General features: G+C 48.8%; 1 protein-coding gene across 7 annotated transcripts; it reads left to right on the forward strand.

Annotated features, from left to right (window-relative positions):
- Window positions 1-2,405: 2,405 nt before the first annotated feature.
- On the forward strand, window positions 2,406-45,468 carry LOC127577091 (NACHT, LRR and PYD domains-containing protein 3-like). Of its 7 annotated transcripts, none has more exons than XM_052027969.1 (12): window positions 2,406-2,425; window positions 4,167-4,301; window positions 10,532-10,792; window positions 22,909-22,998; window positions 24,458-24,624; window positions 25,824-25,995; window positions 26,095-26,160; window positions 37,557-39,294; window positions 44,165-44,251; window positions 44,548-44,718; window positions 44,870-45,037; window positions 45,199-45,468. In XM_052027969.1, exons 2-12 carry the CDS (start codon window positions 4,223-4,225, stop codon window positions 45,284-45,286), a joined length of 3,087 nt encoding a protein of 1,028 aa, XP_051883929.1. In that variant the 5' UTR covers window positions 2,406-2,425; window positions 4,167-4,222; the 3' UTR covers window positions 45,287-45,468. The 7 variants fall into 7 exon arrangements, with proteins under 7 accessions (XP_051883929.1, XP_051883927.1, XP_051883926.1 ...); XM_052027967.1 differs by lacking the exon at window positions 2,406-2,425 and adding an exon at window positions 3,149-3,238; XM_052027966.1 differs by lacking the exon at window positions 2,406-2,425 and adding an exon at window positions 3,559-3,688.
- Window positions 45,469-72,089: the final 26,621 nt, after the last annotated feature.

Consider the following 72,089-nt stretch of genomic DNA (forward strand, 5'->3'; position numbering starts at 1 on the left):
ATGCTTATTGACTGCCTGCATTCTGACACCCACCTTGGCGGGGAGGGAATGAGTAACATTTCACTATGTACCTGGTGGCACCCCAGATTGGAGGAAGCAGCACAAGGCAAAATATGGTCGTGTTTAATATGCCAACAAACCAATGCTGGGAAAGGGGTGAGGTGCACTCCAGGCAGAACCCCCTTGCCAGGGGGACCTTTTGAATGTATACAACTTGATTTTATTGAATTACCACGTGTACATTGTTACAAGTACTATACTGCATATTGAACAGCAGTTCCACAGCACCTACCACCCTCAGGCAGCGGGTACAGTAGAACAAGCTAATGGCACCCTGAAGAATAAATTAACTAAATTAGTGTCAGAGACAGGACTAAATTGGCTGAAGGTTCTCCCATTAGCATTACACCGCATGAGACTTACCCCCAATACGGCCACCTGGGTGTTGGCTGCCGAAATTGTCTATGGATGTCTGGGAAGAACCCCCTGGGATGCTGACACCCAACCCCCCCAACCAGGTCGACCTTAACATCATGGGGAATGAACGACAAAGGTATTTCAGACAACTTACGTCCTCTTTAAAGTTTCATCCTTCACAGGTGAAGAGCGCCTTTAAACAGCGGGAAGGAGAGGATGCGAAGCCGGCTGACCTGGAAATTGGAGATTCGGTACTGATACGGGATTGGGAGCGCCCTAAACTGGGACCTCGGTGGAAAGGCCCCTCCAGATACTACTCCAGACCCCTACAGGGGTGAAAGTACAGGGCCAGGAACGCTGGATTCATCTGAGTGACTGTAAACGATGGCTGCCAGAAGGACAATGACGCTTTCTAAATTTGGACTCCGTACCGTTATCGGTACTCGTGTGTGGGCATTAGAGGACAATTTATTTTACAAAGCACCTATACAACTGCATGGCAATCGCACAGTTTGCTACCCCTTGGCAGAATCAGTGGAAGGTCTTTTTGTAGCCACAGCAAGCTGGAGCCCCTGCGTTCTCTTAAGATATGAATAATCAGAAACAAAGTGCATTGGGCAGATGGGATCTTACGGGAGGGTGCTGCCAGGTAAATCTTTGCAAGGAACAACAGCAGACCCTAGCAGCACAACTAGCCACCAGTCCTTCCCCCGCTGCTTCAATGGTAAGGGATGGGGTTGTGGGCTAGCGATAGTACAGTACCCGATATCATGTACCACCACCACTTGCAGAGAGAGAAAATGCGCATTTAGGGGAGGATGGTTTAGCTGTGAGTGTGCCAACACTGGATGTGTTGAACTACTTGCAGGGGAGCGATGGGTTTGTGGGGAAGGGAACGGTACCCATGTGAAATTGTCTCATGTCTCTTTGGAATGGCTAGCCAGGGAAAATCATCTGAGAATTCATGGAAGGAAAGTTGCTGGAATCACTCGGTATTCTCAGATGCCTAGTCCACAGCAAACGGGTAATATAACCTGTTACCGGGCCAAGGAAGGGTATGTGCTCCTTTTCAACGGTACCTATAGCACTGCCACCCCCACTCTGCCAGCCTGGTTTGCAATAGGAGTGATTGGGCCAGTCACGGTCCCCTGCCCCAAGAAGGCTCGTATCCAATGAAGACTTGTAGCATGGTCAGTAAGTAAGGAGTTCTGTGAAGAATGGAGGGATACTGTTATAGTGGGATCACCGTTAGGCTACGCGTTTCTGAGTGCTCTCTCTCGGGGGGTTCGGCAGGAACCATGGCCGCAAACAACCGGAACTACCTTGTTTGTGGACTGACTGTGCTGGGAAACAGCACCATCAAGGGCCTGGAGGCAGTGAACCAGGAAATGGCGGAACTTCGACTTTATGCCCAACAGACCTCGTATGCTGTGGACTACCTGTTAGCTCAGAAAGGGGGAGTATGTGCCATAATAGGGGATAAACATGTCACCAATGTTAGGGATGAGTCCTACAACATATCCTGTGCCATCCAGGACACTCAGAAGCAAGTAGATAGGTTTAGACAGGGACTTGCAGGAGGAGAGGGTTGGTTGGGGTGGCTGCTCGGAGGGTCACGGACATTGTACCTGCTGCATGGAGCCGTAGGGCAAATCGTTATTATAATGTGCTGTGTGGTGCTGACCTGCTTGAATCCTTGTTGCAAGGTCCTTACTAATAAACTCTCGACTCCGTTCTAGGCACCGCTCCAGGTTATCCTGATATGATAAAAGGGGGAAGTGTGGAAGTAGAGAATTACTACTGTGTTCATATCTTGTAACTGATGAGAACTGTGGCTACACGAAATACTGATTAAAAGGTGGTTGGCAGCCAGAGCAGCAAAACCACTTTTTGTGGGCTGGGTGCTGAGTGGTAATTGCTGTGTCCCGGACTTAATTGGCTTGAAATCAAATTAATCTATAAGGATGATGGTTGCACTTGAAGGGAAATGGGAAGGCTGTCCCAGACAGTGAGTGTGATTCCTGTCTTTGTGTCTGTTGATTGCAAACCGATGAACTGAAACTCGGGAGCGATGCTGGTCTTCGTTTCTCTGCGGTTGTCCTTCGTTTCGTTGCTGCTCAGCCCAGAACCGTGGCGCCTGGCTCATTAACGTGTGTGTGACAGTGTTGTATAAACTACCGCCTGCCCCCTGTAGCCGGGAGAGCTCCGCTGCGGGCTCCGCCTGAGAGGCAGGAGGTTCCCCCAGCGACATATCGCCGAATAAACGTGTTTGAGTTCACCTGCGGCACTGGGTGATTTACAGCAGACAGAAGTACGACTTCAAAATCGCGTTAACGCTGACCGGCTCCCCGCTGCTCTCCACCCATCACTGCTCTGCTCTCCCCTCCTGTACAGCGGGCTCCCCCTTCCCCACCTTCAGCCCTGAGGAAGGGTCCTGAGGCCAAGCGCTGACCGGCTGCTTCTCCACACGGAGGCTGCGCAGCCGCTGAGCTCCTCCGCCGTCATGACGTCACACACGGACTGCCCGGCTCGCGCTGGGACGGTTGAACAGCCGAGCGCGCGCCCACCAACCGCCTCCTGACCCTCCCACTGCCGACAGAGGATGCGCGGGATACTTTGTTCCCACTGGTGCGAGCAGGTGTCAATCATCAGTAATAACCAATAGCGGAGGCGGACCCGTGGGGGGTGTTACCCCCTCAGACCCCGCCTCCCGCTTCCTCCCAACCTTCCGAGCAAATGTCCGGCGGTTTCATTTATCTCCATTCCCGCCGAGGGCAGCGGTGAACCGGTTTCTCCAGTGACAGTGCAGTCGCCGGAGCCGGTGAGCTGGCTGAGTCACTGCGGAGAGGCAGGAGGAGGCCGCTCGGCCCGTCTCATTACTCTCCCTTTTTCACCCGCACCCCCCCATTCCACCTGTTAACCTCCCGCCTTAATTCCTCCTCCATCCCTCTCCCTCCCTCACCCCCCACCCCCTCCCTCTTTCCCTCACACCCCACCCCTCCCTCAACCCCCACCCCCTCCTTTCCCTCCCCCCACCCCCTTCCCTCCCTCACCCCTCACCCCCTACCCCCTTTCCGCTCGGCCCATCTCGTTTAGTCTCCCTTTTCCACCCCCCCCCCCCGTTCCACCTGTTAACCTCCTGCCTCCGCCCACACCCCCCCCCTCCCCCGCCGGGTCCCAGGGAGGACACCAGGACGGCTTTGTTTGGGGCGGCTTTGGTCAGTGCGGGGTCTGGAGAAATGTGATTTCTGGCTGTGGTTGGACGGGGAAGGTGGGTCACGGTCTCGCCGCTGAATCTGGTGGGTGGGGGGGGTGGGGGTTGAACCGGCCCCTGGTGGATCTCCGTGTGTGGATGTGTGAAGTTGGAGCTGACAGTGGCTTCACTCAGTGTTCCAAAGGTCCGGGTAAAACCCATGTTGGGGTTGGTGCTTCTCGTTGAGCGGATGCTTCAGAGTTTCCCCTTCCTCACAGCGAAGAGGATGTGGTTCAACGTCTCAGAGACCGCAATGACTTCCTGCCCCGCCACAGGAACAGGCGACTGGGGCTGCGAGAAACGGTGCCCATTCTGCCCCCTCTCTGGGCAGGGGGCTGGGGAGCAGAGGCAACAGAATGACTGTGGGGCAAACCGACTCTTTGGGATGTGCTGCACCAAATAGATTGTGTGTGCAGCTGGATGTGGAAGTGAAATCTCGATGAACAGGCGTCTGGGGTGGAGGGTGGCCCTCAGATGAGTTTGTTTGTCATTTCAGGATGTGCGGAACATTCTGCAGTGAGTCAATACTTGTTGTTCAAAGTGAAGGTACGAATGTTGGAAATCCGATATAAAACCCGCTGGAAATGCTCAGCAGGTCAGACGGCATCTGTGGACAATCCCAGTTCTGACGGTGGGTACTTCTCTTTGTACAGCTTCTGCCCTGATGGACTGAATTTCCAGCATTTTGTGGTTTTGTACTGAATATACCTTGTGAATTTTTTTGGGCTCCGTGGGAAACATGGCGGCCAGTTGTGCTGAACAACACCCCGCCCAACAATGTGATAGTAACAGTTAATGTCCTCAATTTAGCTGCCAAAGATTGTCAAAGTTAAAGTCGAGTTCATTGTCATCTGCACGAGTACATGTACGCAGATGCAATGAAAAACTTACTTGCAGCAGAGTCACAGGCACAGAGCATCAGATAAGCAGCATTTACAAGAAAAACATAAATTAAATGCAAATTATATCCAATTTGTTCAAGAAAGAACACAAAACAGAAAAAACACAAAGCCCATTTTAGTGCAAAGTGATCATAGTGTTACTAACCTGTAGTGATTATAGAGTTGTGCCGGTTTCAAGAACTGAATGGTTGAAGGGAAGTAGCTGAACCTGGTGGTGTGGGACTTCAGGCTTCTGTACCTCCTGCCCGATGGTAGCTGCGAGAAGATGGCACGGCCCAGATGGTGGGGATCTTTGATGGATGTTGCCTTCTTGAGGCATCGCCTCCTGTAGATACTCCCGATGGTGGGGAGGGATGTGTCCGTGATGTATTGGGCAGAGTCCAGTGTTCTCTGCAGCTTCTTGCGTTCCTGCACAATCAAATTGCCGTACCAGACCGTGATGCCCCCAGGGCTGAAATGGTGGCCACAAGAGGAGATAGGTTTAAGGTGCTGGGGAGTAGATATAGAGGAGATGTCAGGGGTAAGTTTTTTTACTCAGAGTGGTGAGTGCGTGGAATGGGCTGCCAGAAACGGTGGTGGAGGCGGATACGATAGGGTCTTTCAAGGGACTGTTAGTTAGGTACGTGGAGCTGAATAAAATAGAGGGCTATGGGTAAGCCTAGTAATTTCTAGGGTAGGGACATGTTCAGCACAGCTTTGTGGGCTGAAGGACCTGAATTGTGCTGTAGGTTTTCTACGTTTCTATGATGCACCCAGTCAGGATACCTTCACAGTACATCTGTAGAAGCTTGTTAGTGTTCCATGACATGCCAACCCTCCTTTACCTCCTAAGAAAATAAATTTGCTGGCGCACCTTCCTTGTGGTTACGTATACGTGCTGGGCCCAGGACAGATTATCCGATATGTTAACACCCAGGAATTTAAAGCTGCTGACTTTTCTCCATTACTAATCCCCCAATGTAGACTGGCACATGGTCACCCTCCATCCCCTTCCTGGAGTCAACAATCAGCTCTTTAGTTTTTCTGACGTTGAGTGCGAGGTTGCCGTTCCAGCACGGATCAACCTGTCTCACTCCAGTAAGTGACTCATCACCACCTGTGATTCATCCAACAACAATGGCGTTGTCAGTGAATTTGTATATGGCGTTGGAGCAGTGCCTAGCTACATAGTCGCCACACTTCCGGCACCAACATAACATGCCCATCGCTTCCTAACCCGTACATCTTTGGAATGTGGGAGGAAACTGGAGCACCTGGAGGAAACCCATGTGGACATGGGGAGAATGTACAAACTCCTCACAGACGGTGGCTGGAATTGAACCTGGGTCGCTGGCACTGTAATAGCGTTACACTAACCACTACACTAACGTGCCTGCCCAAACCCACTGACGCCCACAGCTCCCTCGTTTACAGCTCCTCCCACCCTCTTGCAAGGATGCGATTCCTTTTTCTCAATTTCTCTGCCTCCGCTGCATCTGCTCCCATGTAGAGGCTTTCCACTCCAGGACTCCCGAGATGTCCAACTTCTTTTCTAACCAGGGCTTCCCCCCAACTGTGGTCGATAGAGCTCGCACCCATATCTCTGGCATTTCCCGCACCCCTCCCAGACCCAACAGGGATTGAGTCCCCTTGTCCTCACATTTCATTCTACCAGCCTACGTATCCAACACATCATTCTTTGCCACTTACGACATCTCCAATGGGACCCCACTGCCAAGCATATCTTCCCCTCCCCACCCCTTCCTGCCTTTCGCGTGGACTGCTCCCTCCGCGACTCCCTCGTTCACTCCTCCACCCCATGCATCCCACTCCCACTCTGGGGACTTTCCACTGCCCCCACCATAGGTGCAACACCTGCCCCTACATCACCTCCATCTAGGGATCCAAACAGTCCTTTCAGGTGAGACGGAGGTTCACTTGCACCTCCCTTAATATCATCTACTGCATTCAGTGCTCCAAGTGTGGCCTTTACATTGGTAAGACCAAACTCAGACTGGATGACTGTTTCACAGAACACCTGCGTTCTGTCCATAACCGCGATCTGCATCTCCCCATTGCCAGTTACTTCAACTCCCCCTCACACAATATCACTGATACATCAGTCCTCGGCCTCCTCCACTGCCAGGAGAATTCCAAGCATAAACTGGAGGAACAGCACCTTATTTTCATCCCTTTCCTAGCTTATCTTTTTCCTTCAACCACCTTATTTTCCTCTCCTTACCTTTGACCCACCCCCTCCCCCACCCGGTGGATCTGCTCTCCCCACCTCCCCTGCACCTGCCTATCATTATCTCTTCACTGCATCTACATACCACCACCCTGTGCCCACTCCGCCTCCCCTCTTTTGTCCACCTATCAGTGCTCTGCTTTTCCCTCCTATAAATTGGGCTTCCCCTTTTCCTATCTTTTAGTCCTGTAGAAGGGTCCAATCTGAAACGTTGTCCACCTGCTTTTCTCCACGGATGCTGCCTGACTGCTGAGTTCCTCCAGCATTATAGTGTTTTTCATCTGGATTCCAGCATCTGCAGTCCTTTATTTCTCTAGTGTGAGTGGGGAAACAGGAGGATACCCAGAGTGGATCAGTGGTGGTGAGCATGTCAGACAAAGCAATAGGGGTGATTGTGAAGGGATTTCCTCTTTCATGGGAATACATAGTCGTCTCATGTGAGCAGTGTGGGAAGGGATGTAGGAGGGAAAGTGGCCATTGTTATTACATCTGAGGGGTAGAATATGCAGTATTCTTCATTCTGAATCAAAAAAAAATTCCAAGGTTATTTTAAATGTCAGAAGCAGGGGTTATGTGATCTCGTGTGCTGAGTGCAGGGGTTGGGTCTCCATCAGTGAGATGGTTCCAGTGGCATCGTGTAGGGTTGTGAATATAGTGTTCAGGGCCAGATTTAATAACTGGTTCTAGCAGAGCGACAGATATAACTTTGAAAACAGAAAACAATGGAAATGCATAGAAGTTTCACTAACTGTCAGTTGTTGGAGAAAAGTTGCCAAACACTGATGACGGTGCTGATACCTTACTGTTCACAGGGAGGTGTTAGCATTGGGGACAACAGTGTTGGTCAAAGGGTAAAATCTGGTTGATTTCAATGAGACTAGGGATGTGGAGTATCAGAATCAGGTTTATTATCACTGGCATATGTCATGAAATGTGTTGTTTTGTGGCAGTGGTACAGTACAAGACATAGGCATCAAGACTACTTTCAGTGACAAAGACAAATAAATAGTACAAAAGAGGAATAACGAGGTCGTGTCCATGGACCGTTCAGAAATCTGATGGCGGAGGGGAAGAAGCTGTTTCTGAAACATTGAGTGTGGGTCTTCAGGCTCCTGTACCTCCTCCCCGATGGCATGAAGAGGGCATGTCCTGGGTCGTGAGAGTCCAGAATGAAGTTTTGAAACAAACGGTCTATGGTGCCACTGTGGTTAAGATTGAATCTTAGTGTCACGAGTCATTGATCGTAGAGTGCAGAAACAGGCCTTTGACCCACCATGCCTGTGCCATCCATTAGTCTATCTATACTAATCCCATTTACCACCGCTTGGTCTGTAGCCTACTATACCTTTACATTTCGAATGTTCACCCAGGTGCTCCTAAAATATTGCCAGAGTATCTGCCTCCACCACCTTCCCAGGCAGTGTGTCACAGGCTATAACCACCCTCTGGGTGAAAATGCTTCCCTAGATTGTTGAAACATTGTACTCCTTACTTAAATCTATGCTCTCTGGGCTTAGACACCTCTCCACGGGGAAGATGTTTTTTCACCCTGTAACTGATCTATACCTTAATCATATCTGCCTTTGTCTGTCTCTGCTCCAAGGCAAGCTCAGCCAGGGCAGTCTCTTCTGATAATTGAAATATTCAATCTCCTCTGCAGCCTCTCCAGTGCAATCACATCCTTTCTATATTATGGTGACCAGAACTGTGCACACACTTCATTTTGTGTTTATAAAATTGAAACGAGCTGACTCCAGTTGCATTCTGTGCATCAGCTAATGACGGTAGGCATGCTGAATGCTGCCTTCACCATGCTGTCTACCTGTGCTGCTGCCTTCAGGGTTCTTTGGATTTATATGCAATGATCCTTTGTTACTGAATCGTCCGTAGGGTCCGATTGTTCATGATGAATATCCTACCCTTATTTGACCCTCAAATGCATGAACTTGCACTTTTCAATAAAATTTAATCTCCCGTTGCTCCACTTGACAAGATGAATAACGATCCCCAATTACTGCTTCAAATCCATTCAGGGCAGTTCGAACACTTAGAGTCAAGCAATTAAAACAATTGTTGTGGCTAGAAATGAAAGGCTAACGTCATTAATGCTTGCAATGAAGCTATATGTTTATTCCAAAATAACAGGCAGTCAAATTTTGGTATGCAATCTGGCCTCTTCTCTGGCCTGCATGTGTGTCCACCCTTGCCACTGAGGCCAGTTCCCAAATGCTATCAAGTGCTGGGATCCCCTTGTTCTGAATTCAATGATTGCTTTACCCTTGTTGCTATTTTTTAAGCCAGGATCCGTGTGTCCTTACCTTGGGGACAGGAGAGGGAAAAGCATAGTGCTCCTCAGAACCATGACTCATTGGAGATGTGGGAGAGCATCGGTGATGCATTAAACCTCATTCGGGTTTTAGATGGTTGAAGTGAGCATGTTGGCAAGGGAATGGAAAATGTGTGCCCATCGCAGTAACTGGAGAACCTCACCACATGTACATGCGAGCATGACAAGTCTTTAGCCCTACTGATGATGCACTGGCTTCTGAACAGAGAAGGGGAGAGAGGGGATCCTGAAAAACTAATTCTGTGACTCTAAACAGTTGTACAGCACAGAAACAATCCCTTCAGTCCAGCTTGTCCATGCTGACCAAAGTGCCTGTCCAAGCTAGTCCCATTTGCCTGCATTTGGCCCGTATTCTTCTAAACCTCTCCTATCCATGTACCTGTCCAAATGTCTTTTAAATGTTGTACTTGCACCTACCTTTACCGATCCTCTGGCAGCTTGATCTGTGTACTCACCGCCCTGTGTGTGGAAAAACTTGCCCCTCAGATACCCTTTAAATCTTGAACCTGTGCACTCCAGTTTTAGACTCCCCTATCCTGTGGAAAAGACTGTGACCATCCTCCTTATCTATGCCCTCGTGATTTTATAAACCACTATGAGGTCACTCGTTGGTCACCACCGCTCCAGGGAAATCTGTCCCAGCCTACCAGTCTCTCCTTATAACTCAAGACACCCCAATCCTGGCAGCATCCCTGTTCATTGTACAAGTTGTAATGTTGACATTTCATAAACCCACATTGAGATCTGACTGGATGAGTGGAATGGATCAAATACAGTGTGTGGGAGAGTGTGTTTGGTGATGTGGCTCACAGTGGCTCTTTTGCATAGTAACAAAGGGGAAGCTGCCACCTAATTTGAGGTCCATATTGTGTTTAGTTTTCTCTATTTTCTTTGACAGATCTAAGCACTGCAATCACTGAGTATTTGTGAATTGGGACAATCTCGGATTGTTCAATAGAGAACAGACGGTCTGGGCCCCAAGGGATCGGACAGTGTGTGACACGGGGAGTGTAGGTCCTGAGGGATCTGCCTGTGTGTGATCTGGGAAAAAGGGGCCTTGAATGATCAGACCTGATCTAATGAGCAGAATTGTTTTGGGTTTCCCCATTTACCATAACGCTGCAACACAAAGCTTTATTGGTTACTTTGAACACAGAGAATCTGAGGGATCAATCTGAGCCATGTTGTCCTGAACTTGCTCTTGAAATTATCATTGTACAGGCAAACAAAGTAACAATCAGTTTAAGCTAACTGCTGTGGAACCCTGTCAGCTCTGTATCTCATGTCATGTTTTATCAGTAACCCTGTGTGTGATCCATGTTCAATTCATGTATTTTTGTTCTCTGCCTTACTGTCATTATTTCACTTGGATTAGTATTTTACAGGGAGCAAGTCAAGGGTAATGGGGACATGCTGCACTAAATCTCTGCACAAAGGCTCTTCAGCTGGGAAAATTGATCAGCATGCTTCAAGTGAACAAAGTCGGTGCCCTGCTTCAAGAGAAGGTGATCAGTCCACAGGAAGTGGTCCTAATGAACAAGTTCAGACGTGGGGATGTGCTCCACAGGAAGCTGATCAGTCTGCAGAAACCTGTCTTGCTGAAAAACCTCCTTCTCCTAGAGATTTATTCAAGATCCCTGAAAGAGGTTTGTTCATTGAGTTGTTTCAAATTAGTGATGTCCAAATATTGCATCAGAATGCAATCCTGTCACAGATTTGCTTACATTGAAATGGTTACGTACTTTGTAAGTGTATTTATTGCAGGTTATACAGCATGGAAATAGGCCCTTCAGCCCAACTGGTCCATACCGACCAAGATGCCCATTCAAAGCTGGTCCCATTTGCCAGCATTTGGCCCAAACCGTTCCAATCCAGGTACCTGTCCAGCTGTCTTTGAAAATGTTATTGTAGCTGCCTCAACAACTTCCTTTGACACCTCATTCCACATAGGTACCACCCTTTGTGTTTTTTAAAAAAAAGATGCCCTTCCTTATTAAATCTTTTCCCCCCTCACCTTAAACCTATGCCCTCTAGTTCCTGATTCCCTAACCTTAGGGGGACAAAAAGACATAGTGCATTCACCCTATCTCTATCCCTCATGATATTATACACCTCAAGAAGATCACCTCTCAGTTTCCTATGCTCCAGTGAATAAAGTCTTAGCCTTCCAAGCTCTGCTCCTAACTCAGTCTCTCAAGTTCTGGCAACATCATTGTAAACCTTTTCTGCACTCTTTCTAGTTCAATAACATCTTTACTACAGCTGCGTGAATTAAACTGGACACATTAGTCCAAATGCGGCCTCACCAGAATCCTGTAGAACAGCACCATGACTTTTTTACTTAGTGCCCTGACTTCTGAAGGCCAGCATGCCAAAAGCTGCCTTCACCACCCTGTCTACCTGTGACTCCCACTTTCAGTGAACTGAGTACCTGTACTCCAAGGCTACTGTGTTCTACAACACTCCTCAGGGTCCTGCCATTCACTGTAAAAGTCTTACCTGGATTTGACTTTCCAACGTGCAACACATTGCACATCCAAATTAAATGCCATTTGCCATTCCTCGGCCCACTTACTCAGCTGATTAAGATCCCTCTATAATTTTTGATAACCACCTTCTTTGTCCACCTGTTTTAGAGTCATCTGCAAACTTACCGTGCCTTGCACATTCTTATCCAGATAATTGATATTAATGACAAACAACAATGGGTCCAGCACTAACCTCTAGTCACGGTCCTCCAGTCTGAGAAACAACTTTCCACCGTCACTCTCTGCTTTGTACCATCGAGCCAATTGTGTATCCAATTGGCTTGGTCTCCCTGGATTTCATGTGCTCTAACCTTCCAGAGCATCCTACTATATAGAACCTGATCAAAAGCCTTACTGAAGTCCATGTAAACCACGTCTTGCGCCCAACCCTCATCAACTTTCTTGGTCACATCAAAAAAAAACTCAATCAAGTTCAGAAGACATGATCTCCCACACACAAAGCCATGCTGACTACCTTTGTCTTTCCAGATGTATGTATATCCTATCCCTCAGAATCCTCTCCAGTAACTTGCCTACCACAGATGTTAAACTTACTGATCTATAGTTTCTAAGCTTTTCTTTGTCGCCCTTCTTAAATAGAGACACAACATTTGCTAGCCTCCAGTCGACGGGCACTTCACCCATAGCTAACGATGATGCACATATCTCAGCCAGGGCTCCTGCAATTTCTTCTCTAGCCTCCCGCAGTGCTCTTGGAGATATCTGGTCAGGCCCTGGAGATTTGTATAACTTCGTGCCTTTTAAGTCATCCAGCAACTGTAAGTCATCAAGTCTACTGTAATGCAGACTATCCCCAAGACCTCCCCATTTACTTTTCCTGGTTCCAAAGTCTTTGTGTCTTTCTCCACGGTAGAAACAGAGGAGAAATGTTTGTTAAAGACATTGCCCATCTCCTGCAGCTCCACACAAAGATGTCCCCCTTGGTCTTTGAAGGGTCTTATTCTCTTTCAAGTTGCACTTTTTCCCTTAAGATAAAAATCTCTTTGGATTTTCCGTAATCTTCTGCCAAAGCTATCTCATGCCCCCTTTTTGACCTCTTGATTTCCTTCTTGAGTACACTCTTGCATGCCCCATACTCCTCCAGGGATTCAGTTGATCCCAGCTGCCTGTACCTGACCTATGCAGACTTCTTTTTCCTGACCGGGGCCTCAATATCCCTCGTCATCCAGGGTTCCATATTCCTACCAGCCTTGTCCTTCACTCTAAGGAATATGCAGACCTTGTGCTCTCACTATCTCACCTTTTAAAAAGCCTCCCACTTGCCTGTGGTCCCTTTGCCTGCAGACAATCAACCTCATGTCTCATACTGTCAAAGTTCGCCTTGCCCCAATTTATAACTTGAACCTGTCGACCAGTTCTGTCCATTTCGATAACTATTTTAAAACTAATTGAACTATGGTCACTGGTCCCAAAATGCTCCCCCACTGTCATCTGCCCACCATATTACCCAAGAGCAGGTCGAGCTTTGTCTTTTCCCTAGAAGGGCCAAGTTTGAACAATTTTTTGGAGGCTGTTGATCATGTATCTGGTGAACTAGATGAGAGGGTTCCAGTGGACATGATGCTTTTGGTTCTGAGAATGCTTTCATTGAGGTTCCACGCAGGAAGTTGGTGAGCAGAGACGGAGAGCATGGAATCGGGGGTGGAGGGGTGCGGGGTAATATGAACGTGTACTGAAAGCTGCTTATCAGTATGCAAAGGGTCGGTAAAAGTAAGTTCTTTACAGCTAGGCAGGCTGTGGATAATAAGGTACCCCAGGGGTCAGTGCTTGGGTCTCTTCACAGTAAACGTCAACAAGGTAAACCAAAGGTCATATTTCCAAGTTTAAATAACGCAAGACTAAGTGCAAATGTGGGTAGTGATAATGATGCAAGAAGGTTTGTGGGATATGACAACAAGCTGAGTGAGTGGGCAGCCAGAGTCAGGTAGAGCACAAGGCATGAAAATGCGATTTCTATGCTGGAAGGAAAAAGAGAAATGCTGATATTCTGTAAGTGATGGGAGACTGTGACCTACATGTATACAGGAGCAGCAAGCAATTAGAGAGGGAGTTATTCCATGTGGAGACGGGAGTTGGAGTGAGATTTGTAGTGGGACCTTTGAAAAGAGGTGAGTCTCTGTGCCTGAGCTTGAGTTTCACCTTGCAAGAGTTTAAACGAGGCACATTTGCAAATTGTTACCTGCTGATTGGCTTATTAACAGCAGGAAATAAAGGTAAGGCAAGTATAAGCGGAGTGGCCATTGTGTAAGTGGACAGCGTCAGAGTGGGGAGCTGAGACTTAGGTTCAAGAGGCTTCGGGGAGAAGAGGCGAAGGTAAGTCTCTGGTAACTTTCTTTCTTTCTTTGGTTTGGTGTTCCCTGTAGTGCAGAGTGGTGAGAATGGCTCCAGGGTCATTTAGCATACAAGTAGATGCAGAGTGTAGAAAGACTGTGAGGAAGGATAGGCAGTTGAAATGGCAAGTTTGCAGCCAGTTGGATGGGCTGAAGTGAGTCTACTTTAATGCGAGAAGTATCAGGAACAAGGCTGATGAGCTGAGATCGTTGGTGAGATCGTGGAACTATGATGTGGTGGCCATTACAGAGACTTGGCTGTCGCAAGGACAGGAATGGCTGCTGGATATTCTGGGATTTAGACGCTTCAAAAAGGACAAGGACAGAGGTAAAAGAGGTGGAGAGTGGCTTTACTGATCAGGGACAGTGTCACAGCTGTAGAAAGGGAGGATGTCCTGGAGGAATCGTCCACTGAGTTAGTGTGGGTGGAAGTCAGAAACAGGAAGGGAGCGATCTCTCTCTATTGGGAGTATTCTACAGACCCCCCAGTAGCAGCAGAGATGCCGAGGAGCAGATCAGGAGGCAGATTTTGGAAGGGGCAGAAATAACAGGGTTGTTGTCATGGGTGATTTCAACTTCCCTAATATTGCTTGTCACCTCCTTAGTGTAAAGGGGATAGAACCATAGAACCATACAGCACAAAACAGGCCATTCGGCCCACCATGTTGTGCCGTCCATCAAACCACCCTCACACTACCTAACCGCTTCCTCCCGCATATCCCTCCATCTCACATTCCTTCATATGCCTATCCAACAAGCTCTTGAACCTATCCAATGTATCTGCCTCCACCACCACCCCAGGCAGTGCATTCCATGCACCAACCACTCTCTGGGTGAAAAACCTCCCCCTGACATCTCCCCTGAACCTCCCACCCATAACCTTAAAGCCATGCCCTCTCGTCTTGAGCATTGGTGCCCTGGGAAGGAGGCGCTGACTGTCTACTCTATCTATTCCTCTCAATATTTTATATACCTCTATCATGTCTCCTCTCATCCTCCTCCTTTCCAGTGAATAAAGCCCTAGCACCTTAAGCCTCTCCTCATATTCAATACGCTCTAATCCAGGCAGCATCCTGGTAAATCTCCTCCGCACCCTCTCCAACGCCTCCACATCCTTCCTATAATGAGGCGACCAGAACTGAACACAGTACTCTAAGTGTGGCCTAACTAGAGTTTTGTAAAGCTGCATCATCACCTCACGGCTCTTAAACTCAATCCCGCGATTTATGAAAGCCAACATCCCATTGGCCTTCTTAACTGCTCTTTCCACCTGTGAGGCAACTTTCAATGAACTGTGAATATGAACCCCCAGATCCCTCTGCTCCTCCACACTGCCAAGTACCTTGCCATTTACCCTGTACTCTGCCCTGGAGTTTGTCCTTCCAAAGTGTACCACCTCACACTTCTCCGGATTGAACTCTATCTGCCACTTGTCAGCCCAGGTCTGCATCCTATCAATATCCCTCTGTAAGCTCCGACAGCCCTCCACACTATCCACAACACCGCTGATCTTAGTGTCATCTGCAAACTCACTAACCCAGCCCTCCACCCCCTCATCTAAGTCATCTATAAATATCACAAAAAGTAGAGGTCCCAGAACCGATCCCTGCGGGACACCACTAGTCACTGCCCTTCAATCCGAGGGCACTCCTTCCAGCACAACCCTCTGCTTTCTACATGCAAGCCAATTCCTGATCCACACAGCCAATCTTCCCTGGATCCCTTGGCCTCTGACCTTCTGAAGAAGCCTACCATGAGGAACCTTATCAAACGCCTTACTAAAATCCATGTAAACCACATCCACTGCACTACCCTCATCAACCTTCCTAGTCACCTCCTCAAAGAACTCTATCAGGCTTGTGAGGCAAGATCTTCCCTTCACAAAGCCATGCTGGCTGTCCCTAATCAGTCCATGATTCACTAGGTGTTCATAAATCCTATCCCTTAGAATCCTTTCTAACAGCTTACCCACCACAGACGTGAGACTCACCGGTCTATAATTCCCTGGCCTATCTCTATTACCTTTTTTGAACAAGGGGACAACATTCGCAACCCTCCAGTCCTCTGGCACCATCCCCGTGGACAACGAGGACTCAAAGATCCTTACCAGCGGTTCAACAATCTCCTCCCTAGCCTCTCGAAGCAGCCTGGGGAAAATCTCGTCAGGCCCCAGATATTTATCTGTCTTAATATTATTTAACAACTTCAACACATCCTCTCTCTTGATACCTACAACCTCGAGAACATTACCCCTACCAGCACTCCCTTCCGCATCATCAAGACCCCTCTCCCTGCTGAATACCGAAGAGAAGTACTCATTGAGAACTTCTCCCACTTCCGCCGCCTCCAGGCAAATTCTCCCATCTTTGTCCTTAATCGGACCTACCTTTACTCTAGCCATCCTCCTACCCTTCACGTACTTGAAAAAGGCCTTGAGATTTTCCTTAACCCTACTAGCCAACGCCTTTTCATGTCACCTTCTAGCTCTCCTCAGCCCTTTAAGTTCCTTCCTCACTACCCTATATTCCTCACGGGCCCTGTCTGAACCTTGTTGCTTATACATCATGTATGCTACCTTCTTCTCCCTAACAAGTCATTTCTCCTCTCTCATCACCCACAGTTCCTTTACCCTGCCATTCCTTCTATGCCTCACTGGGACATATTTATCCCTAACATCCTGCATAAGATGGGGAGGAGTTTGTTCGGTGTGTATAGGAAGGATTCCTGACACATTATGTGGACAGACTGACTAGAGGAGAGGCCATACTGGACCTGGTAGTAGGCAATGAGCCCGATCAGGTTTCAGATCTCTCGGTGGGAGAGCATTTTGGTGATAGTGACCATAACTCCTTGGCCTTTACCTTAGCCTTGGAGAGGGATAGGAGCAGATGATATGAGTAAAGTATTTATCTGGGGGAGGGGGAATTATGATCCTATTAGGCAGGAACTTGAGTGTAAATTTGGGAACAGATATTCTTGGAAGTACACAGCGGAAATTTGGAGGTTTTCTAAGGAATACTTGCATGGGGCTCAGGATAGGTTTGTTCCATTGAAGCAAGGTAAGGATGATTAGAATGAAGGAACAGTGGTTGACATGAGATGTAGAATAGCTTGTCAAGAGGAAGAAAGAAGCTTACCTGAGGTTTAGAAAGCATGCATCAGTAGGGGTCTGGAGAGTTAAAAGGTAGCCAGGAGGGAGCTAAAAATGGACTTAGGAGAGCTAGAAGGGGGCATGAGAGGTCCTTGATGAGTAGGATCAAGGAAAACCCCAGGGCGTTCTACACAGATGTGAAGAATAAGAGGATGACTAGAGCGAGGGTAGGACTGATCAGGGATAAAAGTGGAAACGTGCCTGGAGTCAGAAGAGGTAGGGGAGGTCCTTAATGAATACTTTGCTTCAGTATTCACCAGAGAGAGATCTTTGTGAGGATGGCGTACGACAGACTGATATGCGAGTGCATGTCGACGTGAGGAAAGAGGATGTGCTGGAACTATTGAAAAACATTAGGATAGATAAGTCACCGGGGCCGGACAAGATATATCCAAGGTTATTACGGGAAGCAAGGGAAGAGATTGCTGCCCCTTTGGCGACAATCTTTGTGTCCTCACTGGCCACAGGAGTAGTGCCAGATGATTGGAGGGTGGCAAATGTTCTTCCTTTGTTTAAGAAAGGGAGTAGGGATAACCCTGAGAATTACAGACCCGTGAGTCTAACTTCAGTAGTGGGCAAATTACTGGAGAAGATTCTTAGAGGATTTATGGGCATTTAGAGAAGCATAGGCTGATTAGAGACGGTCAGCATGGCTTTGTGAGGGGCAGGTCCTGCCTCATGAGCCTGACTGAATTCGTTAAGGATGTGACAAAGCACATTGATGAAGGTAGAGCAGTGGATGTGGTGTACATGGATTTTTGTAAGGCGTTTGATGAGATTCCTCATGGAAGTCTTATTCAGAAAGTCAGGGGGCATAGGATCCAGGGCAAATTGGCAGTATGGATTCAGAATTGGCTCACCCATAGAGGACAGAGGGTGGTGGTAGATGGAGTGTATTCTGCCTGGAGGTCAGTGACCAGTGGTGTTCTGCAGGGATCTATTCTGGGACCCCTGCTCTTTGAGATTTTTATAAATGACCTGGATGAGGATGTGGAAGTGTGGGTTAGTAAGTTTGCTGATGATACAAAGGTTGGTGGTGTTGTGGATAGTGTAGAAGGTTGCTGAAGGTGTATCAACAGGATATTGATAGAATGTAGACCTGAGCTGAAGTGGCAAATGGAGTTCAACCCGGAAAGGTGTGAAGTGACACACATCGGGATATCTAATTTGAAGGCAGAATACAAGGTTAATGGCAGGACTATTAGCAGTGGTATTGGTATTGGTTTATTATTGTCACTTTTACCGAGGTACAGTGAAAAACTTGTCTTACAAACTGATTGTACGGGTCAATTCATTACACAGTGCAGTTACATTCAGTTAGTACAAAGTGCATTGATGTAGTACAGGTAAAAACAGTAACAGTACAGAGTGAAGTGTCACAGCTGCAGAGAAAGTGCAGTGCCATAAGGTGCAAGGTCACAACAAGGTAGATCGTGAGGTCAGAGTCCATCTCATTGTGTGAGAGAACCGTTCAATTGTCTTACCACAGTGGGGTAGAAGCTGTCCTTAAGTCTGGTGGTACGTGCCCTCAGGCTCCTGTATCTTCTACCTGATGAAAGAGGAGAGAAGAGAGATTGTCCCAGGTGGGTGGGGTCTTTGATTATGCTGGCTGCTTCACCAAGACAAGGAGAGGTAAAGACAGAGTCCAAGGAGGGGAGGCTGGTGTCCGTGATACGCTGTCTCTGCAGTTTCTTGCGGTCCTGGGCAGAGCAGTTGCCGTACCAAGCCGTGATATATCCAGATAGGATGCTTTCTATGGTGCATCGGTAAAAGTTGGTGAGAGTCAAAAGGGACAAACCAAATTTCTTTAGCCTCCTGAGGAAGTAGAGGTGCTGGTGAGCTTTCTTGGCCTTGGCATCTACGTGATTTGACCAGGACAGGCTGTTGGTGATGTTCACTCCCAGGAAGTTGAAGCTGTCAACCCACTCGACCTCAGCACCACAGGTGCATGTACACCGCCCCCTTTCCTGAAGTCAATGATTGAAGGAAAGGTTGTTGTCATGACACCATTCCACTAAGCTCTCTATCTCCTTCCTGTACTCTGACTCATCACTGTTTGAGATATGGCCTGCAACGGTGGTACCATCTGCAAACTTGTAGATGGAGTTAGAGCAGAATATGGCCACACAGTCATGAGTGTATAGGGAGTAGAGTCTGAGGATGCAGCCTTGTGGGGCACCAGTGTTGAAGATAATTGTGCCGGAGGTATTGCTGCCTGTCCTCACTGATTGCGGTCTGTTTGTTAGAAAGTCAAGGATCTATTTACAGAGGGAGGTTTTGAGTCCTAGGTCTTGGAGTTTGGTGACAAGCTTGCTTGGGATTATTGTATTGAAGGCAGAGCTGGAACAGAGGGATCTCGGGGTCCACATCCACAGATCTCTCAAGGTTGCCACGCAGGTCGATAGGGTTGTTAAGAAGGTGTATGGAGTGTTGGCCTTCATTCTTTGGTGTATTGGGTTCAAGAGCCACGAGGTGATGTTGCAGCTCTGTTGAACTCTGGTTCGACCACACTTGGAGTATTGTGTTCGGTTCTGGTCGCCTCATTATAGGAAGGATGTGGAAGCTTTAGAGAGGGTGCAGAGGAGATTTACCAGGATGCTGCCTGGACTGGAGAGCATGTCTTATGAGGACGGGTTGAGCGAGCTAGAGCTTTTCTCTTTGGAGAGAAGGAGGATGAGAGGTGACTTGGTAGATGCGTACAAGATGATAAGAGGCATAGATCGAGTGGACAGAGACTTTTTTCCCGGGGCGACAATGGCTAACACAAGGGGACATAATTTTAAGGTGACTGGAGGAAGATGTAAGGGAGATGTCAGGGATAGGTTTTTTTTACAGAGCAGTGGGTGCACAGAACGTCCACTGGGGACATCTAAGAGACTCTTGGGTAGACACATGAATGATAGAGAAATGGGAGGCTCTGTGGGAGGGAAGTGTTAGATAGATCTTACAGCAGGATAAAATGTCGGCACAACACTTTATCTGTCTATCTAAGATCTATCTAACACAGCATAGAATACTACACTGTGCTGTAGTGTTCTGTGTTCTACTATGTTGATCTTTATTGCGTGAGGATTGAGTACCGGTGTGAAGATGTCTTTCTGGAATTATATAGCCCTCAGTGAGACGACAACTGGAGTAATGGGTAGAGTTTGGTTTTCTCACCTGAAGGGATCTGCATGCTTTGGTGTTCCTAAGGTCTCAAAGGGCAAGGACTCTGGACAGAGTCTTTGGAATTACAATTATTTATTTACAAAGACAAACGCGGGACAGGATGAACGGGAACGAGTGCACACATACACACATGCACAAGGGTGATCACGAACATTGGGGAATCACAAGGGTGAGATGCGCATGCACACATGCGGTTCAAACAAATCAAGGAAGAAACAATATGGTGCCTGCCACTCCTCAACACAGAGCAAGCATTGGTTCTACGTACCAGGAATCTACTAAGGATGCTCCTAACCCTTGTGGAAGTGCACAATCTTACCAATGGTCTCTTCAGCATTGTTTCATGATTCCTGTAGCGATCAAACGAGTGAACCACGCACATGTGTCATTCTTTATAGTGCTGGAGGGCTGAGTGGTCCAGCCCAGGTAATTCAAGCGAGCCAATGGCTCAGGGCCAGGTACAAAGGTGTTTACAGAGGCCAATGGGCAATGGTGTGCACTACTGGGTGGGTGGAGCCAGTCCTTGATTGACAGTGATGTGACTTTCGACCAGGTGGTCAATGGTGTCACGTGACATCCATGACCCTTCACAATACAATTGGAGAGAAGGTAGTGGATTCATTAGACTGGTTCCTGAGATGTAGTCTTTCTCAAGAAGAAAAATTGAGTAAGCTTGACCTCAATTTTCCAGAGTTTAGAGGACCGAGATGTAAAACTTTGAAATGTACAATGTTTTTACTGTGTTTGATATGGTAGATGTGGGGTGGATGGTTTCGTGGCTGATGAATTTTGTACTAATTATTCCCAGTTACCACAGTGTCAGAACTAGAGAGGCTGGTTCTCGCACTCCCGCTCTGTCCACCATAGACGACTCACCTTCAGAGTTTGGCTGATTCAGATTAAAACCCTCCTTTCAGATGTCACTAAATCATTTTCAATTTTTATTCTAATATTTTTCAATTCAATAATATTATGACCACTGTTCCTAAAGGCCTCTTAATTAACCCTTTCTCCTGATACAATATGAGTTCTGAAAGTCAGTTGTGGTTGGTTCCTCAGCATACTGATCAGAGAAAATCTCATCCACTGTATGAACTCATCCTCCACGTTTTTGCTGCAAATTTGGTTTCTCCAGTCAAAATGTGGATTAACGTCCCCCATTTGGTACTGAATGTAACTTTCTCCAATGTTTACTGCCCCTTTCTGTTTCTCATCTCAGATTATAGACTCCACGTCCTTCCTGTCAACCACTGTGGGAGCGTGGGTTGGGTGGGGCTGGGGAAGTGGAGGACAGGCTGGGAGGGATAGAGATAAGGAGTGGTTTGATGGAGAAGGAGGGCACACAGATGGGGTGTGGCTGGGGGAGCAGGGGAGAGGGTGAGGGGCAGAGAGGGGGAGCGGCCATGTGAGTCCACGCCATGTGGAAAGTTGCTGATCTCTGGCAGGAAGTGGCCTCGCACTGTGAACTGATCAGAAACAGAGGCAGTGAGCACGTGGAGTGATCTTCAGAGCTGCCAACTTGAGGTGGAGATTGGTAACTCTCAGTAAATTCCTCCCGATCTATGGAATTATGGGAAACAAAGTTTTCGGCCACTCATCTCCGCCAGCTTGTCCTCACCTTCAATCAGATCACGGCTGCCCTGACCTCTCACATGGCTCTACTTTCCTACCTCGACTCCCTGGTCTGTCTACACCAGAGGGTTGACACTGTGTAGGCCAAGGTAATGAATCTGTTTCAGGTTGAAGGACAGATTTTTGGTAGAGAGGGGAGTCGAGGGATGTTGAGAATCAGCAGGTAAATGAAGCTGAGGCCAAGATCAGATAAGCTGTGATGTTATTGAATGGAGAGGAGGTTTGGAAGGTCGCTGGCCGACTCCTCATATTTCTGATGTTTTCCTCTTTAGACACTTACACTCCTGCGTTATAAATCTGCCTTTATCAGCCCTTCCACTTCTATTTCAGAAATCTGTTATAAAGTTGCTGGGTTCTCCCAGTTCTCTGCTCCTTTCAGCTCTTCTCCACAGCTTCCTCTTTGAACCCTGCACATTGAGTTTGTCCTTCAGGAGAGCACTATATTTAAGGAAGGAAATGATTGTCCATCTGGGGATGGGAAGTCTGACTGAAGCAGGGTCAAAGAGGAGGTGAGACGGGGATAAATCACTCTTGGCTTGTCACACAGGAAATGCTGACACAGCAGCCTCTCTCTCAGAGATCTGAGAAAGAACGAATTCACCTCTGGGGTGGTTGGAGTCTGGAACGTTCTGCTGAAAAGGGTTGTGGCTGTGGGCAGGTACTCTTACGATATTGAAGAAGTAGCTGAATGAGCACCTGGCTCACAGAGGCTTAGATGGCTTTGGATCAAGTACTTAGAAATGGGGTTAATATGGATGGCTGGTGTGGCTTTGGTGAGCTAAGGACTCTTCTATCTCTGCTGTGTGACTCCATGACTCTGAGGGAGAGCAGTTAGCAGATGGAGAATGAGCAGTTCACGGTTCACAAGGCCATGTTTTCCTTCTTGTAATTATTGACTAATCCTCCTGTTGTTAATCCATTTATTGCAGGGCACCAGAATCTGGAAGCAACTGTCCTCACCACAGCTGAAACTGCGAACAGGAGAGAGGATCCAGTGAGCTCAACAAGGAAGGACGTGGGTGTGTTGCAGAATTCTTTAGAAGATAAATATTGTCTTGATGTCAGTTGAGGATCTGCTATTTGGGCCCATGGTTCACAAAGATACAGGGAATAAGGATGGAGCTGAGAAAGAGGAGAGTGTTAACATCTCCAGGATCAGCACTGTCACTGGTTGAGAATGCAAAGGAACTGATGGTACAGGAGATGGATCACCCTCATTGAAGATTCAGATGTGTATTAAAGCAGTAACCCAGGAAGCAGGAGGCCAGAGTGCAGTGATAGTGTTGGGCAGGTCAAACACAGTTAAAGGAGAGAAATAGTGATGGTGTTTCCGTTACCATGGGAATAAGCAGTGTCTTCGCCAGGGGCCAGGTCCCAAATGGAGATGCTGCCTCCCTGGAGGTAGAGGAATCTTCAACAGGTTGTGCCACCTCTGGGAAGGGGAGTATGAAGGAAAGCAGCTGTGGTTGGAAGCAACAACAGGTGAGATTGGCTGAATGTCCTCCTGCCAATCCTCAGAGGAGAGCTGTGAGAGTCTGCATCAGACTCTCATGTGGATAGTCTTAAGATGACTTTGAAAGGGCAGAGAAAATGGAAGTACGGATGGATTTAAGAACAGGCTTTGGCAGAGCAAGTGTTAAGAAAATCACAGAAGTTTCACAAGAATTTTGCTGAACATCGTGATATTTGGGCACGAGGAGGGGGAATAGAAGCCTTATCATGGTGATAAAATGGCAGCTTAAAGGAGAAGGGGGAGGTGGAGAATTTTAAATAGCGGATATATTGGCATTTATTGAGTTGTGCATATTTAGAGACCTTTACCAAGATAAAGTTTGAATCGTAGAAGTGAGCCTGGAATAATGAAGTGAAGGTGTAAAATAAATCTTTTGCGAAAGGCCAGTGTCAGTTTTGGTGAGCATGGAAAGGCTGAAGTATCTTCAGAACCACACTGATTTGAACATGCCATTCAGGGATGGAAACCTGGCACTATTTCCCCTGGAGTATGCCTGCTCAATGCAGCTGATTCTCAACTGCCCTCTGAAATGGAGGGATTTCCTCCCTCCGGAAAGTGGTACAAGTAATTGACAGGCTTGTGAGTGGTGTTCACATTTATGAATCAGCATGTTAAAAGAACAGATGTTGCAAGGAACAATGTTCATAAATAATCCAGCTGGTATGTAGTGCAACATGAAAATGGGAATCAACTAATTCCTGCTGGAATTTGCTGCCGGTGAATATTGTCGTGGTAGGGGTGCTGGGGGATGTGTTGGAGATACAGTAGTTTCTGGTGATTTTGGTGGCAGTAAACACATTGGTGAACTGAAGGAGAATATATCTTTGTACAGAAAGGGTGGTGATGATCTGCATGGAGTAGGTTGGTGAAGGTGGCGTTTGGGATAGGAAGTGAGGGTAGTGCATTGGGTGGACTGAGGTGGGTGTTGGGTTGGTGGTGCTCATTTTCTCCATTTATGTTCACAGATCCAAAGTCTACAATCTCCGAGCTCCTGACACAGTGGGACGATGAGCAACTGTTCCAGCTGACAAAGTTCTACCGGGAGAGACTGAAACAGGCGATTGAAGAAAGGGTGGAAGGATTCAGCTTGATGTTGAGAGAAAAGCAGTGCTTCAGTGGACAAGATCACCAGGTGAGTGGGAGGAACACCGAGTTCCGTTTATTGTCACAGAACGGACGGCAACAGAGAGAAGAGAGACCGAGGTCATTCTCCTTTATCTTCTCACATTCCGGAGACTGTTTGCTGCAATGTGAACATTGATCAATCTGCCTGCAACAGATCAGGCATCAGGACCAAAACCTGTGAGGTGGGGAGCTGGGAACTGTAGACTCCGAGTCGTCTGTTCCTCCCAAACATGTTGCACTGAGTTCAGTGTTATGGGAGCAGTGAACTAGTGAACCAATGTCAGAGCTGAAAATCCAGTTCATGTCCTATCAATATAGTTGGTCAAATTCAGCATGTGTGAGTCACTGCCACTGTACTGAAAAAGAACGATTCAGATCAGATGGAGCAGTATGAAGCCCGACGTCCACCAGGCATTGTTTTCAGTAGCAGCAGCAGAATTGTAACCAACTGTAATCCACAGGCTTGGGGCCTGATATCCTCCTCACTTCACCATCACCAAAAACAACATGAACTAAGAGATGCCTCTGCTGGATACATTGTCTGGGTTGCCGAGGTTTTACATGGGCAGTAGTTGTGCCAAAGGATAATGCCTACCATGATTGAAGTGATTGAATTCTTGTAATTGGTTGGTGCTTCTAATTAAATCAGAAAAGGCAGGTGAGATTACTTGGTGGTAATTGCTGTTTTCCAGTTGTTTCCATCAATTAAAAGACTTCCCTTCTAAGCCAGTTGTTGGTTATTGTCAATTATCCAGTATGCAAGTGAACCATATTCGAAGCCATGTTCAGATGAAAGAGCTGAAACGTACACCTTGATTTTCTCCACTGATGTCTGACCTGAGTATTTCCAGCATTTTGTGGTTTTGTTTTGATGTCCATCACCTGCGGTGTTGTGCTTTTGTACAAATGAATTATGCTGTTAGTCAGTAATCCGTTGGAGACAGAAGGGCAGAGGAAACGAATCACATTAAATCTGTCAGTGATTCCTCACTCTGCTACAATAATACTCTGCTCGGTAACCTTCTTCAGTTACTGTTTTGTTGCTAACGACTGAATCCAGAGATGTACAGAATGGATGTAGAGACAGTCCAGTGGCTGTTCCTGTGCTCAAAACTACTGGGACATCCCACGAATGAGCAAATATTTTCCTCATTGCTCGGTGTCCATCAGCCCTTTCCTCAATATACTCAATGTTGTTCCTTACAGAAAGTCACTGTGCTTGTGGAGAAAGGAAACTGGACGGAGAGTTCTACAGTCTTCCTCAGTCTGGTGATGGGAAAAGGCTCCCTGGCCCGGAGGGTGATGTGGGAATCCTTTGTGAAAATGAGGAATGCATTACCTAAGTTGGACAAAGTACTGAAAGAAATCCAGGAGCTTGGTACGGTAAAACACACTGAACTCAGAATCGAACTAAAATAGTGTAGATTTAACGATGTTGGTCAGATCTTGCTTCATGAAAGCTCTTTGATTTAAACAGGTCCTAATCCATATGAGTACACAAACATCACCCGAGGTTCATGTGATTTATCCTCTCAATTGAAAGGTGAGTGATTAAAATACACGATTCAAACTAACTGCTTGACAGAACCATTTGTTCAGAGGTTGACAGAACCTGGGAATCCAGATATCAAACGATAGCGAATAGGACAGATGTAATTTGGAATTCATTATTAGTCAATGACTCTTCTGAACTTCAGTTGCAATTCATGCTTTTTGAAGGGTCCTCATACACTGTGGAAGCCCCATACTCCTGGCAGGGCATCAACCAATGGAGGCAGGCATGTTGTAGACCTTTTTTTTTAACTGCCCTATTTATTTACCTGGACCTATGGACCTGAACCCCAAGATCCCTCTGTACGTCAATGCTCTTAAATATCCTGCTGTTAACTGTATACTTTTCCCTTGCATTGAACCTCCCAAAATGCAACACCTCTCTCTTGCCTGGATTAAACTCCATCTGCCATTTCTCTGCCCATGTCTGTAACCAGTAAAAATTCTGCTGTAATCTTTGACGGCATTCTATCTGCCAAGGGAGCTTGCTTCAGCTATCCTGATGGCAGTCTACATCCCACCACAGACGGACATGAAGCCTGCACTCAATGAGCTATACTCTGTGGTCAACAACCTTGAAACAGGATACCCTGAGGCCCTCTTCATCATCGCAGGGGACCTCAATCAGGCCAATCTCAAGAGTGTGTTACCAAAATACTATTAGCACATCTCCTGCTCCACCAGGGGCACCAACACCTTTGACCACTGCTATACAACCATCAAAGATGCCTTCTGAGCCACCCCTAGTCCTCACTTTGGGAAATCAGACCACCAGGCAGTGCTCCTTCTCCCTGCATACAAACAGAAACTGAAACGGGAGGATCCGGTTAAGAGAGTTGTGCAGTGCTGGTTTGAGGAAGCAGATGAGCTCCTACGTGACTGCTTTGAGACAGTGGACTGGTCCATGTTCAAAGACTCAGCTGCCAGCCTTGATGAGTATGTCGCCATCATCACAGACTTTATCAGCGAGTGTGTGGAGGACTGTGTACCAAAGAGGACAATACAGGTGTTCCCAAACAGAAAACCATGGATGAACCGGGAGATCCACTCCCTACTGAAGTCGAGGACTGCTGCACACAAATCTGGTGATGCTGATCTGTACAAGAAATCGAGGTATGACCTATGGAAAGCTATCAAGGATGCCAAGAGGCAATACCCACTCAAAATAGAGTCCCTGACCAGCCATCAGTTATGCCATAACAGGCTACAAGACGAACTCGGGCTGCATAGCTAACAACAGCACATCCCTTCCTGATGAACTCAATGCATTCTATGTGCGTTTTGAACAAAAGGGAAGTGGATTGTCACCATCCACCCTGAGAGCCACCAACGCAGCTGAACCTGTGATCACAGTGGAGGACGTAAGATCAGTCTTCTGGAGAGTGAATACGAGGAAAGCACCTGACCCAGATGGTGTCCCGGGCCGTGTGCTCAGATCTTGTGCTGATCAGCTGGCAGAAGTATTTGCGGACATATGCAACCTCTCCCTGCTTCAATCTCAGGTTCCCTCCTGTTTTAAGAAGATCACTATCATCCCGGTACCAAAGAAAAGTAAGGTAACATTCCTCAATGACTACCGACCAGTGGCTCTGACATCCAGCATCATGAAGTGCTTTGAGAGGTTGGTCATGGCTCACATCAACTCCAGCCTACCAGATAACCTGGACCCATTGCAATTCGCCTATCGCCGAAACTGGTCTACAGCGGATGCCATCTCCCTGGCCCTACACTTGGCTCTGGAGCATCTGGACAGTAAAGACACCTACATTAGACTATTGTTCATTGACTACAGCTCTGCCTTCAATACTATAATCCCAAGCAAGCTTGTCATCAAACTCCGAGACCTAGGACTCAACACCTCACTCTGTAACTGAATCTTTGGCTTTCTAACAAACAGACCGCGATCAGTGAGGATAGGCAGCAATACCTCCGGCATGATTATTCTCAACACTGGTGCCCCACAAGACTGCGTCCTCAGCCCTCTACTCCCTATACACTCATGACTGTGTGGCCATATTCTGCTCTAACTCCATCTACAAGTTTGCAGATGGTACCACCGTTGCAGGCCGTATCTTAAACAGCGATGAGTCAGAGTACAGGAAGGAGATAGAGCTTAGTGGAATGGTGTCATGACAACAACCTTTCCCTCAATGTCAACAAGACAAAAGAGCTGGTCATTGACTTCAGGAAAGGGGGCAGTGTACATGCACCTGTGGCGCTGAGGTCGAGAGGGTTGACAGCTTCAAGTTCACAAGATCACAAGACAAGGGAGCAGAAGCAGGCCATTCGGCCCATCGAGTCTGTTCCTGGGAGTGAACATCACCAACAGCCTGTCCTGGTCAAATCACATAGATGCCACAGCCAAGAATGCTCACTAGCACCTCTACTTCCTCATGAGGCTAAAGAAATTTGGTTTGTCCCCTTTGACTCTCACCAACTTTTACAGATGCACCATAGAAAGCATCCTATCTGGATGTATCGCGGCTTGGTATGGCAACTGCTCTGCCCAGGACCGCAAGAAACTGCAGAGAGTTGTGGACACAGCCCAGCGCATCACAGACACTAGCCTCCCCTCCTTGGACTCTGTCTTTACTTCTCGTTGTCTTGGTGTAGCAGCCAGCATAATCAAAGACCCTACCCACCCGGGACATTCTCTCTTCTCTCCTCTACCATCGGGTAGAAGATACAGGTGCCTGAGGGCACATACTACCAGAATTAAGGACAGCTTCTACCCCACTGTGGTAAGACTATTGAATGGTTCCTTTATACAATGAAATGGACTCTGACCTCACGATCTACCTTGTTGTGACCTTGCACCTTATTGCACTGCACTTTCTCTGTAGCGGTGACACTTTACTCTGTACCGTTACTGTTTTTACCTGTACTACATCAATGCACTTCATACTAACTCAGTGTAACTGCACTGTGTAATGAAGTGACCTGTACGATCGGTATGTAAGACAGGTTTTTCACTGTACCTCTGTACAAGTGACAATAATATACCAATACAATGTCTATGTCTCCACCATTCTTAATGTCATCTGCAAACCCATCCACCAGTCTGCATGTTCGTCTAAGTTGTTTTATACAAATCACAAACAGGAGGTCCCAGCACTAATCCCTCGGGAATAGCATTGATCACAGACCCCCAACCAGAATGACAAGCTCATGCCGTGCGAGCATTTGCCACTACCTCCCACTCAGGCAGAACTTTGCAGATTGCAACCACCCAGTGGATGAAAGAAATCTTCCTCTAATACCCTCTGAAACTCTTATCCCTCACCCAAACCATATAAACTCCAGTTTTCGAAACCTCTACAGCATGGGGAAAGGTTTTCTCTCCACCCTATCTATGCCTCTCCTTATTTTGTATACATCATTCCGTTTCCTCCTCTGCCTCCTCGATACCAAAGGAAAGAAACCACCCTAGTTAGTCTCTTCCCATAATTTATATCCTCCATTTGAGAAAATATCCCTCTGGACCCAACGCAGATTGGGGCAGTGGTCGCTTCGTTGAGCACTTTCATTCCATGTGCTGCAATCACCAGGATCTCCTGGTGACCAGCCATTTTACTTCCACTTCCCATCACCACACAGATATGTCTGTCCAGAGCCGCCTCTACTGCCATGTTGAGGCCAGATGTTGGTTGGACGAGCAACACATCATATTCCATCTTGGTAGTCTCCAACCTGATTACATCAAAATAGATTTCTCTAACTTCTGGTAACCATTCCCCTCACCCCCCCCCCCCCCACCTTGTTTTCCCTTATCCCTCTGGCCCCTTCTCTTCCCACTCGCCTCACAAACTGCCCATCACCTTTAGCTTCCTTCTCCTAGTTCCCCACCTCCTTCCCTCTATTCCATGGTCTACTGCCCTCTCCTGTCAGATTCCTTCTTCAGCCCTTTGCTTCTCACACCTATCACCTTCCAGCTTCTCACATCATCCCCTTTTTCCCCCCTCCCCCACCTTCCTACCATCCCTCTCACCTAGACTCACCTATCGCCTGCCAACTCATGCTTCTCCCCCTCCCCCCACCCTTTTATTCTGGTTTCTGCCTTTTTTTCCCAGTCCAGATGAAGGGTCTCAGCCAGAAACATCGCCTGTTCATTTCCCTCCATCGATGCTGCCTGACCCGCTGAGTTCCTCCAGCGTTTTGAGTGTTGCTCCAGATTTCCAGCATCTGCAGAATATCTTGTGTCTCCATTCTGCTGACTACCTGATCAGCTCCTGCCTTTCCAAGTGTAGATTAATCCTGACCCTCAGGACTTTTTCTCATAACTTCCCCATCACTGACATTAAGGAATTGGCCTGTAATTGCCTGGTTGATTTTGGCTGCCCTTGAACAAAGGTCCCATCGTTGTTGTCTTCCAGTCATCTGGCAGCTTATTGAATATTTAAAATTCTCTGACAGGGCCTGAGAAATCTCCCCCTTTGCCTCACAGACCCATGTATGCGTTTTTCAGGCCCAGGGAATTTTTCCAACTTTAAGCCCAGTAACACATCTCACACCTTCTGTTTATGGTAATTTCACCATCTCCTCACTGAATTCTCCAACTACGAAGTCGCTCTCCTTCATGAATTTAAGAACATAGAACAGATAGGGACAGGAACAGGCCGTTCAGACCACAATATCATGCCAAACTAATTAAACAAGTAATGAAATGCTTAACTAAACTAATCCATTCTGCCTATACAATGTCCATATCCCTCCATTCCTTTTAAACACCTCAATCATATCTGCCTCCACCATCATCCTTGGCAGTGCATTCCAGGCACCCACCATTCTGTGTATTTAAACACAATACAAACTTACCCCTCTCACCTTTAGATGCATGCCCTCTCGTATTAGATAGTTTGACCCTGGGAAAAAGATACTGGCTAACTGCTCTATTTATTGTCTCTCATGATCTTATAAACTTCTCTCAGGTCTCCCCTCTGCCTCTGCAGAGAAAACAATACCAGTCTGTCCAACCTCCTTATAGCACGTGCCCTCTAATCTAGGCAGTGTCCTGGTAAACGCCTTCTGCACCCTCTCCGAAACCTCCACATCCTTCAAGTAATGGAGCAACCGGAAGTGAATGCAATGCAGCCAAACCAGCTTTTTGGTAAGCTCCAACGTAACTTCCTGACTCTTGAACTTAGTGCCTTGACTAATAAAGGCAAGCATGCCATACACCTTCTTTACCACCCTATCAACCTGTGCAGCCACTTTCAGAGAGCTTTGGACTAGGACCTCAAGTACATCAACACTGAGGGTTCAGCCATTAACTGTTTACTGTCCTTTTACATTTGATCTCCCAAAATACAACACCTTGTACTTGGCCAGACTAAACTCCATCTGCCATTTCGCTGCATCCTTTGGCAATCATCTACACTACCCCCAACACCACCAATCTTTCCATTGTCTGCAGTAACAGCACAGGTCCAATAGTACAGATCGCTATAGAACACCATTAGTCATGGACCTTCAGCCAGAATAAATCCCATCAATAAATCCCACCAGAATAAATCCCTTTGTCTTCTATGGACAAGCCGTTTCTGAATCCAAATGGCAAGGTCACCTTTGATCCCATGCATTTTAATCTTTTGAGGGAACTTGTTGAACACCTTACTAAAATCTATGTAAACAACATCCACAGACCTACCTTCACTGATCACCCTCGTCACCTCATTGAAAAACCAATTAAATTGGTAAGACGTGAGTTGCTCTGCACAAATCCATGCTGATGGTCCATAATTCGGCCATGGTTTTCCAAATGCTCATTAATCTCATCCTTGAGAATCCTTGCCACCAGCTTCCCTACCACCGACATGAGACTGACCAGTCTATAGTCCAGGAGTATCCCTATTTCTCTCTTTGAGCAATGAAACATCAGCTACTCATCAGTCCTCCTGGAGCTTGCATGGGAGGACACACAGATCTTGGTCAAAGCCCCAGCAATCTCATCTCTTGCATCTATTAGTAACCTGGGGTATATACCATCAGGTCCTGGGTATCTGACCACCTTAATGTTCAAGAGAACCAACACTACCTCTGTCTTTATCCCAAAATGTTCTAGCACATTAGCACACTCCACGCTGATCTCACTATCCTCCATGTCCTTCTCCTCGGTAAATACCAATGCAAAGTACTCACTTAGGACTTCGCCCACATCCTCCACGTTGCCAGCACAGGTTCCCACTGTTGTCTTTGAGTGGTCCTTTCCTCTCCCTAGTTATCTTCTTGTTCTTGATGTATGTATACAATGCCTTGGGATTCTCTTTAATCCTACTTGCCAAGGACTTATCATGGCCCTTCCTGGCCCTCCTACTTGAGTTCTTTTCTAGCTTCTTTATAATGCTCAAGGGCTCTGTTTGATTTTAGTTTTCTACACCTTACTTAATCTTCCTTTTTCCTTGCCACCCTTGTCCTTCTGACTGGACATACTTGTCCTGTACTCTGTGCAGTTGGTCTTTAAACTCCCTCCACATGTCAGATGTGGACTTGCCCAAAAACAGTTGTTCCCAATTAACTCTCTAGTTCCTGCCTAATACCCTTGTAATTTGCCATGTTCCATTTAATACCCTCCTGCAAGGTCCACGCATATCTTGATTTACAGCTACTTTAAAACTGTTCTATCTTTCTATTCCTGCCCTAACTAGCACGTGTCACCAGGAGTAATCCAGAGATTACTACCTTTTCGAGGTCCTGCTTTTCAGCCGCTTTCCTAACTCCCTGTGCAGCCCTTGCCCTTAACGTACAGGGCGTCATTCCCCTTTCTACCTATGTCGTTAGTGCCACTGTGCCCCACGACCTCTGGCTGCTCACCCTCCCCTGTGAGAACATTCTGCAGTCGCTCTGAGACATCCTTAACCCTGGCACCCAGGAGGCAACGTACCAGCCTAGTGTCTCTTTTGCAGCCACAGAGTCTCCTGTGTGCTGCCCTCACTATCGAGTCTCCTATCTCTGTTGCTCCACCTGACTTTAACCTTCCCCGCTGAGCCTTAGAGCCGGTCACAGTGCCAGTGACCTAGATGCTGCTGCTGACAACCCCATCCCGCCACTGTATCCGAAGGTATATTTAGATGAATAATATTCATTTATGATCTCTGACAAATCTGGTTCCACACACAAGTTGTTCCTTAAGTCCCTGATTTGCCGATGTTACCCTCTTGCCCTTAACATACTTGAAAAAGGCTTTGGGATTTTCTTTTAGAATTGTCCACCAGTGATACCTCGTGTCTTCACTCTGCCATTGTAATCTATTCTTTTAAGTACCCCTCCACTATACTTTCTCTACTTCTCAAGGCCCTTCCTTGTGTTTAGTTCCCTATGCCTGCCTTATGCTTCCTCTTCTTCACCTAGCCATCAATATACCTTAATAATCGGTGTCCCTTGAATGTGCTCTTCTTGCCTGTCACCCTTGTGGGAACAACTCTCTGTTTCACTTTTGAATGGCTCCCATGTGTCAGATGAACACTTCTCTGCAAGTAGTTTCACCAAGGCTATGTTTGCTTGCTCCTGTCTTTGGATATTAAAGTGATCCTTTCCCCTGTTCTGGAACTTAGTTTCTGCACTGTCTTTATTCCTTTCTAGAACTACCTTGTAAGTTAGAGTTTTGTTCAGTATCTCCAAAGTGCTTCCCCACTGACACTTCAAGTGTGTACCTGGTTATGTTCCCTAACAGAGTACAGCAGGAGAATGTTTGGGTCCTGGAAAAGACTATGGGTTCCCAATAAAAATTTGGGAAGTAGGCCAACCTAGCATCCCGCACTTCCTTGCTTTCCCGCTGTACATGGGAACACAACAATTTTCTCTTGATCCCATTTGTTACACCTCTTCAACATCCTGACCAAGTGATTGATCCCAGTTCAGTTAACCTTTTGGGAAGGAAGAAAGAACTCTTTTCAAAATTACACACAAAAAGTACTGGAGGAACTCAGCAGGTCAGGCAGCATCTATGGAGGGAAAAAAACAGTCAATGTTTCGGGTCGTGGCCCTTCAGGACTGGAAAGGAAGAGGGAAGAAGCCAGAATAAGAAGGTTGGGGAGTGGGCGGAGCACACACAGACAGGTGATAGGTGAGAGGGCGAAGGTAGGTGGGTGGGGGAGGGTGGGAGAAGAAAGAAGCTGAGAGGTGGTAGGTAGAAGAGGCCAAGGGGCAAAGAGGACAGTGGACCATGGAATAAAGGGAAGAAGGTGGGGAATAGATGGGCAGGTCATAAGGGTGGGGGAGGGGGCCACAGGAGTGAGGAAAGACATGGGGGTGGGAAGGAGGGAGAAAATGGTGGGGGGAGGAGGTGAGGGGTTCCCAGAAGATAGAGAAATCGATGTTGAGGCCATCAGATTGAGACTACCAAGGCGGATATGAGGTGTTGTTCCTCCAACCTGCATCTGGCCTCAAGTGGCTGGCCACCGAGAGATCCTAGCTGTTGTGGCGGACAGAGCGAAGGTGCTGGACAAGGTGGCCGTCCAATCTGTGAAGGGTCTCACTGATGTAGAGGAAGCCGCATGGGATGCGATAAATGACACCCTCTGATTCACAGGTGAAGAACTGCCTCACCTGGAAGGACTGTCTTGTGCCCTGAATGGTGATGAGGGAGGGAGCACAGGGACAGGTGTAGCTCTTAGTGCAGTTGCAGGGACAAGTGCCGGGAGGGTCATTGGTGGGGAGGGATGAGTGGACTAGTGAGTCACAGAGAGAGCGATCCCTTTGGACAGAGGGTGGGAGGGGAAGCTATGCCTGGTAGTAGGATGCCATTGGAGGTGGGTGGCCTTGTATTCCGCCTCGGCACAACATCTTATAATCCGCCTTTGTAGTCTGCAACCTGATGGCCTTAACGTCGATTTCTCTAACTTCCCATAGGCCTTCCCCCACCCTCATAACCTGCTCATCTATTCCCCACCTTCTTCCCTTATTCCATGGTCCACTGCCCGCTCCTGCTGGATTCCTCCTCCTGCCCTTTTGCCTCTTCTACCTATCACCTCTCAGCTTCTTGTATCTTTCCCCACCCTCCCTCACCCACCTACCTTCCCCCTCTCGCCTGGACTCACCTATCACCTGCCTGCATGCGCTGCTCCCCCAACCTTCTTATTCTGACTTCTGTCCTCTTCCTCTCCAGTCCTGACGAAGGGTCTTGACCCCAAAACATCGACTGCTTATTTCCCTCCATACATGCTGCCTGACCTGCAGAGTTCCTCCAGCACTTTTTGTGTGTGTTGCTTCAGATTCCAGGATCTCTTGTGTCTCTAAGAAAGAACCCTATACCCTTTTGCTTCTTGGATTCCAATATCTCCCAATTATTGTGGTAACTCTGAGCTTGCTTCTTCACTAATGCTGGGAATTCCATTTGTAACACTCCAATACATCCCAATTTTAGCCAGTCTCTTGGCAATACAAATACATCGAACTCCTATTAGCCAAAATTTCCAATAACTTGCAAACCTTTTCTGATTCCCTTCAGCAGCCCCAATTTGCCAGTGATTCCATGACCATAGAGTTGTCTGAAATATTCCACATAAATTCATCCAGTCCTTATTGGGGAATTTATCCCATGTCTTCTCCTTTCTGTGCAAACGGTAGCGATGCCCTGGAGAGGACAATAAAGGGGAAGTCCAAGAAGAGGTGGACAGGTTTAAGGAGGGAATGTTGGAGTTTAGGTCCTCGGGAGCTGAAAAGCACAGCTCCAGTGGAAGACTAGAAATCTGGGGGCAGCAGTATGGTCAAACTAAAGAAGCACAGAAACCATGGGAGTGTGGGGCTGAAGCCAGTTGCAGAGCCAGGGAGGTGACGTAGACCTGCAGTGGATTATGAACAGGACTTTGGTCTTGAATTAACAACCCTGTGACCAATCAATGAGTGAATTGGCTTGTTCCGAGTTGGAGTAGAGTTTCAGGCAATCTCAAGCTGCTGAAGGTTGAAGGAAGAAGTCAGAACAGAAGCATCACTCGGGTGGGAATAAGAAGGAACAGGTGGTTTAAGCCCCGGAGACAGGGCAGGAGAGGATAATACGGAAGTGGAAGTCGAAGGGTTTCACAATGGGGAGGGCACGATAGTAGGAGCTCAACACAGGCTCGCATGTCCATTCATGGCCTTTTCCTCTCCCAGTGCACTGAAGACCCATGTAATCAAACCACACACTGATACAGTCCCAGTGGAAACCCTGTAAAATCACTGACTGACCCTCTCCCACTGCACAGTGCCCAAGCTAATGTGCCCAAGGGCTGAAGCAACAGCCACCACTAGCTGTGTGATGCCTGTACCAGGTACATTTGCCCTTTCCCTCCCTTTCCACCGTTCCAAAGGGAAGATTTTCTCTTCCATTTCCATCAATACTGACTCACCTTCTCAACTAAGTAGCAGACTGGGGGACCATTTTGCTACAGAATTCATCCTCCATTTCCTGTTTAGATGACAATGTTGGTTGGCGCTGAGCTTCCAGTTGCCTGCCTCTTTTATTTTACAGCCCTTTCTCACTCTGTCCTCTCTGACTTTGGACTCCCATGCTGTTTCAACAAAGACTAGCAGAAGTTCAAAGAACAGAATCTTATCTTCCCACAAGGCACATGACAATTTGCTGGGCTCAGGACTGAATACAACTTTTTTCAGATAACCAGCCTCCCCAGTCTGCATCTGATTTTTTTTTCTTTCCCATGATATGTCATCAATCTGTAATGTGAAGTTGGTTTTGTTCCTCTTTCTACACAGATGCTGTCTGACCTGTTGGCTTTTTCTCACTTTTCCCTCTCCCCTCCTATTTCTACCTCCTCCAGAGAGACCAGCTGCAAATGACAAGCCTTCAATACCCTCTTTCTGCCTGCACTGGCAGCAGTCAGTCTCTCTTGGTTTCTGACCTGTCACAGACATTCCCTCCCCTCTCTGCAACCGAAGGCATGCTGGTTTTCTAAATTCTAGTTTTAATGAAATGCCATCAACATGAAGCTTCAACCTTTTCTTTGCCACAGATGCTGCCTGACCAGCTGACTATTTCTAGCACATTAATTTTGTTGTGAATCTGCAATTTGTCCCTTTCCCAGAATACAAAATGCCTCGTTCCCCATTTTCACACCAGATCAACACGAGGGTTCTCAGAGACTGGTCTCCAAGAAGAATGATACCTGTAGTTTTAATGGCAAGTGCTAATGGCAGTGTAGACAAGGTATGATAATGGGGGACTGTTCACCTTCACAGCTCAAGTAATATCAGAATATGGGGATCTTTTATTTTCTTGGTCATTGTTCACTCTCAGGTTAGTTGTCTGTGAAGAGTTTAACTATCTGTTCCAATGTCATTGGAAGCATTGAAATGCTCAATCTTAAACACTGAGTCTGGAGTGTGAGTTTTCAAGTTTTTTGTTGAATTGAGACATCTAACATTGTGGCCACCTTCTGTCTCTTCCCATGGAAGATGTTCAACAGAAACACAAAGAGACTCTGCAGGCACAGACTGAAACACTGAGAGTGAACACGATCCTGATGAGGGAGAAGATGAAGGTTTTCCAGCTGGTTGATCAATATGCTGAGCTCACCGTCATTTCTACTGTTCGGCATCGGAGACTTGTGGAACATGAGCTGCTGGCAAGAGGCCGAGAACATGAGGAATGGAGAAAGAAACATCTCCGGAAAGAGCTGGAAAAAGTCCGGACTGATCAGTTGTTCCAGAGCAGCTTTTCCCGGAGTAAATCCAAATCTGGGAGTTCGGCAGCAGTGGCCGGAGTCCCGGGGATCGGAAAAACAACAATGGTGCAAAAAATTGTTTATGACTGGGCCACGGGGAAAATATACCCACACTTCCAGTTTGTCTTCAGCTTCAAATTCCGGGATTTAAATGTGATTCAAGGAAGAATAAACCTGAGAGAGCTCATTCTGGATCAGTATCCTTACGTGAAGACTATTCTGGGAGAGATCTGGCAGAACCCAGAAGGGTTGCTGTTTATATTCGATGGTTTGGATGAATTCAAGGACAGGATCGATTTTGCTGACAGTCGGAGAGACACAGAACCTCAACACATGTGCCCAGATCCCGAGTGGTGGTGTGAAGTGTCTGATATTGTGTACAGCTTAATCCAGCACAAGCTGCTCCCAGGGTGTTCAGTGCTGGTGACCACCCGCCCCACAGCATTACATTTATTGGAAAATGCGGAGATCGGTGTCTGGGCTGAAATCCTGGGATTTGTTGGTGAGGAACGGAAGGAATATTTCAGCAGGTTTTTTGAAGATCAGACGGTAGCAGCAGCTGTTTTCAAGCATGTGGAGGAGAACGAGATCCTGTACACCATGAGCTACAACCCCTCCTACTGCTGGATCCTCTGTCTGGCACTGGGCCCCTTCTTCACAGAAAGAGACAGAGACCCACAGCGAGTTCCCAAGACCATCACCCAACTGTATTCCTACTATATTTACAACATCCTGAAAAACCACGGCCGTGAGATTGAAAGCCCCCGTGATGTGTTACTGAGGGTTGGTCAGATGGCCTTCACGGGAGTGTCCGAGAAGAAGATTGTGTTTACAGATGGAGATTTAATCAAGTATAGTCTGCAGCCTTCCCAGTTCCTGTCCGGGTTCTTGATGGAACTTTTGGAGAGAGAGGATTCTGCCCGGAGCGTGGTGTACACATTCCCACACCTCACCATCCAAGAATTTGTAGCCGCACTCGTACAATTCCTGATTCCAGATCCTGGGGATATCCTGAAACTCCTCACTGAAGCCCACAGCACAACAGATGGGCGATTTGAGGTATTTCTGCGCTTTGTTGCCGGTCTCTCCTCCTCAGAGTCAGCTCAGCGCCTGGAGGAGTTTCTGGGTTCATTTCCCGATCAGACAACCTGCCGAGTGATTGACTGGGTGAAGGAGGTGATTAAATGCCAGATTGAAAATGCTGGGAGTGATGCTGGGAAGAGGAGTCTCCTAAACACATTGCATTACCTATTTGAGTCCCAGGATAGTGGACTGGCTCAGGACACACTGGGATCTGTGGAAACACTTTCATTCAGTGGACTCCGACTGACCCCGATTGACTGCGCCGTCCTATCTCATGTCATTGAGTTCTGTGATACAATAAAACACCTCAATCTGGAGCGCTGCTACATTCAGTATGAAGGACTCCAGCGGCTGGGACCTGGGCTGCACAAATGCCAAGCTTTAGGGTAACTATTAATTTGTTCATAACTCTATTGTGTAACACTGCCTGATTTTACAGCTTCAAAATGAAGGAAAAGAAACAGTTTGGAGAAAACTGTCGAAAAGTAGATTTGGAACAAGTATGGAAAAATAACTAGAGGGTGAGTCAGCACTTCCCCTAGGATCGGTGGGGTTAAAATGGCACCTTGTGAAGGAATGTTGGAGACTGTAACAGATTAGGATATAACAGCCATTGCAGTATTTGTTAGCATATCGCTTTGTTTCTCACTCCCATTGACGAGGCTGCTTCTTGCTGCTCCTGGCACCCAGTCCGACACCAACTGCAAGAGTTGGTGTCAGAACATCCCACCCTCTCCCCAAAAAGAATGGGAAATGTCTGTCACTGGACTGTCAAACGTGGGCACGAGAGGGAGCATAAACACTAAATATTCAGTAGCAAAGTGCAGACCACAGATCACAGATCCGGGCTGTCAGTGGGTGAGCTGACCTTTCCCTACAGGGGTTGGGCAGTACGTTAACTCTATAATAACACAGCTCTTCACATTCTCTAATCCGCTCACTGTCCCTTCATCCAGCGGCCAACTCTCATCCTCTGGGTCAGAAAATTGTGAAGTCAGGCCCATGTTTCTAATCCAGACTAACACTTGGTGGTGATTGGGAGCTGAAATTGACCAATCGATATTTCTGAAGTACCAGGTTATGGGTTTATCTTGAGAGAACAGATACACATTGGCCAGTGGTGGGGCCTCTTGTACAGTGAAGACGTTAGCTACTCGTCAGTCCTCCAGGACCTCACCTGCAGCTAGCGAGGACACGAAGATATTGATCAAGGCACCAGCAATCTCCTCTCTTGTCTCTCTCATTAACCTGGCGTACATCCCATCAGGCCCTGGGGGCATCCACCTTAATGTTCTGTAAGAGACTCAGGACTACCACCTCCTTTATCTCAATGCCCTAGCAAATTAGCACACTCCACACTGACCTCCCTATCCTCCATGTCCTTCTCCTTGGTAAATACTGATGCAAAGATCTCATTTAGGACCTCACCCACATCCTCCACCTCCAAGCACATGTTCCCTCCTTTATCCTTGTGTGGTCCTATCCACTCCCTCGTTATCCTCTTACTCTTGATGTATGTATAGAATGCCTGGGGATTCTCTTTAATCCTACTTGCCAAGGACTGTTCATGGCCCCTCCTGGCTTTCCTAGTTCCTTTCTTGAGTTCTTTTCTGACTTCTTTATATTGCTCAGGGGCTCTGTTTCATTTTATCTTTCTAAACCTTACCCGTTTCCTTTTTCTTCTTGAGTAGATTCACCACCTCTCTCGACATGCAGGGTTCCCTTACCCTGCCATCCTTGTCCGTCCTTCTTACTGGACCATACCTGTCCTGTACTCTGTGCAGTTGGTCTTTAAACACCCCCCACATCTTCTGTTGGATGTGGATGGGCAACGAGGCATGGCAAGTTGCTGAAGTGTCAGTGGAGGAGCACGTTGGGGCCAGAATTGGGACCACAATTCTATCAGCTTTAAAACAGTTATGGAAAATGATGGGACGGGTTCATAAATTAAAGTCATAAACTGAGGTAACGCAAACCTTGAAGGCATTAGACGGGAACTTGCAAAGGTTGATTGAGAAAGGCTGTTTGCAGATAAAGGGGCACTTGGAAATTGGGAAGCTTTTAAAAGTGAGGGAGGGAGAGTTCAGGGCCAGCATGTTCCTGTTAGAGTGAAGGGCAAGGCCAGCAAGATTAGGGAAACCTGGTTCAGGGGGATATTGATGGTCTGGTCAGCAAAGTGGAGGCATATGTAAGGGAAAGGCAGCTGGGATCAAGAGAATCCCTTGAGGAGTATGGGATGTAGGAGTACACTGAAAAAGGAAATCAGGAGAGCAAAATGAGGATCTGAGATACAGTAGCTTTGGCAGATAATGTAAAGGAGAATCCTAAGGGATTCTACACATATGTTAAGAGCAAAGGGTAACTGGGGAAAGAATAAGTTCCCTGAAGGATCATGGAATTATCCAGCATGGAAATGGGCCCTTAGGAGATGCCCATCTCCCTCCAAATCTTCCATATCCATATACCTGTCCATGTACTTTTTAAAAAAAAAGTTGTTAATATACCTGCCTCAATCACTTCTTCTGGCAGCTCATTTCATATACTGACCATCCTCTGGATGGAAAAGTTGCCCCTCAAGTTCCTGCTAAATCTCCACCCCCCCACCTTAAATGTTTGCTTGATCTTGATTCCCCAACCCTGGGGAAAAAGACTGAGTGTATTCACCTTATCTATGCCCTCATTTGTTTGTCTGTGTGTGGAGCCACAGGAGATGGGTGAGGTCTTCAACAAATATTTCTCGTCTGTATTTACTGTGGAGAATTTCATGGAGGTCAGGGAATCCATGAAAGTGAATAGTGATGTCTTGAAACATGTGCACCTTACAATAGAGGGGATGCTGGTGATCTTAAAGCGCATAAAGCTGGATAAATGCCCGGGGCCTGACCAAGTTTGCACTAGGACATGATGTGAAGCCAGGGAAGAAATTGCTGGGGCCCTGGTAGAGATATTTGCATCGCAGTTACCCACGGGTGAGATACTGGAAGACTGGAGGGTGGCTAATAAGCAGCAAGGTGAAGTCAGGTAACTACAGGCCAGTGAGCCTAAGATCAGTGGTGGGAAAATTACTGAAGGGATTTTGAGAGACTGGACCCACCCATATTTGCAAAGGCAAGGATTGAATAGGGAATGTCGGCATGGTTTCTGTTTGACACAAATTGTGTCTCAAAAATTTGATTGAGTTTCTGAAGAGGTGACAAAGAGGAGTGATGAGGGCAGGGCAGTAGATCTGGTCCACATGGACTTTGACAAGCTCCCGCATGGTAGGCTGATCCGGAAGGTTAACATCACATGGGATCCAGGATGAGCTGGGCAACTGGATACAAAATTGGCTTGGTGGAAGGTGGAACGATTTGGATGAGAATGCTGTTGGCATGGTTAGTAAGTTTGCAGATGACACCAAAATTGCTGGTGTGAACAGTGAAGAAGGTTGTCTTGTGTTGCAACAGGATCCAGATCAACTGGAAAAGTATAGAAGGAATGGTAAATTTAACAGACTAGCATGAAGTGTTGCTTTTTATGAAGTTAAACCAGGGCAGAACTTGCACTGTAAATGGTAGGGCCCTGAAAAGTGTTATAGAACAGAGACCTAGCTGTGCAGATACAGAGTTTCCTGAAAGTAGTGACACAGGTAGACAGGATGGTGAAGAAGGTGCTTGGCACCTTTCCTTCATTAATCAGTGCAGTGAGTACAGGACTCGGGACATCATGTTACAACTGTACACGTTGGTGAGACTGCACTTGTGTGCACTTCTGGTTGCCTAGCTATAGAAAGGTTGTAATTAAGGTAGAGAGGGTGCAGAAAAGATTTACGGGGATGTTACCGAGACTGGAGAGCCTGAGAGACTGGGGCTTTAATACCCTGGAGTGTTGGAGGCTCAGATGTGACCTTATTGAGGTGTCCAACATGATGAGGGGCAGAGATAGGAGAGATCATCTTTTTCCCAGGGTGGAAATGTCAAGTGCCAGAAGATATGGTTTAAAGGAGGCGTGTGAGGCAAGTTTCTTACTCAGAATGTGCTGCCAGGGGTGGTGGTGGAAGCAGAAACGACAGCAATGTGTAAGAGGCATTTCGACAGGCATGTTAACAGGCAGGGAATGGAGGGATACGGACCATGTGCATTCAGATGGGATCTGTTTAAATTAAGTGTCCTGGTTGATACAGACCTCGTGGCATGAAGGGCCTATTCCTGTGCTGTTCTAGTCTATGCTCGATGTACTCTGTTTTCTCTCAGGCGGAGCCTGGTTCCCTACCACCTCCTGCATGGCTGTAAGTCAACTTGTTTTCCATTTGTGCATTTTGTTTTTTAATGTCTTGAAATTCCTGCTGGAATAATCACTTTGTCACATTACCCACTGCTTCTGTAATTGTCAGGTTGTGTGTTTGAGCTTGTACAATTCACCAGGCTGTGTGTTACACCCTGCCCCGAGTGTCTGCTCCTGATCTGCTGCTTCTGGTCCGGGGACCACTCACAGAGCTGTGTGGCCACAACTCGACTTTCTCCCATTGGTGCCGACCAGCTGTGGATCACGTGACCCTGCTTCAACCTGCTCCCTCTGTTCTCACTACACGGTGCCTCTACCCGCACCACTGCCCATGTGGGGTGTTTCCTAACCCTGTGTGTGTGTCTGCCCCCTCTTTATGGGCTTCTCTCCTCTGTGTGTGTGGGGTGGGGGAGGCCCCTCCTCTTGTGTGTGTATGTAGGGAAGAGTGTTAGTTCCCTATGCGTGTGTGTGGGGGGTGGGCGAGTGTGGGAATGTTTTCTCGATCTGTGTGTGGATGTGCCATCCCACCCATCCGTCTGGGGTTGTTTCTTTCCCCTCCCCTTGTACATCTGGGGATATCTCCCTGCCACCAGTATGGGGGTGACCCTCACCTGTCTGGGGATTTATGCACCCTGTCCTGTCCATACAGGGGTGTCTGCCCCCATCCTGTCTGGCTGTGGCCCCCCTCCCATCCATATAGAGGTGCCTTTCCCACTGTCTGTCAGCTCGGTGCATTTCCACCCCTCTTAATTTTCAGCAGTGGATAATCAGAAATATTTGAGGATTTGTTACTGACAGCACTTATTAAATTAATTATTGACATTCCGTGAATAACTGTGGGAGGGGGGCAATGACATTCCCTGACAGTGCGGGGAAATGTGGTCATTAATTTCATGAAGGGTTTGATGTTTTCTGAAATATCCAAGTGGGAGAAATCCTATCAGACCCGGGATCTGAATCAGTTTGTTTCTGACTCTGTCTGTCTGTGTTTAGACTGGGGAACAATGACCTGGGAGATTCGGGAGTGAAACTGGTCTCTGCGGCTCTAAGGAACCCGGACTGTAAAATACAGAAACTGCGGTGAGTACCAGACTGTGAGAGATTGTGTTTACAGTCACTGGGTGTCTGACACTGAACGTTAATATGATCAGTAATTGTGTTACTTATAAACACTGGTGATTTGCATCAGCTTCTGTCTTTGTGTCGCAGAGTCATACAGCACAGAAACAGGCCGTTCGGCCCAACTGGTGCATGCCTGCAAAGGCTCCCCTCAGAGCTAAGCCCATTTGCCCATATTTGGCCCATATCCATCTAAACATTTCCTATCTATGTACCTGCCCAAGTGTCCCTCACCCTTCACTCTCTCTGATCTCCAGGCTGGACAATGTGGGTCTCACAGATTGCTCCGCTGAGGATCTCGCCTCCGCACTCAGTATAAACAGCTCACTGACGGATCTGAGCCTGAGTGAAAGTAAACTGGGAGATTCAGGAGTGAAACTGGTGTCCGCTGCTCTGAGGAATCAGGACTGTAAAATACAGAAACTGGAGTGAGTACCAGACTCTGAGAGATTGTGTTTACAGTCACTGGGTGTCTGACACTGAACATTAAATTGTCAGTAATTGTGTTACTGGTAAACACTGAGGGTTTCCCTGTTTCCTGTTTCTTTCTCCTTCAACCCGGCTGTCTCTGATCTCCAGGCTGAGGCATGTCGGTCTCACAGATTCATGCATTGAGGATCTTGTCTCTGCTCTCAGTACAATCCCCTCACTGGCAGAGCTGAACCTGAGATCAAACTCCTTCACAGACACATCTGTTCCTGCTCTACGCCGCCTCATACTGACCCTCCAGAGTCTGCAGTGGATAAGGTGAGTTTTGTGTTCATATTTAATGTAAAATGTCAGTGGATCCGTGGGCTTTTCTGGTGATACTTGTCTGTAAGTGTTGTTGAAATATTAACCCCAGTGCCTGAATATTGACAATGTTGTACAATCTGTTTATTTCTCCTTTATTTATCAATCTGTTTCAGGCTGTGGGATAATCAGTTCAATTTCACCGGAACGAAGGAGTTGAGGTCGCTGCAGGAAAGCAGACGTGGACTGAGTGTGGAACTGTGAATATATCAAAATGTAAACATCACTGCCCTCAGAATGGGAATATTTTTGGCCAATTTCCCAACCTCCACATTTAAAACCTCCCGACGAGAAACGTTTCTTGTGGGCTGCCCCCCCAACAGTATGCAAAAAGGTGCATTTCACTGTGTGTTTTGATGTACATGTGACTAATAAAGATATCTTATCTTTCGGGCTGGAGGTGAGCACGTTGTGATGTCAGAGCCTCCCCTGCTGCCAGGTGACACAACTGCCCCTCAACGGATTTCTGTGCAGACCTCACAAGTTCTCTCCTTGTTATTCCATCCCAGCCAATGGGGTGAATGTTCCTTGTCCCAAGCTGTGAGTTTGATCCACCCCTTGTTCCGGAAGGTTCTGAGCTCTGCTCATATGTGAATGGTGCTACTCTGCAACGAGTTTCAGCTCCAATGTTGCTGTGATGTGCAGTACGAGTAGGGGAGCAGGGAGTCTCGTTGCACCCTAAGTACCGTGAGAACGGGAGCAGGAGGCAGTTTGAAAAGGTAGGCCTGTTGTTGTTTCTGTGGTGAGTTGACAGGCCTGTTGATCAGCTCATTTGATAATTAGGCTGCAGCTGCCAATAAAAAAACGTTCAGGTCAAACGGAGCGGCCATTGTGTGAGTGGACAGTGTTAGAGTGGACAGCTGAGGTTTTGGTTCAAGAGACTTCTGCCTGAAGAGGCGAAGTAGGTGAGTGGAGGATTTTGGTCGGTCCTCTTTCTTTCTTTGACAGTTTCTTTGTATCGAGCAGCAGTAAGGGCAGAGGTATCTCCTCCTGTAGGATGTGGGAAGCCAGGGAGACCTCCAGCATCCCTGATGACTACACCTGCGGGATGTGCGTCTAGCTGCAGCTCCTCAGTGACCGTGTTAAAGAGCTGGAGCTGGATGAACCCCGGATCGTGCAGGAGGCTGAGGAGAGGATAGACAGGAGTTACCAGGAGGCAGTTGCATCCAGGTTATGAGATGTAGGTTCTTGGGCGACCATTAGCAGAGGGGAAAGTTTCCTTCGGTGGCCGTTTCCTTCGGTAACAAGTATATTGTTTTGGATGCTGTTGGGGGGGATGAATCACCAGTGGAGAGCCACGGCAGCTGGGTCTCTGGTGCTGAGTCTGGCTCTGTGGCTCAGAAAGGTAGGTGGGGGGGGGGGGGTAAGGGGAGGAATGCGATAGGGTTAGGGATTCGTTGGTTAGGGGGACAAACAGGAGATTCTGTGGACCAGAATGAGACTCTGGATGGTATGTTGCCTCCCAGGTGCTAGGGTCAGGGACATCTCAGATCGAATGCACAACATTCTTAAGGGGCAGGGTGAGCAGCCAGATTTGCAAGAGCTGTTGGGGAGGGTTTAAACTGGATTGGTGGGGGATGGAACTGGAGTGTTAGATTAGATGATGGATCAGTCGATGTCGATGTAGAAGTAGATGCAATGTGTAGAGAGAAGGTGAGGAAGGATTGGCAGGGGAAAGGGCAGAAATGCAGTCAGATTGTTTGAAATGCATTTACTTTAATGCAAGAAGTGTTAAGAATAAGGATGAGGAACTCAGAGCATGGATCAGTACATGGAATTACGATGTTGTGGCCGTTACAGAGACTTGGCTGTGGCAAGGACAGGACGGGCTACTTGAGGTTCTGGGGTTTAACCATAGAACAATACAGCACAATACAGGCCCTTCGGCCCACCATGTTGTGCCGACCTTCAAACCACCCCAAGACTATCTAACCCCTTCCTCCCACATATCCCTCTATCTTAAATTCCTCCATATGCTTATCTAACAATCTCTTGAACAAAGAGATTGTTTAGATGTTTCAAAAGGGATAGGGAGGTAGAAGGGGCGGGGGTGGCATTGAAGGGAGGACATCATAGAGGGGTCAGCTGTTGAGACAGTGTGGCTGGAAGTCAGAGATAGGAAAGGGAGCAATCACTCTATTGGGAGTATTCTATAGGCCACCCAATAGCCACTGGGACACTGAGGAGCAGATAAGTTGGCAGATTTTGGAAAGGTGCGAAAAAAATAACAGGGTTGTTGTCATGGGTGACTTCAACTTCCCTAATACTGATGGCCATCTCCTTAGTGCAAAAGATTTAAATGGGGCAAAATTTGTTAGGTATGTATAGGAAGGATTCCTGACACAGTATGTGGACAGGCCACCTAGAGGAGAGACCATGCTGGATCTGGAACTGGGCAATGAACCTGGTCAGGTGACAGACCTCTCACTGGGTGAGCTTTTTGGGGATAGTGACCACATCTCCCTGACCATTAGCATAGCCATGGACGGGGATAGGAACAGACATCATAGGAAAGTATTTAATTGGGGGAGAGCAAATTACAATGGCGTTGCCAAATCGAACCCTTTCCATAACCTACTCCCACTGCAACTGTGCGCCAGTTTGGTCACACTTCCAGTTGCAAGCAGTACCATAACACTCACACCTGAAGAAATGGTTACATTTCCATCAGGGACATTGTTTGCTTCAAGCCTCTTAGCCCTCTCCCCTACCCCTCTCCACCCCCTCCCCCCGCTGTTACCAGAAGTTACTTTCATATATATTCGCCATGGTTCTTGATTCCAGAAGGAACTTAAATTGCGATTTTCAATTAGGGTCCTCGCTCCTTCAATCGCTTTCCAAAAGGATATTTCTCGACGTCGATCGTCTCTGAAGGGGCGTTCTTGGTCTTATAATCGGGAAAAAGAAACAGCAGGCGCTGGCAATCTAAAATAAAACCAGAGAGTGCTGCAGACACAATATCTGTGGAGAGAGAAAGAGTTCACCTCCCAGGTTGACGACATTTCCTCAGACTCGGAAAGGCCGTTCCATGTTAGTTTTAAGTTGCAGAGGCGATGTTGCCGGGGGTGAATGGGACAACAGCGGGAGAACGGTAGGGTGAGGCCAGGGCTGCCGCGGATACCAGTAGTGAACGTCCTCCGGTTGACGGGATAAGGGGCAATTAGAGGTTAAAGCCATCTGAGATGCAGGGCTGCATTTCACATGACATTGCGCTGTGAACCGTCGACCTGCTTCCAATTAGCCACCGACACATTAGATCAGACACGGGACAAACGTAGGTGCTGGAATTCGGGGTGTGTGACCCATCCATTCTGCTTCAGAGACACTATCCGTCATGATGGAATGTGACTTCCCAGGCGACTCTGTTTGTAACCCGACTACCACCGACCCCGGCTGTAATGTGACTCTGCTGTTTCGTGTCCGGTATGGTGAAGTATTCCGTCCCAGGACCGGCCGCTGAACTGACACTCCGTTGCCGTCAGAGCCGAGTGAGCAGAGTAACTGCTCAGAACCCGGAACATCAGCCTGTGGTGCCCTGGACCGAACTCAGCGCCATCCGGTTACAACATCAGAGGATCCTCGGAGAGGAAGGCTGTCCCCAGTTACTGTGGAGGGTGACTGATGTTAAATGACTCGCAGGTTTTGGTAAAATACGGGAACTGGAACTGGATATTGGCGCTGATTTACCCTTCATTAAATCGGATCAACTCGGGAAGTGACCGCATTCCGTACAATTGCAAACGGGTTTCGAGGTCGTTTAAACTGTACCCGTGCTGATAACATCTCTCAGACCGACAGCGTCAACTGAAATGACCCTGGGGCACGGCCCTGTCACCCCTCCCTCGACAGAGAAACATCCTTGGTAAAAACAACGGGGTGGAGGGCGGCGGGGATTTCAGCGCGGAATGTTGCAGACAGAAGTGTTACAGGTTGGTTCAAACTTCATACTGGTGTCAGTGTATTTGTTGGTTGAAGAAGGGCTGAATGTACCTGTGAACCAACGTTGTTGTGTTGAAGGTGAGCGTGGATTGTGGCACCGGTTGGATTTGGTCTCAGGACCACAGCCGCTCCCTGTGGTGCTGAGTGTGGCCGTGGAATACGTCCTGTGGACACGGAGCTGCCGGCACACAGAGCCTGAGCTATCAGGCTCACAGAGCCACCCGCGCCTCCCACATAAACCACCCATCGCGCACCTGGTTCTTGGCGGTGAACAAACACGGAAATAACCTGGAGATGTACACACAGACGGCCCATTGACGAATTTAAGGTCAGGATAACGCAGCAGGTAATATTCATTCCTGGCTTTTCATTCAAACCAACCTTTTCCCCACTTGCTGAAGAACCTTCCCACAGTCTGAGCGCCCCTCAGAGCTCCGGCGCCGTTCACCGAGTGTGGGTTCCCACTCGGTCGAAAATTGCCCATTTCCCCGAAGGATTTCCTGGTTAAAGATCAGTTGCGTGTAAAACGAGCTCTGCGGAGTTCATCCCCTCTGGGGTCAGCAGGACCTTCCCTCCGTCGCTTGAATTGTCTGTTCCGGCCAGTTCAGGTTGCACTTGGAGCCTCAAAGGTCTGAGGCCGTGTGGTCCCGGCAAACCCCCCACTGGACAGCGGGAACGCTGTCAGCGGCACCTTCCATCGCTTCGCACTCCATCCATTTAGGAGACAGCTTGGCTTCAGTCTGTCAGATGAGAGATAGTTCCTGCGAGTTGCCCGCTGGACATACCTGGGCAATTGTCCAGATTAATTTGGGGAGGTGGGATCGGGGAACAACTGGTCCACAGCACACAGCTGCGGTTCAGTTCCAGTCGCCTTTGTTGTACACAATGTTCCCAGTCTTTTCTGCGATCATACGGGACGAACCACGGTGGCTCGGGGCTGCCTTCTGCCATGACGGGGATCTCAGCAGGAAGACCAGTTCACCCGAGGGTGCTGGCGCATATTCCGGCATTGCATTTGATATTTGCAGTCCGGAGGGGTGATGTCAACGGATCGCCGTGAAGGGCCAGTGTGGTACTGACAGGCCGCCGACTGCTGGGGAACCAGTGAGTGGAAACGCATCATCGGGCTATGCAAGGGAGCATCGCTCTGTGTAACGGACATTGTCCATCAGCTGCTGCCCTGCGGGAGGCTCTGGTCCCAGAAGCTCCGCACCCTGGCAGGTGCTTCACTGTGCGAGATCCCTGTTCTCCCGGGTGCCATCTCCGGGTGAACCCAGCCTAACGTCTGTCCGCAACACGTCTCCCAAAGTCGTGTTGGGGGAACATTCTCCCTGTCTGCAATGCAAGTGTGATGTATCTATTTTCTTCATTTTCCAGCAGTTCCCAGCAGTTGGCAGCGGATGTTCCTCAAACCACAATGTGGCCACCGGTTCCTCAAGGGTGGGATCCTACCGCTTCTGATCCTTTGCCTGATCCCGATGTTTCTGTGGAGCAGAGATCGGGGTCGCAGCAGCGTCCAGGCCCTCTCTCCCTCGCACTTCAACGTCACCCCCTTCCTGAAGCGGCCCGCCAGCCGGTGTGACAACAGCACCCCCTTCCTCGTCCTGCTGGTCACCAGCTCCCCCGGTCAGTTCCAGACTCGCTCGGCCATCCGCCAGACCGGGCGGAGCGAGCGAAGGGTCGGCGGAGCCAGGAGGCCACCTGTTTCCTGTTGGGACACGGGCGGGAACGGCAGGAGTTGATCCGGCGGGAAGGTGCTCGACAGCCGGACATCATGCAGGGAGATTCGAGGACGTACCACAACCTGACCCTCTGGAGTGGCTCTGCCGCTCCTGTCCCTCCGCCTGCTTGGTGACGAAGACCGACTCGGACACGTTGGTCAGCACCGACTGTCTGATGGAGCTCCTGTCCATCACCCGCAGTAACGTCTTCACTGGGTTCATTGTGAAAGGCGCCAGACCTTCCCGCCACACATGGAGCAAGTGGTGCGTCAGCAGGGAGGAGCACCCCGGAGAGTTGTACCCAGCCTACTGTTCCGGCATCGGCTCCGTCTTCTCCGCTGAGCTGGCCTGCCGTATGTGCAACATCTCCGGGAGGGCGCCGCTGCTCAGGCTCCAGGATGTTTACATGGGGCTGCGCCTGGTCCAACCGGTGGAAATCCACACCCGACCCGTGTTCATCGGCCACAGGGTACTGTTCTCCATCTACTGCTGCCGGCAGCTCGGCACCTCTCACGGGTCAGCAGCTCCGAGCTGCTGAACTACTGGAGAGACTGCAGGCCTCGGCCGCTGAGAAATGCCCCTGAGAGCCGCGTTACTCCTTCCGCCCCATCAGAAGGCAGGCGCGCTGCATTTAGCACCGGAGAGAGTGGGGGAAGCGGGTGACCGGCCGGGAGGGGGTGAGAGGGTGGGAAGGGGAGGTGAATGGAGTGAAATGGGGTGAGACGATGGCGCGACAGCGCTGGGAAGGAAAGCAAGAGAAAGGGCGGGAGAGGGGAGGGGAGGGGAGGAGAGAGCAACGGGTGGACGGATAGAGTTGGCAGAGAAATGAGGGGAGATGCATCGGGAGGGACAGAAAAAGCGTGAGACTGATAGAGGTGGGTGGAGCGAGGCACAGAGGGTGAGGGGGGCGGGAGAAAGCATGGGGAGGCGAGGGAAGAGGATGGGGCATAGAGGAGCGGGGGTCTGGACCGCCTGAAAGAGGTAGAGAGGTACAGGCAGGAAATAGAGTGGTTGGCAAGGGGCGCGAGGGCGAACACGGAGAGAGGAAAGAGTGACTTTGGGGCAGAGGGAAAGGGCGAGAGATGGAGAGACAACCCCAGAGATTGGGAGCAAGGCAGCAGAGAGCTGGGATGAAGTAGAGTGGGGAGGGCAGGGGCCGAGTGCCAGAGTGAGGAGAGGGATGGGAAGGAGAGAGTGTGTGAAAGAGGAATCGAGCGGTATCCTGGAGGAAAATGGCGTAAACCGGGAGCAGACGTGACTAGCAGAGAGAGCGGGAGGTAGAGGGAGAATGGACGAGGTGGCGGGGGGTGGCAGAGTTGGAAGCAGTGGCTGAGAGAATCGGAGAGAAGTGTGTGAAATGGGGGACAAGGGATAGAGAGAACGGGAAGGAAGGAGTGGGAGAGGATGTGCAGAAGGGAAAGAAGGAAAGGGGAAGCAGTTCGGGAGAAGAGAGAATCAGAGAGAGAGCATGGAGATGGGAAAACGAGATATGGAGAAGAGAGGGAGGAAGCGGAGAGCTGGAGAGGTTAGAGAGAAAACTGGGAAGGTTGTGAGAAGGGTTTGAAAAACATGGGCACTGAACAGACGGTTTGCAGAGGCGGAGAGAAACGTCCGACGGGGGGAGAAAGAGGAAGGAGAGGGTATGCAGAGGAGGGGGGCGGGAGGCGGAGAGACAGATTGGGGACACAAGAAGCAGAGAGATAAAGTGAGTGGTACGGAGAAGGGAGAGGGGGCGGGTGATCAGCGAACGTGTGATAGGGTTCTCCCTCACCTCCTAAACTCAGGGTTACAGTTTGCCGGGATTCCGCTATTGCCGGGGGTGCAAGGTCCGGCAGGGAAAATGTGACTGGCAACAGTCCAGTGTTCCTTATTTTGCGCGTTCTGTTACTATCTGCGATTGTGCGCTTCCAATGATTTTCCGGTTAAGGTTGACAGTACAAAGTCCCCACCTCTCTCCCCTCTGTTTTACCGACTGAAGTCCATGTACTCGGGGCTCTCCAGAGGGGGTCAAGTCACCGCCAGTCTAACCTCTGGTGACAAAATGACCAGTTCGCTCTTGGAGGCTGCAGTGTTCTCGTTCCTTTGGAGACCAATCCCACTGGAGATTATCAACTCTCCTTTGATTTATTGCTGAGGATGCCACCGCGCTCCCCCTCCCCTCCCTTCTCCCGAGATTGCAGTGATTTAGCCCCCAACGTTTTTTTCTCTCTGGTAACGTGTGACAGTCCGAGGTACAATTTTAATATATCATACAGCTACAGTAGAGTTGTATCTCAGTGAGGAATGTGGTGCACTCCCTCACGGAGACGCGCACAGACACTTCCTTTGACTGGGGAGTTTTGTTGTATTTCGTTTGCTTGTATTGATTTTCTGAGCTAACCAGCGGATTATCACAGACGGGACGTCATTTTGTTCACAAACTGAACCTTGCAGCACGGTGGTGTCTTGGGTCAAACATCTCTGGATTTGTCTGCGTTGGTGAGGCGTTGATTCATGGGTTTCATCGCAGTGACGATGTGCCCGTGAGTAGATCGATAGACATCGGGAGGTGGAACCAGACCTTCTGAAGTCTAAATTGTCGCTGTCTTGTACAGGATGGAGTTGTGTGGATCGGCAAACACGCAGGTGGCTCAGAGAAGAAAATAAATCAATGATTAAACTCAGAATCTGCACGTCTCCCTCTCCTCTCACGGCCCGGACGTCACGGACCTCCCGTGTTTACCTCGCAGAATATTGGCGGAGATGTCGGTGCTTTGGCCACAATCCATCCTCGTGTGCAACCAGCCGCCCCCAATAACGGAGGCACAGTCAGTCAAACCTTCCTTGCGAATAAAGGGAGAGAGAGCGGGAGAGAGTGGTCACCTCTGGTTCCAGAACAACACTCCCACCCCGGTGATTATCCTCGGATAAGATAAGATCTTTATTAGTCGCATGTACATCGAAACACACAGTGAAATGCATCTTCTGCGTAGAGTGTTCTGGAGGCAGCCCGCAAGTGTCGCCACGCTTCCGGCGCCAACATAGCACGCCCACATCTTCCTAACCCGTACGTCTTTGGAATGTGGGAGGAAACTGGAGCACCCGGAGGAAACCCACACAGACACGGGGAGAACGTACAAACTCCTTACAGACGGCGGCCGGAATTGAACTCCGGTTGCTGGCGCTGTAATAGCGTCACGCTAACCGCCACACTACCGCTTGTGAACTCCGTCCGGACTGCTTGTACTTGGAGCAATTGATTCCGTCATTCAGCAGACCAAACGTTTGCACAGTCTGCACTTATGGTCTCCTCAGTGAACAATTGGAACAACACTTCCACCCTCCCAAACACCGGGCCTCTTGCCACAATGACCAGTGTTCATTGTGCCTTCCTGAACACCCGCTTCATCAGCCTGTAGACGTCTTGTGATTGCTGCCCACGAACACCTCGAACCCTCCGCTCATTCACAATCTCTGTCCACTCAGGTAACAGTCTGCCTTTACATTCCTCTTCCCAAACCTCACACCTCACCGCCTTAAACCTCATTGGCAAGTTTCCCCACTAACTCAACCTGTTAATATCCTGTTAAACAGTCCAGATATCCTCATCGAAATATTCCATCCCCCCTACTTCAGGGTCACAGGCAAACTTGGATCCTTCGCACTCCGACCGCTTCTGCGGGTCATGAGAACAAACGGTCCATCAGCGAGGGCCGACAACACATCCCTGGGACAGTCCAGCAGTTACATGCTTCCTGCCGGAACAAAGACCCCTTTATCCCGACTCTGTCGCTTTTGGGGTAAACACGTTTCAATCCGTGCAAACACATCCCTGCAAAGCCATGAGATCTTGTCCAGAGCAGCGGTCTTTTATGTGGACCTTGTCAAATGCCTTCTGGAGACCCAGATACGCGATATCTGCAGGTTCCCGTCGTTCCATTCTGATGGCGATAGTTTCAGTCAAGCCCGAACCTCAGGGTGCAAACGCTTCATCTATAAGAGGAGGGAAAGAAGGAAAAGCTGACAGACAGCAATGTGGCCGCACAATGGGGAACTGGGGCCAAATACGGGCACGTGGATCGGAGTTCATGTCGACGTCCAAGGTGTCGATAAATGTGACCATGTTCATGGTGCCACAGAGTGGTACAGTGCAGGAGCAGGCCTTTCGGCCCACCGTGTCTGTGTTGGTCATCATGCCTTTGCATGCTCACCCCACTTGCCTGTATAGATTCTACATTCGTCTGTGTCTTGCTCGCTCACGTACCTCTTCAATGCTGTTGCTGTTGCAGTCTCCACCTCCTCCTCTGGAAGCTCATTCCAGAGACCAACTGTTCTTTTTGGTTAATCTTCATCCCTCGGATCTCCTTCAGACCTTCTCCCTCTCACACTAAACCAAGACCACTGGTCTGAGTCACCCCGACCGTGGGACAGGCACCGACCATCTATCCTGTCACCTGTCAGCCTCCTCCCCTCCAGGGAAAACAGAACTGGCCTGTGCCATCTCTCCTGGCAGCTAAAGCCCTCCAATCCAGATACCGTCATTGCGAATCGTGTCTGCGCTCTCTCCACTAATCACCCCCTTGTATGGTGTGATGACCGGAACTGCACACCATCCTCCAACTGCGGCCGAACCAACGATTTGTACAAATGTGACATGGTTTCCCAGATCTGAGACTGACTGTCTCGGCCGACGAGGGCAAACAGGCCATCCTGGGCCTTCCTCAGCAACCTGTGTTTCCATTGTCAGGGAAGAACACACTTTTACCCCTTGGTCTCTCACTCAACAGGGGCCGCCAGTTACTGTGTCTGTTCTGTCATGTTTTCACTTCTCACAATATCAAGCGAAATCGCTCCTGCTATTCCTTTGCCACTTTCCCAGTTGATGTAGATTCTGTTGTAACCTTCGCCAACCGCGAGACCACCGATTCTGCTGTTCTCTTCAAACTGATGAATCACGCCATCTGTATTCTCAACCAACTCATGAATGTGCAGGACACACAACAGGGGAGCCGGCGCCGACCCCTGCCACAGCCCACTGGTCACAGGCCTCCGATCTGGAAACAACCCCGCACCTCCGCCTCCGAGCACCGAGCCAATTCTGACCCAAACGGGAACTCTGTTTCTCGTTGCGCAGCATCGCCTGACCTGCTGAGCGTTTCCAGCATTTTCTGCTTTTGGAGCAGATTTCCGCAAAATGAATCCTTTACCATTTCGATTCGACCAAATGTGTGTGCGAACCACGGGATGAAAATAAACCGCCGTAAAGAGGGTGGGTTGTGGGGGTCGGTGGGTGTTGGGAATTGTCTGGCGGGCCGTGCGGTCACCACATCCACCGTGAGGTTCGCGGGCTGCCGAACCTGTTGGTGATACCAACCTGGGCTCCGGAGCAGATCTCCACAAGACATTAATCGAGGGGACAACGACTCAAAATGACAGCATGTGCCCCAGTGCCCTCCCCTGTCCTCGTCTCAGTGACCGTGACGTTCTCCTGGCTGTCCTGTTCATCAGACAGCTCAGATGTCAGTGAATGGACCTCACAAAAAGCAGTGCACCAGGCTGGGCTCTCCATCACTGGACGGTGGAGCACAGGCAGACATCCCGCGATGCTCAGAGGGTCAGACCTGCAGGTGCAACAAACTGCAATTCTCCCTGCCCAATGTGCAGTTTCAGAAGACGTTTTCTCATGAACACGACAGACTTTGCATCATTGAAACACACAGGAGTGCACACAACGGAATGCCTTTGGAAATGGTTTCGGGTTCGGATGGAGAGAGGGGGGAGGATGCAGAGAAAGGGAGGGTGTGAGAGTCAGGGGGAGTGAGAGGACGAAGGGGGCTGGAAAAGAAGGGCAGCGGAAGGCAGAAGAGACGGGGAAAGAGGGCCTGGATCAAACGGGACAGGGATGCGCCGCTGTTGTGAGGAGGACCAGGCTGTGTGGTAACCGGTGCAGTGAGGACTGTGCTGACGGGCCGCCGTGTTCGGGTTATCCGGGCAGCTGGCAACGTGCGGGGCACTGGGATAGATGTTAATAGTGGGAGTGAGAGACCCGGAGGCCGGGATTGGTGCAGAGGTTCATTACAGCACTTGTGCACAAAGTTCCCGAGGCGCAATCCAAACCCCAGCACGTCGGCAATGGAATTTCAATCCATTCCTGGTCGGGAATTTGAAAACACAAGAACAAGGAGTCTGGAGAACGATGATCACACAAACCCGAGGATTCCTGTGAAATCCGGTGAACATACAGAAAAATCCCCGCAGATTCTGAAAATCTGAGATAAAACAACAGAGAACATGATAAAACTCTCAAATGCTGGAAACTGAGGCACAAATGCCCTCTGGATTACAGCCAAATCCAAGTGATAATAACACAACTGACCTCCATGCAATTAGAATCAGCAACTGGGGCTCCTCTGTGACAAGAGAACAGAGCAAACATTCCGGCTCAGAGAGCCTGTTGCTGGCCTGATGAACTGGAGTTCGAGCTGTGGTAGAACCAGCAGCACCCGGCTGTGGCCCAGTGCCGAGTGTGCGCGTCAAGTTCGGGCGGAGGGGAATCGAACCTATGTCTGAATGTTCCTTGTTCTGTCCCCTCTCACGGTGGGAGGAATTCACAGGACTGGACCAATGATCCAGGGGCCCGCCTTCAAATCCCACCCCTGACGCTGCGAAGTGCCAATTACTTGATAGCAACACATTTACCAACAGCTCGACATTACCAGTGATAACCACACAACGACTGGAGAGCCGGAACTACCCGACTGGGTTGCCAAAAAACACCCACCTGGCTGACCAGTGCCCTTCCCCAGAGGTCATCAGCCGCCCTCCTCCATTCTGGCCCAGACGTGACTCCAGATCCAGCCCGTGGTTCACACTCACAATTCCCTCCAGAACAGTCCGGCCAGCTGCTCTGCTGTGGGTGAATCACCACCCCACTTCTCCCAGACACGGAGGGATGGCCAATCAATATCGTCCTTGCCTGTACTGATGCCCAGATCCTGAAAATGAATGAAGTGATGTTGATAATCGAGGTGAGTGCAGGACCCGAGAGGGAAAGGGCAGGTGACGGGCGTTACCCGACCTCGGACGGACAGTCATCACAGTTTCCCACAGAGTGCACAAGTGTACCCAACGTTGCCCTCACCCTGATGACCACCTTGGTATGTGGCTGTATCAGTCGGTGTGTGGACCCCAAGTACGTGGACACCAAGTGTCTCGACGTGCTGAGGTTCTACCTGTCCCTGGTATTACAGAGGATGGGCCCGGCCCCTCTACCGCCCAACGCCCCAGTCAGCTGGACTTTGCCGCACTACCCGTCCTTTGTGGAAGAGATCTTCCAAGTAAACACCTTTGACCACAAGTCCATCAGGCAGTGGGCAGCACGGAGCGTACTGCAGACACTGCTAGACTGGGACACTGTGGATACGGTGGGGTGGTTCCCTGAGCAAACGGTCCAAACCACATGGCAGAATAGCTCATAACCAGATCTGACCAACAGTCACCAAGACCTCACTGGGCTGGCGGTGAGAGGTGCCCGCCCCAGTCAGAGCTTACCTCTACAGACGACACATCACCCCCAACGCACTCTGCCCTCGGGACGGCTGTGGTAGGGAGGAGACGGTCACCCACCTCTTTGCAGACTGTGGATTTTCTCAGAGGGTGTGGAGACGGATACGAGGGTCCATGTCCCGGTTTATCCCCAGCAGCTGCGTGACAGAGGACTCTCTGATCTACGGGCTGTTCCCGGGGACACACACCCTGACAGACATCAGGTGCTGCTGGAAGGGCATCAACTCAGTGAAGGACTCCCTTTGGTCTGCCCGAAACCTATTGGTCTCCCAGCACAGCCAGATGTCTGTAAGGGAACGCTGCCTACTGGCACAGTACCGGCTGCAGGAGTCTGTGCTGAGGGACGCACTGAAGCTCGGTGCAGCCAATGCTGAGACTCTGTGGGGAAGGTCCACAGTCTGGGCTCCTTCCGCTACCGCACACGGAGGGGCTGAGTCGGGCGGGGAACCCCCTCGAACAATGAAGGGGGCATCACCTCAGGGGGCCACGTGTGGGGCATTGGTGAAAAGTTTACACCGCTGAATGTAACGACCACGAATGGAGAAGGGTTTTGCGCTGTTTCTCCCTTTGTATGTATTTTTTATTCTGAATAAAGTCTGTTTTTGAAATATAAAACAAGGAGTGAACACGTTGATGTTGATTGAAGCTCTGGGCCTCTGACTTTGGAGACGTGTTTTGATTTGGCCATTTATAGTCTGGTGCAAACAGCAGGTGGGCCCAATCTCCTGTCTCTTTCTCTCCCCGTCCCTCTCTCTTCCTCCCTCTCTCTCTTTTTCCTCTCTCTCTCCCTCTCTCTCCCCCCCCCCCCACTCTCCCCCCTCCCCCTTGGAAGGTAGTGTAGCTGTTAGCGTAAAGCTGTTACAGCGCCAGCGACCGGGGTTCAATTCCAGCCACTGTCTGTACGTTTGTACGTTCTCCCGTGTCTGCGTGGGTTTCCTCCGGGTGCACCGGTTTCCTCCCACATTCCAAAGACGTACGGGTTAGGAAGTTGCGGGCGTGCTATATCGGCGCCGGAAGCGTGGCGACACCTGCGGGCTGCCCCCAGAACACTCTGCGTTTCGATGTACATGTGACTAATAAAGATATCTCACCTTATCTCATCTCAGCTCTCTCCTGATCTCTTCAACGAACCACACATTTCGTTACACTTTGCATTTCACAAGTGCACGTGATGGATTTTCATGTGTTCCTGCAGCAATGTCGGGATCTGTCTGGCCACTGCCTGACAAGTCCATTCACTCTGTACGTTTGGTCAGTGAACGTGGAACGTTTTGACCTCTCTCGGTCCCTTTGTTCAGTTCCACACCTCTGCCTCCACAGTTCAGCCCTCACGTCGTAGTTACAATGGCGACTCCTTCATTAGCCAATATCCGGCACTTCTGTCAGTAACCGGGGACTTAACCATTAATGCGAATACAGATTAAACAACACTAACATCGAAACAACACTTTCAACGAAACAACAGTGGTTTAAAGGTTGGCACAACATTGTGGACCGAATGGCCTGTATTGTGCTGTACTGTTCTATGTTCTATATTCTAACATAATTACAGGATGAATGACTAACTTCAGAAGTACGTTGGCCTTAGGGGACCAACTCTTGAAAATATCTTCCCAGTGGGTGGGCGGGAAGGTGTGTCTCTCGATCATGAAGCATTTTCACCTCCTTTCGCTACAGATCCTTTGCAATTTAACTCAATTCTTTAGTTAGCTGAGGCGATCCTTTCAGAAAAGCTTCTAAGTCATTCCATTTACCTCCAAAACATGGTTAAATGCAGGGGGTAAAAGATCACGTTTTACCCTTGGTCATGATGTTGGGTCAGGCAACAGACTGCGGTCACTGTGTGAACCTTGGAGACACCATACCGCCGCGTTTCTACTGGTAAAGTTTTCATCCTTCAGATAAACAACTTCCAGAGACACTACACACGCACTGTTACCTACCAGCAACAAGAGAAACACACCGAGTCATGTATACGTGTTAGAAACTGTTTTATTGAGAACTACTTGTGATAATAAGAAGAGTAAAACCGTTAGATGTTAAACATTAACCCCAAAACTAATAAACTCAAAGTGTGTATGTGGCAAATTCCCAAACTCCAAGTCTAGGAATAATTCTCAAAGTTCAGTTCAGCAAGTCATCAGGTGAAACATGAGCAAAGGCTTTTGCAAAACCACCGACTGAAGAGAAAATGTAGAGAGAATGTAGAGAGAAATTCCGAAATCCACATGTTCCATGATGGAACCCAGACAACACCTCAATATCCAATGATCTCCACTGCTTTGTTCCGAAGTATCTGCCACCCCGAAGGCATTCGATATGTGGCCGCCCACACAAATACCTGTTTCCCACTACAGGTGAACGACAAAGTGGACTCCACTTGTGTGCTCCAGAAATCCATACATGGATTATAGTGACAGACACAGCTATTGTTCTTCATCCATTGATATGGAGACCAGCAGTCAGTCTCTCTCTCTCTCTTTCTCTCTATCTCACTCTATTTCTCTCTCTCTGTCTTCAATTCTCCTGCACTCACTGAGCAAAACAGCCAGCATGTTATTATAGTCTTGCTACCACCACACACACACACACACACACACACACACACACACACACACACACACACACACACACACACACACACACACACACACACACACACACACACACACACATTACTCCTCTACTGTCCAGGTGCCTTAAAGGGACATTCACCAAATAGCAACCTGGCTCGTAACACCTCCCTGCTAAAAAAAAATTTTTGATCTGCAAGAGCAAAATGTTTAAAAGCGTATCCAGTTAGTAAAGCAATGGCTGATAACTACAATGCTGCAGGATTACAGAAAATGACATTAATAAAGATACATTTTTCCACTTAACACCGGGAAAGGCAATCAGCGATCACGTTATCTTTGCCTTTAATGTGAGTTATCATGAGATCAAACTCTTGTGAAGTCAAACTCCAGTGTAACAGCCTTCTGTTCTTGTTTTTGACTCGGCTCAGAAACACCGATGGGTTATGATCTGTCTACACAGTCAGTGGTTTCTGAGCGGTGCAAACATATACATTGAAATGTTGCAAGGCTAAAACAAGCGACAGTAATTCTTTCTCTATGGTGGAATAACTCTTTTGATGCTCATTAAATTTCTTTGAAAAGTAAGCTGCAGGATTGTCAATATCATCACGGTCACCCTTCTGCAACAACACAGCTCCTGCGGCTTCATCACTGGCATCTACTGCTAATGAAAATGGCTTTTCAACGTCAGGTGATTTGAGCACAGGATGGCGGCATAAAATGGCTTTCAGCTTCTCAAATGCTTCCTGACAAGGCTCTGTCCAAACAAACTTCACTCCCTTCTTCAGAATATTAGTTAAGGGAAGAGCAACATCAGCAATTTTTTTTTTTTTTTACAAAATTTGCTATAATATCCAACCATTCCTCGAAACCTAACAGCCCTCGTACCTGCTGGAATGAGGAACTCGGATATTGCTTGAACTTTTGCCTGAACAGGAGCTAAGTTGCCTTGACCTACAACATAACCAAGATATGTCACAGTGGCATGGCCAAATTCACTTTCAGCCAAGTTAACTGTAAGGGTGACTTTGGAGAGTCTTTCAAACAACCTTTCTAACGCAGAGATGTGATCTTCCTATGTATCATTCCCTGTCACTAAGTCGTCAATGTAGACATCTGTATCTTTTAACCCTTGAATCACAGAATTAATCATTCTTTGAAATGTTGCCGGAGCATTTTTCATTCCAAATGGCAAAACATTGTATTCAGACAAGCCAGAAGGGGTTACAAAAGCAGAAATCTCTCTTCTTCTATCTGTTAATGGCACACACCAGTACCCTTTTAATGAGTCAATCTTTGTACGAAATTTAGCCTTTCCAACTCTGTCTATGCAATCTCCACCTTAGGGATAGGGTAAGCATCTGACTTGGTTACAGAATTCACTTTTTGCTAATCAGTGCAAAAGCTAACACTCCCATCGGGTTCAGGCACCTTTTCTAAAATATACTCAATCTCCTGGTCAACAGCTTTACTCGTTTCTAAGTTCATTCGATATGGGTGTTGTTTGATTGGCTTTGCATCCCCAACGTCAACATCATGGTTAGCTATTAACGTTCTCTTTGGAACATAAAACAGTAGAACCATAGAAACATAGAACAAAACAGCACAATACAGGCCCTTCGGCCCATCATGTTGTGCTGCCCTTCAAACCACACCTAAGACTATCTAACCCCTTCCTCCCACATATCCCTCTATCTTAAATTCCTCCATATGCTCATCTAACAATCTCCTGAACTTGTCCAATGTATCAGCCTCCACCACCACCCCAGGCAGCGCATTCCATGCACCAACCACTCTCTGGGTGAAAAACCTCCCTCTGACATCTCCTTTGAACTTCCCACCCATTATCTTAAAGCCATGCCCTCTTGTATTGAGCATTGGTGCCCTGGCTGTCCACTCTATCTATTCCTCTCAATATCTTGTATACCTTTATCATGTCTCCCCTCATTCTCATTCTCTCCAATGAGAACAGCCCTAGCTCCTTTAGTCTCTCCTCATAATCCATACTCTCTAATCCAGGCGGTGACCAGAACTGGACACAGTACCCTAAGTGTGGCCTAACCAGAGTTTTGCAAAGCTGCATCATCACTTCGCGGCTCTTAAACTCGATCCCCCAACTTATGAAAGCTAACATCGCAGAAGCTTTCTTAATTACCCTATCTACCTGTGATGCTACTTTCAGTGATCTGTGGATATGAACCGCCAGATCCCTCTGCTCCTCCACATTGTCCAGAATCCTGCCATTTACCTTGGAGTTTGTCCTTCCAAAGTGTACTACCTCACACTTCTCCTGATAGAACTCCATCTGCCACTTCTCAGCCCAGCTCTGCATCCTATCAATATCCCTCTGTAAGCTCCGACAGCCCTCCACACTATCCACAACACCGCCGATCTTCGTGTCGTCCGCAAACTTACTAACCCAGCCCTCCACCCCCTCATCTAAGTCAGTAATAAATATCACGAAAAGTAGAGGTCCCAGAACCGATCCCTGTGGGACACCACTAGTCACAGCCCTCCAATCTGAATGCACTCCCTCCACCACAACCCTCTGCTATCTACAGGCAAACAAATTCTGAATCCACACAGCCCTGGATCCCTTGGCCTCTGACATTCTGAAGAAGCCTACCATGTGGAACCTTGTCAAATACCTTACTAAAATCCATGTAGACCACATCGACTGCACTACCCTCATCAATCTTCCTTGTCACCTCCTGAAAGAACCCTATCAGGCTTGTGAGGCAAGATCTTCCCTTCACAAAGCCATGCTAGCTGTCCCTAATCAGTCCATGATTTTCTAAATACTCATAGATCCTATCTTTTATAATCCTTTCTAACAGCTTACCCACCACAGACGTAAGGCTCACCGGCCTGTAATTCCCTGGACTATCCCTACTACCTTTTTTGAATAAGGGGACAACATTCGCCACGCTCCAGTCCTCTGGTACCATCCCCGTGGTCAACGAGAACTTAAAGATCCTAACAAATGGCTCAGCAATGTCCTCCCTCGCCTAGCGAAGCAGACTGGGAAATATTTCGTCAGGTCTCGGGGACTTATCTGTCCTAATATTTTCTAACAACCCTAACACATCCTCTCTCTTAATCTCTACATACTCTAGAACATTACCCTCACCAAGACTGTCCTCAGCATCATCAAGACCCCTCTTCTTGGTGAATACTGAAGAGAAGTATTCATTGAGAACCTCACCCACTTCCACAGCTTCCAGGCACATCCTCCCACCTTTGTCTTTAATCGGTCCGACCTTTACTCTCGCCATCCTTCTGCTCTTCACGTATGAGAAAAAGGCCTTGGGATTTTCCTTAACCCTACTCGCCAAAGCCTTTTCATGTCCCCTTCTCGCTTTCCTCAGCCCTTTCTTTAGTTCCTTCCTTGCTAGTCTATATTTCTCACAAGCCCTGTCAGATTCTTGCTGCTTACAACTTACGTATGCTGCCCTCCTCTTCCTAACTAGTTGTTCCACCTCTCTCGTCACCCATGGTTCCCTCACCCTGCCATTCCTTCTCTGCCTCACCGGGACAAATTTATCCCTAACATCCTGCAAAAGATCCCTCAACATCGACCACATCTCCATAGTACATTTCCCTTCAAAAATGTCATCCCAATTTACACTCCCAAGTTCTCGCCTTAGAGCCTCATCATTCGCCTTTCCCCAATTAAATATCTTCCCGTCCTCTTTGTTCCAAACCCTGTCCATGACAATTCTAAAGGTTATGGAGCATTGGTCACTGTCCCCCAAATGCTCACCCACCGATAGATCTGTCACCTGACCCGGTTCATTACCTAAAACTAGATCTAGTCGGCCTGTCAACATACTGCGTCAGGAATCCATCCTGGACACACTTAACAAACTTTGCCCCTTCTAAACCCTTGGCACTAAGTAGGTGCCGATCTCCTATTATAATAACCCTGTTATTTTCGCATCTTTCCAAAATCTGCCTCCCAATCTGCTCCTCAGTATCCCTACTGCTACCGGGGGGCCTATAGAATACTCCCAGGAGGGTAACTGCTCCTTTCTTGTTCCTAACTTCCACCCATATTGACTCTAGTGAGGATCCTTCCACATTATCTCCCCTTTCTGCAGCTGTAACAGTGTCCCTGACCAGTATCGCCACCCCTCCTCTTCTTCTCCCCCCCCCATCCCTTTTAAAACACTGAAAACCAGGAATATTCAATGTTCATTCCTGCCCTGATGTCAGCCATGTCTCTGCAAGAGCCACAATATCGTAGTCCCATGTACTTATCCAAGCTCTCAGTTCATCTCCCTTATTCCTGATGCTTCTCGAATTTAAGTAAACACACTTTAGCCCATCCACCTTACTACTTTTATAGCCTGTACTCTGCTTCTCCTTCCTCAAAGCCTCTCTACCTGTCAGATCTGACTTTTCCCCATCCCCTTCTTCCTCTGACCTACTCCTCTGGTTCCCTTCCCCCTCGCAATCTAGTTTAAACCCTCCTGAACCACCCTAGCAAACCTGGCTGCAAGGATATTGGCCTCCCTCAGGTTCGGGTGCAACCCGTCATCTCTGTACATGTCCCACCTTCCCCAGAAGAGATCTCAATGATTCAAAAATCTAACAACTTCCCTCCTGCACCAACTTCTCAGCCACGCATTTATCTGCCATCTCCTCCTATTCTTACCTTCACTGTCGCGTGGCATTGGCAGCAATCCCGAGATCGCTACCCTCGATGTCCTGTTCTTCAGCCTTCTGCCTAACTCACTAAACTCACTTTTCAGGACCTCATCCCTCTTCCTATCTATGTCGTTGGTATCAACATGAACCACAACTTCTGGCTGTTCGCCCTCCTGATCAAGAATCCTGTGGACCCGATCAGTGACATCCCGGACCCTGGCACCTGGGAGGCAACATACCATCCGGGATTCATGCTCACTGCCACAGATCCTCCTGTCTGTTTCCCTGACTATCGAGTCCCCAATCACTACTGCCTTCCTCTTCTCCTCCCTTCCCTTCTGAGCAGCAGGACCGGTCCCAATGCCATCGACCTGGCGACTTCTGCTAGGCCCCGTTCAGGTCATCTCCCTTAACAGCTTCCAAAGCGAAAACCTATTACTGAGGGGAACAGCCTCCGGGGTCCTCTGCTCTATCTGCCTGTTCGTTTTCTTTGTCCTTTTCCCTCCCCTGACAGTCACCCTTCTATCTACTTCCTGCACTCCAGGAGTGCCTGCTCTAAGGGGGGTGGGGGGTGGGGAGGTGACCATCTCCTTATGAACAGTATCTATAAAACTCTCCCCCTCCCTGATGCTGCAACTCTAGCTCATCGATTGTGAGCCGAAGTTCCTCCAGCCTCAAGCACATACTGCAGATGTGGCCATTGTGGACCGCAGCAAGGTCCACAAGATCCCACATCAAGCAGCTGCAGCACCCACCATGTCCTCCATCTGAACTAATTCTTCCCCCCTCCAGTTTTTCTATTTAAAAATTTATAGCAGATAACAGATAACCTACCTACATGCTACTCACCTGCCTCGCCCCTTTACGCCAAAGCCCCTTAAGCCAAAGCCCGATCACTCTGCTCCCTCTCACTCAGTTGCCTTCTCCGACGCTGCCCGCTGGATATGGCAGTTTGCTTTTTGAACTGCCCGCGCCTTACCTGCCGACGTTAAGCGCCTGCGCAGTCCTGCCCTCACTATTCCCGATTAAAAACTTATAAAACAACTTAAAAAAAGAACCTTATAAAATCTAACCCTTATAAGAAAAACCCTATTAAAAATCATCAGGTGAAATGTGAGCAAAGGCTTTTGCAAAACCACTGACTGAAGAGAAAATGTAGAGAGAAATTACGAAATCCTCTCTCTCTCTTCGACTCTCCTCGACTCACTGAGCAAAAAAGCCAGCATGTTATTATAGTCTTGCTAACACCACACACACACACACACACACACACACACACACACACACACACACACACACACACACACACACACACACACACACACACACACACACACACACACACACACACTACTGTACTGTCCAGGTGCCTTAAAGGGACATTCACCAAATAGCAACCTGGCTCGTAACACACTCAATGTTGTCCATTGTCCCAATGTCTATGCGGCTGATAAAGAGATCTTACATCTTATATATCTGATATCTAGTTTCATTCCCATTGTTTCAATACTCCCATTCCAGCTCTCCTGCACTGAAGCTATATTCCAACCTCCATTCGTTTACCTCTGCTACTGTCAGCTCTGTCTTGTAATCCAAACACTTCCCTGCTCTCAGTGGCAGCCTGTTTCTTCCAAGTGACCTTTAACCCACCTCCACTGTTGGAATTGGAATTGGTTTATTATTGTCACTTGTACCGAGGTACAGTGAAAAACTTGTCTCACACACCCATTCGTACAGGTCAATCCATTACACGGTGCATTGAGGTCGTACAGGGTAAAGCAATAGCAGAATGCAGAGTACAGTGTAACATCTACGGAGAAAGTGCAGTGCAGGCAGACGATAAGGTGCAAGGTCATAACAAGGTCATAACCGCTCTCTGTCCTGGGCTGAATTCTCCCGGACTGGTCTCTGAGTCAAAGTCGGCCTGACTTTGCTGCTGTTTCTTCCCTAGTTGATAAGATGTCACATGACTGGCCTCCCTCACTGTCTCCACTGACTGCTGGACCAGCCTTTCTCACACAATCCCGTCTACCTCGGGTTCTGACAACTCTAATCCTAACAACCCCTCCGCTCCTCTCATCTCCCTCCCGGCCAAGAGGCTCTCGGGGCTGTAACCTGTTGAAGGTGCCACTGTGGTCCTTCCCATCATCAGTAAGAGGGGCGGAACGACTGGTCACCCTGTTCCCTGTTCTTGCACCAATTTGGCCATCGTGTTGATCAGCGCTCGATCCATCGGTTCCACATTTCCACTGGACTGTACTGTGCAGGGTGTGTGAAACCTCTGCTTGATCCCGACAACAGACTTACATTCGCTGGGCTGTGAAGTGTGTGCCTTTGTCCGACTCCATCCTCCAGGGTAATCCCGGCCAGGATATCCTCTTCCCAATAAGATGTTTGCGGTGGTTTGGGCCGTATTTGTCCAAGAGGGAACAGCTCGCACCCACTTGGTAGAAGTGTGCACTCCCACCAGAATATACCTGTACCTTCTAGGGTGGGTGGTGGGGTCCCACATCATCTGTCTGCGAATCGGTCCCCGGCCCTGCCACTGGCCTGGGGTGTCGGGGCCCTTTCTTCACAGTTTTGTCGGGATGACATTGTGCAGACACAGTTCCTGACACAGTGTTCCCCACCGTCCTCCACCGTCGGCCGCCAGCGCACCTCCTTTCTCCTCTCCAGGGCACTTTCTGTACACTTGTGCCCTCATGGGTCACGGTAGCAGTGGATCAGTTGGTTTTGTCCCCCCTCCAGAGCCACAGACGTCCCTTCCCACAGGCCCACTCCGTCCCTGGTGCTCTCTGTACACGTCTGACCTGCTCCTTCCATCCGGTTCGGTCATTCCTTGTCTTTCTTTTGCTCCTCCGTTAAATCCATCGCCTTAACCTGTTGCTCCTTCTGCCTTCCGATATCCCCACCCCGGGGCTGCCACCCCTGTCCCTTCACAGCACCGTGTGTTACTAACTCGTCAGCCTTCCTCCTCCCCTCGGGATCGTTCTGAGCTTTCACCTGTGGCTCCACATTCCTTTCCCTTCCTTCTTCAAACATGTCCCGCAGTGATGCGGCAGGTGGCAGGGGTTTTCCGTCCGCTGAAACAGCCCCTCCGGCTTCCCACAGAGACAAACGTTGTGTAAGGCAGGCACAAAGGTGCAGCGGGTCAGAGCGTGTGAGCGACCCGGGCGGCAAACGTTGTGGGTGGCTCACCACACCCATTACAGCTGCCATCTCTGCCGTCTGCTCCCTCATGGTCTTGTTCTGCTCTCCCTCGTCTCAGCTTTGGGCATCATCTCTGAAAGTGCCCCCCCCCCCACTCCCCGGCCACAGTTGGAGCGTTGAGATATTCCACCTTTAGTTCTCCCCGTTCCCCACACCGTTCAATTTCCCCGGTCTCTGCCCATCCTCGCCACTTGACAGGGCAGTAGGGAGACCTTTGGGGTGGGACCCCTCCCTCGTTTCTCCAGGCAGTCTGCAGGTGGTCTCCGTGTCTCCTCCCATGCTCTGACCATGGCCCTCAGTCCCCAGGCCTCAGGATGTGTCAGTCAGTGGGATCACACAGTTCTAATGCCTTTCACACCAACGTTGTGAACCATCTGTTTGTGCGTCTGGTCCGCAATGGTCCCGATTGGATGCTGATCCATGTACCCCTTGGAACACTCCCCATAGACAGGGCACAAATGCAGTGGGGTGTCCACCTCTGGGAACGTTTGGTTAGTGTGTCCACGGCTCTCTCTGTGAATGTCCGTCACGTCAGTACCACATTCTTTAACTCCTCACTTTGTCCCCTACCCTGTCACTGTGCTTCTGGCAAAGCTGAGTGTATGTTCAGATACAAACACATTCTCATCCTTTTTCTGCCCTCGGCATCATCCAGACCGTGTCCTGTTCTCTGGTGATGTTGCCTGGAACAGCTCCAGAGGATCAGCCCCGTGCACACGTGCCCCAATATCCTTGGCCTTACCCCTCAGCTGCTGTAACCCGAGGGTGCTGTGTATGTTATGTTCAGGGTTTGATTTCCTGCCCCGGCTCCCCCCTCCCTTGCAGTAACTGGGGGGGGGGGGGGGGGTGGGGGGGGGGGGGGGGGGGCAGTGGTGCAGATGGCAGTACCGGCTCCGTTTGGTGTGTGCTGTCGGGGGGCCCTCGGGAGGAGGATCCCCGTCATCACCGTGACCGATTCTGGCCGCTTCATCCGCTGAGTCCCCCGGTATCTCCCTCCATCACAACCTTTCTCCCTGCCTCACATCCCAGAGCACATCTTCCTCCTCTTTGAGCAGTGAGCTGCTCCTGCAGCTGTCCTACCTGCTGTGGACCCTCGGTGTGATCTCCAGGGTTACTTTCCTTTCCCTGTGCTGATTTCTGGGGCACATTCAGGGCTGGTTTGAAGTTACTGCGTTGTTTCCTCAATCCCTCCACTTCGCCCTCAGCTACTTGGACTTCTTGTTCTCACTTCCTCTTTTCTTTAACCGGTTTTCACACTGCAGCTGAGACTGGCTCATGTGCACCAGATCCACGGCCCTCTGTCCCTGGAACTCAATAACATTGTCCTGAAGTTGAACGACCTTATCCTTAAGGTGGGCCACCTCCTCACGGAGCCCTTTGATTCGCTCCTCTGCTCTCTCCCGCTCTACTCATTCAACCGCCTCCACTTCTTGGATACACTTCCCCTCTCGATGACTTCCCCTCCCGTGTTTAAAGACACGGCTTTGTTTTTGATGCTTGCTGACCACTCCCCTGCCGGCCCATCGCGGGAAACATCAGTCATTATCCTCGCCCTGTCGCTCTCTGTGTAACGGAGACGGTCAGGCGTGACTGTCAGTAGTTCCTGCGTAAGGTTCGATCGCACGGGATGCAGGAGAGACAGCGGACTGGATTCACCATTAGCTCAGTGGTGGGAAGCAGAGGGTGGTGGTCAAGCGTTGTTTCTCGGACTGGAGGCCTGCGTCAGTGGTGTGCCACAGGGCTCGGGGCTGGGACCTTGGTTGTTTGTAATTTCTCTAAGTGATTTTGATGTGACTCTCCAAGGCAAGGTCAGTAAGTTTGCAGAAGGTAATAAAAATGGTGTAGTTGTGGATAGTGAGGAAGGTTATGAAAACTTACAGGCAGATCTTGATCAGCTGAGTATGTGGGCTGAGGATTAGTAAATGGCTTTCAATCCAGATAAACGTGAGCTGCTGCTTTTGGAAGGTCAAACCAAGGTAGGAATTGTACAGTGAATGGTAGGGCCCTGGGGAGTGTTGTGGAACAGAGGGACTTTGGAGTTCAAGTGCATAGTTTGCTGAAAGTGGCGTTACAGGTAGACAGGGTGGTGAAGAAGGCGTTAGGCACGCTGGCCTCATCAGTCAGGGCACTGAGTACAGGAGTTGGGAAGTCACGTTGCAGTTATATAGGACATTGGTGAGGCCTCACTCGGAGGATTGTCCACAGCTCTGGTCGCCCTGTTACAGGAAAGATGTTATTAAACTAGAAAGAGGGCAGAAAAGATTTCCCAGGATGCTGCCTGGACTCGGAGCCTGAGTTACAAGGAGAGGGTGTGTAGATGAGGGCTTTATTCCCTGGAACGTAGGAGATTGAGGGGTGACTTGATAGAGGTGTACAAGGTCAAGAGGGGCATGGACAGGGTGAAAGCACATAGTATTTGCCCCAGGGAGGGGATGCTAAAAACAAGAGGGTACATGTTTAAGGTCCGAGACGAAAGATTTGAAAGCGAGATCAGGGGCAGCTTCTTCGCACAAAGGGTGGTGCGTATCAGGACTGAGCTGCCAGAAACAGTGGTTAAGGCGGGCACATTGGCAACGTTTAAAAGCTATCTAGATATGTCCATGGATAGGAGAGGTTTAGAGGGCTCTGGGCCAAACACAGGCAGATGGGACCAGCTCGCTGGGCAGCACGGCCAGCATGGAGGAGTTGGGCCGAAGGGCCTGTTTCTGTGCTGGGTGACTCTGTGACTCTGTATTGAGAAAGTTGAAGCCACCCACGACAACAACCCTGTTGTTTTTACACCTTCTGCAATCTGCCCGCATATCTGTTCCTCAATGTCCCGGTGGCTACATGGGGGGGGGGGGGGGCGGGGGGGGCGGGGGGGGGGGATGCTGGTACTGTCGTATCATCCCGCCAGTGATTGCACCTTTCTTATTTTTGAGTTCTACCCATGCAGACTCAGTGGACGCGCCCTCAGTTCTGCCCCCTCTGAGTGCAGCTGTGATATTGTCCCTGATTAGTACTGCAACTCCTCCCCCTCTTTGACCCCCTCCCTACCTCTTCTAAACCATCCAAACCCTGGAACATCCAGCACTCATTCCTGTCCCTCTCTGAACTAAGTCTCCGTAACGGCCACAACATCATATTCCCATGTACTGATCCATGCTCAAAGTTCCCAGCATTGATACAAATACTCCTAGCATTAAAATACAAACACTGGAGTAAAAGAGAGACACGGGTTGATATAGGACCAATCGATAACGGTGCGGGAGAGATTCTAATGGATGATAAAGAGATGGCAGAGGAACTAAATGAGTATTTTGCATCGGTCTTCACTGTGGAGGACATCAGCAATATACCGGATAGTCATGGGTCTCAGGGGATAGA

This window comes from Pristis pectinata, chromosome 13, assembly GCF_009764475.1.
Source record: "Pristis pectinata isolate sPriPec2 chromosome 13, sPriPec2.1.pri, whole genome shotgun sequence".
Lineage (NCBI taxonomy): Eukaryota > Metazoa > Chordata > Chondrichthyes > Rhinopristiformes > Pristidae > Pristis > Pristis pectinata.

Coding starts and splice junctions, on each gene's coding strand:
- LOC127577091 (XM_052027965.1), top strand. CDS start 4,145: ATGAGTTTGTTTGTCATTTCAGGATGTGCGGAACATTCTGCAGTGAGT. Junction 22,999..24,457: donor CTCAACAAGGAAGGACGTGG/GTGTGTTGCAGA, acceptor TTATGTTCACAG/ATCCAAAGTCTACAATCTCC. Junction 24,625..25,823: donor TCAGTGGACAAGATCACCAG/GTGAGTGGGAGG, acceptor TGTTCCTTACAG/AAAGTCACTGTGCTTGTGGA.